This window comes from Denticeps clupeoides, chromosome 5 (assembly GCF_900700375.1).
Source record: "Denticeps clupeoides chromosome 5, fDenClu1.1, whole genome shotgun sequence".
In the NCBI taxonomy this organism is placed as follows: Eukaryota; Metazoa; Chordata; class Actinopteri; order Clupeiformes; family Denticipitidae; genus Denticeps; species Denticeps clupeoides.
Window position 1 is genome coordinate 8346629 of NC_041711.1, and position 72089 is coordinate 8418717.

The following is a 72089-nucleotide window of genomic DNA, read 5'->3' on the forward strand; positions in this document are numbered from 1 at the left end:
GGTGGGGAGATTTGTTGGCTAGAATCACTAAAGCATCTCCTTCATCCAAAGCTCAGAATAGGAGCAGCACTTCTAACATCAAGATTTCATTGCAGCATACTATTTGGTTGGTTGGAAGTAAAATTAGACGGATGGGTATCCTGCAGTGTCATGTGACTCGTGATGATTTTTCGCTCTGCGTACAACCAGGAGTTGTTCAATTATAGTTATTATTTATAATTTTTAAAACTGTTGTCTTTATGGCTTTGGTTGCTTGTTCGACTGCCCTGTGCGCATTTAATTGCCCCTCTGGCATAAGTGAAAGTGAAGTGATCCGCTAGGCCACCACTGTCCCACCACTTAAATAAAGTTTTTTTAATTATATGTATTTAAATTCTTTCCATATCATTGACAAGGTTTTTTTCTGTATTGGGATCTCAAAGCTGGGACCAATTGAGCATTTAAATATGAGACCAGTGTGCATAACATAAAATAAATGCAGATAAAAAAAAAACAAGTTTGCAAATTGCTTGAAAAAGTTCAACATGCATTGCATTTTAATAATGCTGAAATTGAGAGGTTCAATGTACATTTGAGGACATTTATCATTTGCGTGCTTTGCATCACCAAGCAGAAATGAGTCATGAACACTAAATGAAACATGCAGGACATGATACCACTGCTAATGCTGACTGAAGAAAAGAACCTGCCGCTGTGGGCCTTCATCGCAGCTACATTCTCTATTTTAATAGCCAGTCTGCCTGTTTTGTGAGCCTCAAAGCAGCATCCCTTCATGTCACGTTGTGTCATTTCCTCTCTGAGCTCCTGTGACAGGTCACATTGTGGCTTACTGAGAATCATGTGGAGCAAAATCCAATCGGGAGATGAGATGCCCAACACTTTCCGGCAGATATCTGGATCAAGCTGAGAGACCTACGCTTTGGTTTTCAGTCTCAATTTATTTTTTATGTAAGAGGTGGTATAACAATATGACATTCTAATGGCATTTAAAAAAATACACGTAGCTTACTAAGTTCATTAACTGATGAAGGGACTTGAGGCTCAGGGGTGCAGCCAAGCTTTCTGTTTTCTTTCCCCAGTTCCAGACCTGAATCCTGAGCATCCTGCTTGGAAGGAGTTGCTGCATTGCACCTTAAGATAGCTAGAATAGACTAAAAATATGTTCTGGAACTGGACAAACACACTGAGAGAGATGAGCCTCTTTAGATAGAGGCATTACTTGGAAAAGAGGAAGGAGGATGGGCTTTGTGCCTTTTTTCAGTTTCAGCCCAGCATGATATTTAAGTCTCTGTTTATCAATGGTAGACTTCAAAGTATTTTTTTTCCCTCTTAGAAACATCAAAGTACTTTTTACAAGGGTTCCCATTGCCTTGATTTATATAAAACATACCATGTTTTTTTTTTTTTTTACCTCTTCAGTCCAGTCCAGAACCAAGTGTATTTCTATATTGACAATTAGTCTGTCTTAACAACCAGTCAATGTTTTCATTTTATTTTCATTAGAAACTGTTTATAATAACAGTTTTTTTTTTAAAAAGGGGGAACATTTTTTTCTTTATTTGTGATGAATATAATAGTACACTGAGAACACAGCTGCATGAATTCATTTATCCTACAGTTTACTTGATAGATGCAAGTCATTAAAAATTCTACAATATTTCAGGAGAGCTAGCATGGCTGGAAAGAAAATTATTGTGCAGTCTAATCTGATACATGTATACGTGCATATAAATTTTTTTAAATTGAAAACTTCTTACAATCTCATAATTCACGATGTCCACCATGTCTAAAGTGTTTTTTTTTTAATCCCTTTGAATATATATATGAATTAGTACGATTTCACTTCTCTTTTAAGGTGCAACACACTAAAATGTTTCTTCATGTAGCTGCAAGTATCATGCAGGTCAGACCTCTCACAATAATGTGTAATATAAGCGAGTAATTTATTCATTAATTCATTGTTTTAAAAAAAAAACATATATCATTCATTTCTTCAAAATAAAAATTTTTTACAAAAACTTCTACATGTTCTACACTTGTACATAGGTCTTACAATTTCTTTTGATGAATGAGATGAACCACTATATCCCGAATCCATTATCCATAACCTGTCAGAAAAATTATCTTTCATTATAATTGTGTGATTGTAATATATCCAAAGCACAGCTGCTATAGTACATGTTCTTATCAGCTACATGCAATTTCAGGAAATATTCCACACTTCAGCTAACATTTTGGACGTGTGGTATCTATATAGAATGTGCGCAACATGTTTTTGTGATACACATACATTCTCTATCAACATAAAGCATGAAGCAAGTCTATGAAGACTTCCAGTGCAGTACGTTCCCTCTGTGCTTTTCCGCCACACTGAGATATAACGTTCCATCCAACTTCACTTCTCTCTCCGCACCGTCTGAGTTATCTCTGCGGCATTTTGCTGGCAATATAACAGAGAATCAATTATGAGTACACAGATAGGCAAAAGGTTTATTCTGCAAAAGATGCTTTTTTGACAGCTGGGATGATATGATGGCAGTAAATAAGCCGTGTACATTTCTGAGGCTAAAAATATCATCCCCTTGAGCAAATGGCTGCGTGTTAAGATAAAGTGGAGAGAGCAGTGCGTACAAAGCCTTGGAATTTTAAATTAGATGCAGAGGAAGAATTACAGCAATGCTAATAACGTGCCAGTGACAAGTAGAATTAAATCTCTTTCTGCGCCTTCCTCCAAATTTCAAAAATGCCTTTAAACCAGTTTTAAACATGGAACTAAACGAGTTTTTCTATGGAGAATAATAAAGCAAGATCAATTTATGAATATGAACAAAATAAATGTTGTTAAATCATTAGGATGCCTTTGACCTTACATTAATGAACAAGCCCTGTGCACAGTGCAGAGTAGTTGTCAGGACTGGCTGCAGCTGGAGACATCACCTGTGCCCAATCCAGACAGCGGAAAAGAGGCACCATGCGGCCGATATCCGACATTCTTTGTGAACTCTTTGTGGACCTGGCAACTGTTTAGTTGAGTTAAGCTTTGAGTTCTGGCAATCGTCACACGCCTGCGGGCTAGTTTGTGTTTTCCCCTATTTTCGGCCGTCGTCCCTTCTGGATTTGTGTTTATTATTTAATAAATAATTGTTTCCCAGAATGTCCCATCTCTGCGCTTCCTTCCCTCATCAGCTCACCGACGTGATGGGATGTCGGAGCCCTAACCAAAAGCGTAGAGACAAAAGGCAGAGGAGGAAAACCTCAGAGAAGAAAGCAGCCAGTCGTGGTGAGTGCAGGCACCAGTGGGGAGCGAGGGAGACACGGACAATGACGAAAGCGGTGATGACGCGAGTTGGCCGGTTGGTGCCAAGTTTGCTCACGTCACTTCCATTGGTGTGAGGACAATGAGGAGGAAGACGGCAATGCGAGGGTAAGCTGGTGGAAGAGGGCGACGGGAAGCTGCCAGCCAGCAACTGTGCTGCTGGGACTGCCTCGCAGGGAATCCGCCTCTCCAGCTTTGGTCGCAGCCTCCTGTGATCCTGGCTGTGCCCCCTGAGGAGGTCCCGGGGAGCCCGGAGAGAGAACCAGATGACCCTCTCTTCTGTCTGTCTCTGTCTGTGTGTGTGCTTGTCTCTTGATTCTGTATGTCTCCCCCACTACCCCTCTTTATGTCCACCAGTTGGCAGCCCAGCAGCGGAGCCAAACCCCAGAAAAGAAGCTCCTGACCCGACTGTGCCCCAAAGCACCCCCATCCCCAAACGTTTTTATGGGGGGCTGCAGTTTGGGTTGAAGGCTCCTCCTGAGAGCAAGGCATGGGCCTGTGTCTGCCTCTAGAGGGGCAGAGAGCACCAGAGTCCCCTGGAAGGCATGAGGATCCAGCTGGGACAGGCAGGAGGAGGGCCTGCTTGTCCCAACGGATGCAGAAGGGGCTGGCCAGATGGTCTGGCAAAGCCCCCACACTGTCACCAGGGACGTGCACGGGAGGGGAGGCAACAGAAGGCACCAGCCAGGGGTGCCGTAAATGGTCGCCGGAGGGTCCAGAACCTCCTCCCTGTGCGGTGTATGGAGAGAAGCTGGTTTGTCTGCCAGCAGGGACATGCAGTGAGAGGGGCTGCATGTGCCCAGAAGGCACCAACCAGGGGTGCAGTATGCGGTCGCCGTAAGGGTCTGGGACCGCCTCCCTGCGCAGGGCAGGGAACAACGCACAACTTGCGGAGACAGGGCCCGCACGTACCCAGAAGGGTCGACCCTGTTTGTTGTGTGCAGGTTGGAGGGAGCCAGCCAGAGGGTCCAGGTCCTCCAAGGGGAGGACACAGCAGAGCAGGAGCCCTGTGGTTGCCCCGTCCTGCCTCCTCTTTGTGGACCTGGCAACTGTTTTGTAGAGTTAAGTTTTGAGTTCTGGCAATCGCCACACACCTGCAGTTTGTGTTTTCCCCTTTTGTTTCCACTGTTTTTGGCCATCGTGCCGTTTTACTTTATTATTTAATAAATCATTGTTTCCCAGAACGTCTCATCTCTGCGCTTCCTTCCCCCGTCAGCTTGGCGACATGACAGGAGTGAAATAATTGCTAAAATCATATTCAGTTACAAACAGATGTACTGGTGTTAAAAAGTACTCAAGTAAAATGTACTGTTCTCTAAAATTATTAAGACTACTGATGACTACAAATTTTAGATGCATGTAGAAAATAGCCACTTAAGCAAAACCACATATCAAAACCACGTCAGAAAACTGAACACTTATGTTTTTTCTCCCAAACACTTTCAAACTTGCACCAAACACACACAATCAGCCCAACCAGCCTGACATGCATTTAAAATCATTTCTTATTGTATTATATTTACATAATTATATTTTCCTTAATTTTTTTCATGGAACAGCCCAGTCTGACAAACATCACCAATGGGCATTCAGAATAAGAATAGAAATTCATAACTCATTAAAGTTCTTTAATCAAAATTTTGTCATATTCGGCAATTAAGTGTTTTTTTAAAGATTGCAAAGATGGTAGAAATTATCGACATACATAAATAATAAACATAAATAATAAACATACAAACATGATCCTGGACAACAGTACCCATAACCATTGCATTACAGTTTAAATACCCAGGAACATCTTATATTAGCATTTTAATATATGTGAGCTGCCCGGCTGATCAGTTTCTCTGCAGACCTCCAAAAGGGTGAGGTGAAGTGTCCCTCAGGATACGGTGGGATCATTTTTAAGATACACCTCTCATTTCTTTTTGGGCCATGCACTAATGCACTCACTGGACGATTGTTGAGGAGGATGTGTCATGGGGCATGTTTGCCCTTTGGGCCTTCTGTTGAGATTAATAGACAATTCCTCTGGTTGCTACCTCCCTGGGCCCTCAGCCCATACCTCTTATCCAGCAGGTGGAGGTAAAGCTGCTGGTGACAAATGAAAGAGGACACGTATTACCCTGCCTCATAGCCCCTACGTCTGCCTCCTGGTAATGACTTCACCTCCATGTGATCATCGCCTTGTATTAGGCCCAAACCCGAATCAATAGTTATCTAAATGCGGCAGAATTGCTCATCGTAATAGGACCTGGCGCCATAGCCTCCACCACCAGCCCCTCTCCACTACAGATCACAGATTATTCCAAACAGCTACCGAGTCTCCATTTGTGAAAAGCCCCGGGGACACATCTGATAGAGGTGGATGCTGTAGATGTGGTATCATTTTTAGATGCTTCCATCCTCCTGGCTTTTTTGATAGCTATCCAGCCACGACACAGTTCTTAAAATATCCATTGGGTGTCTGATTGGCTGCTAATCTTAACTGACACCCATTAATCTCCCCTTAGCCAAATTGAAGACTTTAAACATCTTTAAAACACCATACCCTCAATTCGCACTGTGACATCGTCTAGGAAAAATGTGTGTTTTCAGATAAGTGCCAATTATGGGCATAGATAAAATGTCTCATGAACATGGATTTGCTAATCAAAAAGAACAATCTAAGTTAAATAATACTTTCTGCTAAATTAATGAGCTACACAGAATATTTGGATATTGTGACAGCTTCTTTTAGATTAAGAAAGGTTGCTAAAAGTTCATAAATTTGTGTTAGAAGATCCACCATGTGATGGAATGGTAGCTGCTGTAAAAATACATTTAGTGTCTATTGGAGTACAAACCGGATTCCAAAAAAGTTGGGACTCTATACAAACCGTTAATAAAAACTGAATGCAATGATGTGGAGGTGCCAACTTCTAAAATTTTGTTTAGAATAGAACATAAATCACAGAACAAAAGTTTAAACAGAAAATGTATAATTTTAAGGGAAAAATATGTTGATTCAGAATTTCATGGTGTCAACAAATCCCCAAATTGGGGACAAGGCCATTTTCACCACTGTGTGGCATCTCCCCTTCTCACTCAACAGACGTCTGGGGACCAAGGAGACCAGTTTCTCAAGTTTAGAAATAGGAATGCTCTCCCATTCTTGCCTAATACAGGCCTATAACTGTTCAATTGTCTTGGGCCTTCTTTGTCGCACCTTCCTCTTCCTCTTTATGATGTGCTAAATGTTCTCTATAGGTGAAAGATCTGGACTGCAGACTGGCCAATTCAGTAACCAGATCCTTCTCCTACGCAGCCATGATGTTGTGATTGATGCAGAATGAGGTCTGGCATTATCTTGTTGAAAAATGAAGGGTCTTCTCTGATAGAGATGATGGCTAGATGGGAGCATATGTTGTTCTAGAACCTGAATATATTTTTCTGCATTGATGGTGCCTTTCCAGACATGCAAGCTGCCCATGCCACACACACTCATGCAACCCCATACCATCAGAGATGCAGGCGTGTGAACTGAGATTTGATAACAACTTGGGTTGTCCTTGTCCTCTTTGGTCCGGATGACATGGGGTCCCAGATTTCCAAAAGGAACTTCGTGACTCGTCTGACCACAGAACATTCTTCCATTTTGCCACACTCCATTTTAAAGGATCCCAGTGAGCTTGTAGATCCCAGTGAGCTTGTAGAAATGGCTTCTTCTTTGCACTGTAGAGTTTCAGCTGGCAACAGCGGATGGCACGGTGGATTGTGTTCACTGACAATGGTTTCTGGAAGTATTCTTGAGTCCATTCTGTGATTTCCTTTACAGTAGCATTTCTGGTTGTGGTGCAGTGTCGTTTAAGGGCCCGGAGATCACAGGCATCCAGAATGGTTTTACGGCCTTGACCCTTAGGCACAGAGATTGCAATTCTTTTGCATTTTTCCCCTGGGTAACACCTTTCTGATATTGTTCCACTAGATTTCTGCGCAGCATTGTGGGAATTGATGATCCTCTACCCATCTTGACTTCTGAGAGACACTGCCACTCTGAAAAGCTCTTTTAATACCCAATCATGTTGCCAATTGACCTAATTAGTGTTAATTGGTCTTCCAGCTCTTCGTTATGCTCAAATTAACTTTTTCCAGCCTCTTATTGCTACTTGTCCCAACTTTTTGGGATTTGTTGACACCGTGAAATTTTGAATCAACATATTTTTCCTTTAAAATTATACATTTACTTGGATTAAACATTTTATCTGTCATCTACATTCTATTATGACAGTTGCCATCTCCACTGCATTCAGTTTTTATTCACAATTTGTTTAGTGAGTTTGGAATCCGGTTTGATTTTGTTAATGCAAATTATGTTTATTTTTCAGATCAAATTGATGTCATGTTGAACTGATATTAAAAAAAAAAAAACTATCCATTTGCACAATGACACTAGTATCTGTAAAATCTGTGATCGTCTCTATAGTTTATTCAATAACATATCTCTTAGGCCCTGTAATTTTGTGAAAAAATATGGTTTATCGAGTTAGTTGGTCAATAACATTGTTTACTAGCACATAATTCAAACCCTGCTCAGTTGCCTCATGGGCCATGTCATGTTACCTGAGCAGTAGTAGGAGGAGCTGATAGATGCTACTAGCATTAGGCCCTGATAAAGTTGAGCAATGAGGCTCATTACACAGATTAAGTAGGACCTATGGGGACATTATTGATCATAGTCTCTTAAATAACCTTAATGTTTGTCTGGGTATCTGCAAGTGAATCATAATTGTTTATTTGTCATTGTGTCTTAAAGGTCAAAAGTGACGGTACATCTTTAACTAAAAAACAAAATCAAAAACAAAAAATGCTGAGATTTAGAGTATCACGAGACCAATTCTCAATGCATAAATGAGGTAATAAATTAATTAATTTGCAAAAAGGGCTAACTTGTAATTGTAATGCTACACAATTTTTTAAAATTGTGAATAGTGAAGTGAAGTAATTGTCACATGTGATACACAGCAGCACAGCACACTGTGCAGACAGTAAAATTTGTCCTCTGCTTTTGGCCCATCACCCTGAGTGAGCAGTGGGCAGACGGTTCTTTGCTCAGTGACACCTCAGTGGCACCTTGACAGATTGGGATTTGAACCGGCAACCTTCTGATTATGGGGCTTCCTTAACCGCTAGGCCACCACTGCCCCATTTAATTACATTTAATTAGCTAATGCATGAGTTTAGTTTAAAGGTTAATCAGTTTACACAAACAATTAGAAATAATTGAAAAAAGAAACAGACAAGCAACCAAACAAACAACCATGAAACATCTCAGCAAATGTGTGATTTTTGTTTTCCTCCAATCTTTCTGGAAACCCAAATCCCTTTTGCCATCCTGCCACGAGCTAAAGACTATCTCTCCAAACAGATCCACGATTATGGCCCGGTGACAACATCCAAACTACAGATCCCACAATGCAGCGCTTCAGTTGCCGATCTTTAAACTGCAGCTGAATCTGTACAGGAGCCGTTCCCACCTTGTGCAAATGGGTTGTGAGGCAGCTCGAAATTTCAAAGTCACCAAAGCGCCATGCGAACAGTTTGTCAGCAAAGTGCATTATGATACTGCCGTTTCTTTTCACACAATATGTTTAGGGCATTTTAGGGCATCTTGTTTATACACAGATACCAAGTACAATCTGTTGAAATGAATTTGTTCTATTCATTTTAAAACGTAGGCGGTGTATTTAATGTCTATCTAGGCAACATGTGCCTCCAGAAAATAAAAGTCAATTCTTCACTGTGTTTTTTTCTACTCTTACTATGCAGTAGTGCAGGAAGATCTTCTTTCAACTCATTCTAACAGGTAAAATGACATCCTCACAGACCTTTGTGCAGGTCAACCTCTCATTTCATAAAGTACAAAGCACTACAGATGTGTAGGCATCCGCTGACAATAGAGCAGATGAGACTTTGGACTTCAGGGTCAGTCTTCTCTGACTTTTTGTAGTGAACATTAAGAAACATCAGGGGCAAATGGTCCAGACTGAACTCCACCCCTCTCCTATCAACACCGCAAGACATTATGCTAGACAGCCCATCTGGATCAGCACCTGCACATAACCGAAGGTGACAGCTGCCAAACTGTCACTCAGTGTCAGGTCCGCAGACTTACACCACTGAGCTATCGGCAGGGATGCAATGGGAGAGGGAAAGTCATCCTCCGTATCCCGATGTGCTGCATGTCCTTGGATAGAGGCATGATGATAGCATGCTAATAACAGCACACTCTGTGTGTTCGGCGTTGTGCTGGCATGGGGCTGTTCTGAGCATGTCAAAATGATAACTGAATAGCGGGGTGCCTTTTTGCTCTGCTTATCACTCCTTGGCAGGACTGTGTTCCACCCACTTTTAACAACAGTGCGCTGAAAAATGGGGGAACAAAGTCTAATGCTTTCCTATGAAGACAGGCTGGAGGAGATTAGAATAAAAAGGCTTATTTATTTCCATGTGTTAACTTCCGATCCTGCATGATAAGACTGAGACTGGGAGGACAAGAATAAAAGTCAGTTCGAGTATTCCAAACATATGCCGTTCAGTTTTGGTGATTGAATGATTCACCCCGGTATGAGTGTCGTTTTTTAAATCAAATGACCAACAAAAAAGTCATAGTTCTTGTGCCCCTGATTTAAAATGTAAAAAAAATTCCATAAAACACACCTCTGAATATCTAAGAGGATTAAGACAACCTCGTTTTGCTTTTGTGCAGGGGAAAATAATTATAATTTTTGCTGCACACTGTCTCAGACTGTCAAAATAAGGCCACAGAAAACTAAAAACTGAGACAAGTACCGGATGTTAAGGCCTTGTTACATCATGTTTGTCCTCTAAACCACTGCACTCACGGGCATGGCAGCAGCCCCATGACCCTCCACCACACACCAGCCCGCTGTGCCCATATGTGCCACCCACCTGGAAACAAGATGCCAGGACAAGGGGAAGCAGACCTACATGAAGACACATGAGGCGAAGGTGAAGGTGGAGGACTGGACACAACGGGAGGAGTATCACTTGTCTCAAGGACAGACGGCTGATAGTCATATTGCTTCTTGGTCACGATGGCCTCTGCTCAACTCCAGCCCATCTCCTGTCTCTCATCCAGTCTGCAGTGGCCTTTGCCATTCTACGGAGACTATCAATATCCGTAAATTAGGGGTCTGGGGCTCAGCGTTGCCTCTTTTGTCGGGAGCCTGGCACACAGCAGTCCAATATCACAGATCTACAGGTGGCCACCGTGGTCTGACTGGCCGCGTCTTGCCAGACATAGATAAGCAGATTCATTGACATTGGGGACCTTACCTTCTCTTCATTCTGGGACCCCATTACGGCTTATTGATCTGGAAGCGGCCAGAGGAGCTTACAGTTTTCTTTATTCTGACCTCCACCCCTTTTCTAAACCCTGAGAAGCACAAATAAACACATTAGACTTAACTCACCAAGCCACAGAGCCCTGCTTTTGGCAGGAGCTCCACCATCATTGCTTAGCATTTTCGGTCGGTAATTAAGCTTCCCCTGGTGCTGTTTCCCCATTAAATCATCTTTTGATCATCCATGTAGTTCTCCAAATGGAACAGGAGGTTTTAGCGAGCAAGCAAATGTAAATGTTGTCTCCAGTCGAGGATGAAACAGCACAAACACTACCAGCGCATCAAAATCACTTTAGCTTTAAATCACTCACTGTGTGCCACTCCCTGAACCAAAACTGCATATGAATGCAAAAATGCAAAAAAAAATTATGGATACAAAAAATTATTCTGTAATGTTGAATAGATTTATTGCCATGTGTAAGACTTTCTTCTTAAAGTCACACAACGAGAAATGGCTTATATTTAATGGCTTATATAAATGGCTTATCATTAATGTGTGAATCTGGACCAGTCTGGGGCACTGGGTCACTGTCCATCTACATCTTCCACGTCGGCCCATGGCACTCCTCCTCAGATAAGACACCCCGTCTTATCAGATGTGGTGACCTGAGATGACACGGCAGAGATTAATTGACATTTGGTGACAGACACAGACCCCATGTCGGCCGCCACTCATGGAGGGTGTTACATGGCAGGTAGATTGAGAAGAGCATGATGCTACAAAGGGACAGGGGCATTATCACGCTAATTCACTGCGGCGGGGTTCTCGGGGGGTGACAAGACAAACAAAAGGTGCGGGAGTCAGAGTGATGTGCGAGCGCCCACGTCCATTCTTCAGTAAACGCTGCTGTGAGTACTGTGGAGGGCTTGCTTAGCCCACTCACCTTCCTTTGTCCAGACATACAGTCATTAACATACTAATTAATGTACAAAATAGGACAGCTCTAGCATTCACATACAGTGGGGCAAAAAGTATTTAGTCAGCCACCAATTGTGCAAGTTCTACCACTTTAAAAGATGAGAGAGGCCTGTAATTTTCATCATAGGTATACCTCAACTATGAGAGACAAAATGAGAAAAGAAATCCAGAAAAAACACATCCTCTGATTTTTAAAGAATTTATTTGCAAATTATGGTGGAAAATTAGTATTTGGTCACTAACAAACGAGCAATATTTCTGAATCTCACAGACCTATAAATTCTTCTGTAAAAGGCTCCTCTGTCCTGCACTCATTACCTGTATTAATGGCACCTGTTTGAACTCATTATCAGTATAAAAGACACCCGTCCACAACCTCAAACAGTCACATAGAAATCAACTGTGGGAGCAATTATTAGAAAATGGAAGAAATACAAGACCACTGTTAATCTCCCTCGATCTGGGGCTCCACACAAAATCTCACAAGAACGGTGATCAATAATCCAAGAACCACACGGGGGGACCTAGTGAATGACCTGCAGAGAGCTGGGACCAAAGTAACAAAGGCTACCATCAGTAACACACTACGCCGCCAGGGACTCAAATCCTGCAGTGCCAGATGTGTTCCCCTGCTTAAGCCAGTACATGTCCACGCCCGTCTGAAGTTTGCAAGAGAGCATCTGGATGATCCAGAAGAGGATTGGGAGAATGTCATACGGTCCGATGAAACCAACATAGAACTTTTTGTAAAAACTCTACTTGTCGTGTTTGGGGTTGCATACAAAGAGCACCATACCTACTGTGAAGTATGGGGGTGGAAACATCATGCTTTGGGGGTGTTTTTCTGCAAGGGACCCGGACGATTAATCCGTGTAAAGGAAAGAATGAATGGGGCCATGTATCTTGAGATTTTGAGTGAAAACCTCCTTCCACGATGAAACGTGTCTGGGTCTTTCAGCATGACAATGATCCCAAACACACCGCCCGGGCAACGAAGGAGTGGCTTCGTAAGAAGCATTTCAAGGTTCTGAAGTGGCCTAGCCAGTCTCCAGATCTCAACCCCATTGAAAATCTTTGGAGGGAGTTGAAAGTCCGTGTTACCCAACGACAGCCCCAAAACATCACTGATCTAGAGGAGATCTGCATGGAAGAATGGGCCAAAATACCAGCAACAGTGTGTGAAAACCTTGTGAAGACTTACAGAAAAGAAACAAAGGGTATATAACAAAGTATTGAGATGAACTTTTGTTAGTGACCAAATACTATTTTTTTAGTATTTGCAAATAAGTTATTTAAAAATCAGAGGATGTGATTTTCTTCAATGATTTTCTCTCTCATAGTTGAGATATACCTATGATGAAAATTAGAGGCCTCTCTCTCATCTTTTTAAGTGGTAGAACTTGCACAATTGGTGGCTGACCAAATACTTTTTTGCCACACTGTATCTTTACTAATTTAGATCCTATAATGTTAGATCCTATAATTCTGTGGTCAGGTCCCATTTTTTACATTTTTTTTTTTAAGTGATTGGCACACAGCAGCACAGCACACGATGCACACAGTGAACCCAGGGAGCAGTGTGTGTTAACGGTGCTTTGCTCAGTGGCACCTCAGTGGCACCTTGGCAGATCGGGATTCGAACCGGCAACCTTCTGATTACTGCTCCACTGTTTTTTTGATAGTTTGATAGTTTAGGTGGGTTGGACACTTGCACTTCACCTAGCCAGATAAAATTAGATAAATGGATGGATCTATTACTGAACAGTTTTTTGGAAATAATTTATATATTCATTTCATGGACTACTTTATAATAACAAGAAATATAAAAATTCAGTTATTATATAGCAAATCCTACAGAAGGATGGATGGGGTATTTTATATTTTTTCGGTGAGCACTGAGAGGTGATCAAGCCACAAAAACGTCAGACATTTTTCTTCCTTACTGAGTGATGGTGTGCAGAGTGCACAGTATGAGTCACATAACAAAACCTCGCTTTCAAAAAGCAGCCCGAGCAGGGGGTTTCCCTCCCCCTACCTCCATACCTCACAAGGCCAGACCCCATTAATATCTCCACCTCAAATAAACCCTTTTGGGAGCTTTATTTTCCGCATCACAGTTTGGTGTCACTTTATCTCTGTGGCTTTTTTTCTGACACACGATCCAAGGATGGCATTTCTGTGTCTGGCTATAGGATTAGAATCAAAAGCCAGGCAGACTGCAGTCTTCACTCTTGCTGAGCTAAAAAGGTATTGGTTTTAGCTTTTATATCCTGTATTCTATGTCACAAGAAATGTGCAATTCCATGTTCTGCTGTAATACACAGTATGTTTTTGCAATGTTTGGCCTAAGAGTGAATCAAATATAAAGTGACTTTACCAAACTCATTTCATAAAATTAAAATATATGGCCCTGAAAATGCTGCAAAGACCCCGGTACTCAAAACCTGCTCAACCCAGTCACTACATCTGTATCACGCATATACAATCAAATCGCGTCATTTACAGTTGACATTTAATAAAAAAAAGAAAACAGGAGTTTCACGGTGACAAGTTACACAAAGCCGAACAATGCAGATGCAGAGCTACCTGAGGTGAAGATCTGCATCTACGCATGAATGCTGTTCATAGACTTCAGTCCAGCATTCAACACCAGCATTCCTCAGCACCTGGTCAAGAACACTTCCATCTGGTGGTCCAGATGGTCAAGGCAACAAAGTTCCTTGGTGTTCATCTAGAGGAGAACCTCTCCTGGAATCACCAGCTCAACACCAAGAAAGCCCAGCAGTGTCTCTATTTCCTGCGGAGGCTGAGGAAAGCCCATCTCCCACCACCCATCCTCACCACCTTCTATAGATAATGAGGAACGCTGAGAAGATGAGCTGAGTCCCTCCATAATGGACATTTACCACACACGCTGCATGCGGAAAGCAACCGGCATTGTGAAGGACTCTACACACCCATCACATGCACTCTTCACCCTCCTACAATCTGGAAAAAGGTACCGAAGCATTTGGGCCCTCACTGCCAGACTGTGTAATAGCTTCTTTCCACAGGCCATCTGACACCTGAACACTCAGGGACTTTCAGCTCTGGTCTGACACACACTCGCACTACACCTGATATATTGTACTATTATCTATCTATCAATGCACCATTCCATTTTGCACAGCAGTATTTGCACTATTTCACTTTGCACATTTATTATTCATTTCACCTGTTTAGCGCTGTCTGTCTCATTGCTGTTTACATGGTTTTGTTAATGTTACTCTTGCACTGCCTCTGTCCCCAGATTGCAGGGACGGTGCTTTGCTGATATAGATATACTTTCCTAGGTTGAAATGAGTAATATATAGTGGACGTTTCTGGTGCCATGTTGACATGACAAACCTATTCTACATGAAGAAATAAAGTGAGTTTCACAAACAAATGAGTTTCACACCAGGACTTGTTGGATTGTTGCTCCCTTGAAGCCTTATCCATCTCTCCTGCTTTGCCATCCTATTCTCCTCTCAATTGCAGTGGGCAGATTGTTTAATATCCATTACTACCACTGCAGTCAGAATTGTCCCACTGGGTTCCCCAGGTGCAGATAAAGTCCTCTATCCAGACACTAATAAGGTAACAAATCCGCCGATGACCCAGAATCCCCCTGCACTGCTGTTTTCTGCCTATTTCCATAACGCCATTAAAAAATATGTCACGTCACACCGGGAAAGGGCAGTGAGGGGTTCGGGGAGCTCACTCACTCCCCACAGTGCATTGTCCTGAAACAGGGTTAACATCAGGAGGGCAATCGCATTTCACTCAGACCTGTGCATCTCAAGACATGTCTTTCTCTGTGTAATTGTCTCAGCAGCACGCCTCCAACCCAAGCATCTTACCAAGCCGCTCCTGTTTCAACCAATCCAGCTTCTTTTTTATCCCATTTTTGACCTCTTTTGCTGCAAGTGAAAAAGCAAAGAAATTTTGCTGTAGCCCTGATCCAGTATTGATTCAGCTGACATTGGGGATCAGGCCACAGCCTTCCCACTCTCGTCCTCCTTAAGTCTCTCTTTTTCCTTCTCAGAATTCAACCTGCCAATCACGCTTTTGTTGCATTCATGTGGCAATGGCATTAATGATTCCTTTCCCTTGTAATCCATGCTCTGGAAGATAGCAAATGCTGGCATTGTTTCCCTCAGTGTTTGAGATTTGACATTGTTTCCCTCAGTGTTTGAGGTTTTTGGTGTTAGGTTTGGTAACCCATTTGCTGAGCCTCTAAGACAGCACCGTAACTCACTGACTATGAGCATTCTTAGAGCTTTGCAGTTACAAGCTCTGAATAATATGTTTAAATAGTATAAATGATGTTCCAGAAGTCCTGGCCTCTGACTCCTATGTTATACAAATCAATATAGATAAACTGAGCACACAATTTATTGTCAAATGTATGCTGATTTGTTAAAATAAAAAGATAAACTTGCCTGTATAGTCAAGCTTTTACCCAACACTCCCTTCCTGAAAAGTATTGTGCGATTAGGTCCATTAAGAATCCCACTTTATCTCCGAGCTGTGGCTTTCCACTCATAATTATGAAATATCACCAGGGTGCCAAAAGGCAAACAATCAAAGGGGCCATGATGGGAAAGTCTTGTGGGGGCTGGATGACCACTGTGTTCCTGTTTCAGGAGTTCTGCTTGAACAAGGCAGAAACATCAAAGGACAATCTGATTGGACTGTGGCAACCTTTTTTTGTAAGTGCTGGGTATAAAAGAGGTTCTTTATGGTGGCTGTCTCTTCTTTTTCTCTTCTATCTGGGTTCTTCTCCCTCAGCTGCTGGAGGTTCTTCTCCCCAAGATTCTGGGCCTTTTTCTGTCCCATCCTGCTTCTCCAGGTCCATGCTCCCTCTCTGGAGATTGGCTTACATTTTTTTTTGTAACATTGGTACCATTTTTACATACAATATTTACATGTAACTGCAATAGTAACCTACTTGTGTTCATAAATTTTGATATCAGTACATTGCTAATAATTAATGGTGTCAGATTAACAAAGTCAACGTAATTCTCTGTTTGTTACCCTTCATTGCTGGAATTTCTGTTGTTCCGGTCTATTTTACAGTATTGCCCTCACCTGTTGTTATTTTATTAAATAAATTGTTTTTATTGCTATTACTAACACTGACATATCGATTTCCTTATCTTTATCTTGCTCCACCCACTTTAATAGTGAAAGGCATCTAAGCATCTGTAGCTCCTAGGTGTATGCACTGCTTTCTTGTCAGTTTTAAATGTGCTACTGACATGATTTTACATAAAGACAATACCAGTATGGAAGCACAGGAATTATTTGTCTAGCAGAGGAATGTAATGTTCATGGCTCTCAGAAGCGGATGAAAATCACTGAATATACTATTCATGTGCTTGAGTAAAATTCCCCAACATCAAAATGTCTGCAAGTCAAATCGGTGAGAGAAAAATCTTAGAAGATGTTCTCTTCTGTATGGGACGGAGAGTCACATTGGAGGCAGAGCATTAGCATCTCAGCAGACTCTCTTACAGGACAAAGGGAACATCGGCTGGCTCATAAAGACATCAGTTGCGGTGGCAGTGGAGGACAATGAGGGTAATAAGAACTTTCATGAACCTATAAATCTGCCTAATCGAATGATTTGGTTCACCTGCAGTCGCAGTTTGATGTGCCATGGCTCCTGCTTTGTCATTTCAAGGGGAGGTAGCTACAAACGGCACACCACCCCAGCCCAATAGAGCTGATTTATGCAAACTCTGCTCCGGTCTAGCCAGAGACTGGAATGATGAAGGGAAAGGGGAGAAAAGAAAAGTAGCCAGGTAGGCACTGTCACACAAGATCTCACAAGTTACATGGTACCACATGGTACTACATCATGATCATGTTAAACAAGTGTTGCCGAATGAAGCAAGGAAAAAATACTGTAACCATAAGCATTAATTAGTTAATGCTTTTTGTGGAGTGTGTGTGACTGAATGTGTTGTATAGGGGAAAGAGTTCTGGGGGAGAAGCACACAAGAGAGATCTGTGGCTGTTGGTTGGGTTCCCCACATCGTTATTAAAGTACAATAAAAGTGGTCAGCCAGCGAGTTTGCCTTCGGAGCAGTAGCCCAGGATGCACATTTTTAATATTACAAAAGTGTTAGACTCTGGGAATGAACGGAGTCAGAACAGTACAGTCCCTGAGTGTTTTCAAGCCTAAGACCTACCTCTTTAGACAATACTCATACTTACTTGTAAAAAAACTACAATGGAGTACTATTCATAGCTGGGGTCCTTGTGAACCAGAACTGATTGACTTTCACTGACACTGAACTGGAAGCAAGTCTGTCAAATGGCATTAATTTACATGTGAATGTTAAAGGACAACCACTGTCTTTTACTTAATTATTTCAACAACAATAAATGACACCTCTGTAGGTAAAATAGCAGGCCCTGGCAAATCGAATCGACACTGCATCAAATCGTGACTTCAACTGCAACTGGGGAAACAACTGCAGCATTAGGAAATTCAATGGAAAATGTCAGAAAATGTAATTAATGACCATTATGCATGATGAACAATAGTGCTAACAATGGATTGAAACAAGCACACTTGGTGCCCACAGGCAGAGTGCACATCCTTCATGGGGTCTGCTGCAAAATGGGCCGTCGAGCTGTGCGACACCATAAAAGCCCGCAGTTATGGGTGAGAGCCAAACTTCCTGAAAGTCACCTTAACTGCTCTCTGGTATGGAGGGGTGGGAGGCACTTACGAATTCCACTGTAGTTTCAGCTAATAATCTTTAAACTGGACTTGTCTGAATACATCACCATGCAAGTATAAATATTGTAGACAAAGGCATGACATGCACAATTTCAAGAATTACTTTAAATTAAGGAACCTATAGGAGAATCCTACATTAAAAAAACTGTGCACATCATTAAAGGGCACTAATCTGCAATTTAACATTCAAAGTGTGACTGTAACTGGAGTATCACTGGAGTGATTTAGGGGCAGTGGTGGCCTAATGGGTAAGGAAATGGAACCGTAATCGGACATTTGCTGGTTCGAATCCCAAACCACCAAGGTGCCACTGAAGTGCCAGTGCCCACACATTGCTCCTCGAGTGCCTGTCATGGATGCTCACTGCTCACCAAGGGTGATGTTAAAAGTCCCCTATCATGAAAATGTCCTTTTGTGAGATAATTTTTTTCATCAATACAAGTCCCCCTATCCTGTCTATGGTCCTGCAGTGGCAAGAAATGGCTTTAAAGAGTGCTTTGTTCATTCTGCTTTGCCGTTCAGGCAGCTCATAGAGTTGGATCTTTAATTCATCCTTTTATGTCATCACAAAGGGGTTTTATTTTTCTGGAAAAACACCAACACAAACACCAGACATTGTGATTGGTGATTGGTGTTGACGTCATTTCCACGAATGCCCCCTCAACTTCTATATGCCACTCTCCTCCTCGTCCCACCTCTCTCCTCCTCATTAGCATTTAAAGCTACAGACATCAAAACTGCATGTCCTGGGGAAATCTCATTGTGGGACTGGATCAAAGTGGCTGTAATTCTGTACCAAGGCTGAATTTCAGAAAGAGACTTCAGATACAGTTTTAGGGAACCAAATACAGTCAAGGAACCTTTCAAAGCTGTGTGTACTGTGAGCTGTGCTGCAGTGTTTGACAATCATAGTTGTTTCACTTTCACTAGTAGAATAAAAAAGTATGTTCCATAATTCTTTGCCGATCCTATGTTTGGCTCGGTTCACAGTGTTGTTTTAGAGCCCTTTATTGATGGCAGTGATGTTGATGTCAGCTGATTGCTAACAGTGAGCTCTGCTGCACATTCAGCAACTCAAAAAAAGAAACATATATATAGTTCTGAGGTGCTGACATAAAGGGGACCTGAAAGTGCAAACAATATAGTTGGGAAAAAATGCCAACGGTTTGAATGTTACATTACAGAATTCAACACCGATTAGAAGATAATAGGACCACCAGGACAAGGATGGCGGTTACAACCTCTCTGCTAAGCCAGTAACACTCCACACTGGATTAGTTGGCCAGCCTGGAGATCTCTACACTAGCCCACCAGACTCCGACAGCAATGAGGACGGGTGGTTTGAGGACTAGCCACTTGAAAACTGTTTAGAGATTGCGTAAGACGACTGTGGAAGACAGTCTGGAGGAAGTCTGGAGGAGTGTCTTTTTGGAAGGGTATGGGCTAGGTGTTCCATCCCGAGGCCTGATGAACAGAGATGGCCTGAAATCCAAGAGGTTGGAGAGCTTTTGTAACCCGAAGACCATAGAAGAGATCATTGAAGGGGGTAGGGAACCACCCTCCTAAACGAATGCACAGAGAGAATGTCTCCAAGTTCCCAGGCCCGCCTGTCCACTCCTCCTTTCAGTTCAAACCTCACTGATATTTTTTTGTTTGGCCCCTGTGCTGTTACTTAGCCTTCCTAAATAAATTGTAAAAGGATTTGCACTTTTATCACTTCTAAATCTGAGAAGTCTGCAAGAAGCGACTGTCAAGTAAACCTTTTAGGGGAAAAGGGAAACAATAGCTGAAAGAGTGGGCCACACAGTTTAAAAAGACAAGAGTTTCTGGTCTTTAGAATTCTATTCAATCCACATATTGGTGAAAGTCAAAGTGAAGTGATTGTCATTGTAATACACTGCAGCACAGCACATGGTGCACACAACAAAACGTGTTCTCTGCTTTTAACCCATCATCCTTGGTGAGCAGTGGGCAGCCATGACAGGCTCAGTGGCACCTCAGTGGTACCTTGGCAGACCAGGATTTGAACCGGCAACCTTCTATTTACGGGCCCGCTTCCTTAACCATTAGGCCACCACTACCCCCCAGAGCAGAATTCATTCAGATTGTCTAGTTACAGAGACTGGTGTGATTGTATGAGTAATTATTTATTACTACCATTGTGACCCTGAGCAAGACACGTAACCCTGAGTGTCTCCAGGGGGAACAGAAGTACAAACTGCTGATTGTAAGGCTGGTTGTAATGGCATTTGATAAGTTCTGTAAATGTAAAAATTTACATTTCTGGAAAAAAGTTTAGGTACCTGACACAATCAGTTCTGAATATGTTTGGTATGGGGTTCTTTGAGGGGTATGGTAAAACCTTGAAATTCTCCATCAAAAGCTTCAAAATATTTCAATGTTGAGGTGTTTATTGGACAATTATTGGACAATTCGCTTATTTCCAGATGATGTGTTGTTTGCTGTCAGGATTTCCTTATTCCTCCTTCTTTCAAATAAATGTTCTCTGCCATGTCCATTGGTTGCTTCATAAGATGGATTGATGTTTCATCCCCCCAAGTGTAATTGTGGACAGATGTTTTTTAATGGAATTTGTCACCTTTTGCCACAGATGTTTACACACAAGACATGTAGTAATTTACTTGTATTGTAGCTGTTGAGAATAAGAGCCTTTGTATTGTAGGAGCCACGTGAGAGAGAATATGCGAGTTATATCAGCTTCTCATCACGTGGTCTCCTGAAGTACTCTAAGAGTACAGAGACAGAGACCTGATTTTTTTTTTTCTTTCACACACCTTCTATCTGAGCATACGTTGAGAACACCGACTAACAAATCAAATTTAGAGTGATGTGTTGCAGGTCCTGAGAGAAGACTACAGCCTGAATGAGACCCAGAGGAGACTCAGAATGAAACAACATATGTGTGAATAAAGTAACTAATACCCTGAAAGTAAGGTGATTTTTTTTATTAAAGTTTTGGGCTGCCCTTTGCAAGTTTTGACCTTTGTGCTTCTGCAGCACACTTTACATTTCCGCAAAGCCCTTACTGTACTTGAGTACTGGCCATACAGTATATAATAATTTGCAATTTGGAAACTTGAAGCAGCAAGAATGAAATAATTTGAAGGGAATTTCCATGTTAATAAAGTAATGCATACGGATGCACATATAAGACTGCACCACCTCCAGCCAACCAGAGGGAGCAAGATCACCTGGGGAGACAGCGACACGGAAGCAGAAGTAAGAGCGGGCAGCGCCCAGTATAAATTTCAGGTGGCCAGGGGGGACGATGCCCGTTCTTTGATGAATTATATTTCCAGAGACGCTAGCCTTCTTCATAAATCCTTGATTGATCCTGCCTTTTGACCACAACCTTTGCCTGTCCTCGACCTTGATTTTGCCTGCCCCCTTTTGCTACGACGATACCTTTTGCAACGGTGTCCACCTGTGCCACACCCTCCCATCCAACTCATGCTCCCGGACCATCCTCAAGCCAGTCGTCTTCCTGTTCTCCTCTGCCCCGGTCCATCCTAGACTCATCCCCTCACATCCTTCCCCACGGAGCCAGAGCTATCCTCTGCTCCACTCCCATTTCCACTCACCCTCTGCCTCCCTCCCTTATTCCAAGTGCCTCCAGTCATCCTCCCCAGCTCTTCCAGTGTCCACTCCCCATGCGACGACCTGCCCCCCCGCTCCAAGCATGTCTGCAAGTGCGTCTCCAAACTCGCACGATGACAAAGACCTAATGATCACACTGGTGATGCACACACTCGAGAAAGAGGCAATTCTTTACTTCTTTTTTCTTAATGGCATTAAATGCTATGAAATTAGTATTAGATTAATACTATTCACTAGTTTAATCTGTACTGTGTGACATGACATTGACCCCACATCAATCAAACAGTGGGTAATGAAATGACTGCAAATCCCACAAGGCCGAACCCAAATCACTACCATTGTGTCCATGAGAAAGAGACTTAATCTGGAGATGCTCCTGAGGGGTTGAACGAGTAACTACATTGACATTTTTACATTTACATTTACAGCATTTATCAGACGCCCTTATCCAGAGCAACTTTGAAGCGGGATTTGAACCTGGGTCTTCAGGTTCATAGGCGAGAGTGTTACCAACTACCACCCAGTAATTCATGTAATTCATGCCTGCTACATTATATGTCATGTAATAAAAATATATCCAATAAGTAAATATCTTCTCTGACCAGAAGTTGAACATTTTCAAACCCCTATCTTCTGCAATCATTTTTTAAATCTTGCATGGCCCAAACAAAGCTGTTAAGTTAATATCAAATATCTAACCTTAACATTGTTCTAAATTCAAAATACCATTAACTTTGTCAGCACCGTCTAGTGATATATTTAACTGTAGGTTCATGAACTGCTGTTGTCACGTTTTTCCTTTTACAACACTACAACAAGCTGTTCCATTAGAACTTTCCTGTAAAAAAAATATTTGAGCCAATAGAACTGAATAGCTTGCAATATTTATATATTACTTTGTTTGAACCCAGTAAGTCTTTTGATTTCTCTTGTAACATAAAAAGTTACCTGGTCTGCGACAAACATTAAAATCTTATTTCAAACTACAACATCTTTCTTTTGAAAGCTCTTCTCTGCTGACCAGGAAAAAAGGGATCTGGGGTGAAAGACCACCCTCCTGAGACAATTGCTGAACTGGGGGATTCTGTGTTAAAAGACTGGGCTATGGCATTAATGAAATATTGGATATATTAAATAGTGTTTGGCTGATGGGGTTCCTGTAGTTTGCGTTTTGGTCATCCAGCATTTTTATTAAATGAACTCTGCTTACCAGTTTGGAATACATACTTATAAGGGTTTTTACAATCTGTTTCTATTTGCTTCAAATGCAGAAGACAATGACGTTTTGGTGGTTGTGCTGGTGATGAAGGGAACGAATGTTAGTAATGGCTATACAAAAGAGCAGCTGTAGAAAACCTCTCCTCTCTCCATATTCACACCTCTTTCTTTCTCTCAGTAGTAAACCTACAGAGCAACAAAGTCCAGACCTGGTTCAGAGGACGCTGTCTTCTGTCTCCTCTCCAGAAGGTCAGCAACTGTCAAGTGGGAGGTGACTTCATCAGCTTTTCCATCAATTAAGCAACGTGAAGCCATGTGCCATCCACTTTTGCACCATGCACACAAAAACTGGGGCAATCTGGAGCTAATTATATTCACTGGCTGTGTCCCAGTCTGCTGGAAAAAAACTCGGATTCATATTATTACATGACTTAAAGGTCTTCTGCATCAGGCCTCCAGGCCAGGTGTTTTCGGAGCTTTTTAAGGTTTGAGTTATAAAATATAATATTGTGGGCTTTTATTATAGGCTTGTGGAAACCAATTTGACTGGGGTGTCACAACCCCCCTAATGAATAGAGAGCTTGTTTGAACAGGATTAAAATTTTATGCTCTGGGTAACAAAGCAGTTTTGGGGTCCATAACAAACCATTTGACATCGCGTCAGCTATCTTATGGTTCCTATGAATGCCATTATGGTAAGCAGAGGCTTGTGGCTGCTAATCTTTCTCAAATGGTCCCTCGTGTAGCGCCGATCCCGGCCACTGCTTGTGAAATGAGAAGGAAAACATGAGCGAGGCGGTGCTCCCAGTCTGTCACCCATCACCAAGGTAATTTATTTTATCTCCCCCATCATTGCAGGGGAAACTTCTGTAAGCCATAAGCCCTCCGTAACAACACCTGCCACGTCTGCAGAGCTCTGACGTCGCCGGCACGCTGAGCTTAAGGAGCTGCGATAGCATCTACCCAGCCACAGATTTACACTTGCTGTTCCCTTTGAAGCTTGCACTTCTTACTTCTACACTTTCCTTTTATGTAATTAAGAAAAGTAACCCGGGGCAGCCAAACAAGCACAGAGAAGTCAGGAAATGCGAACCATTGCTGGCTTTGTATTGCCAAAGACAACGGCACGACAAAAGTCATATCTTCATTCTCTGGGAGAAACCGGAGAGCTCAAGTGTGCCCGACTGAGGCCGCGTCCACGTGAGAACGTGTTTGGGCTAATATGTCAGCATTTTCACAAAACAGAGAATTGTATTCTGGAAAATATCCCTTTCTGGGTCCCCTGCAAAGCCAGATCGGATAGAAATGTTCCTGTTTTAGTGAAAAACCTTCTCGTGTGGATGGGGCCTGATTTAAATTTTAAGCCACCGGTCTGAAAATGTTGTGAGACTGCAAGGGTCTAATTTGCCCCCGGTTTTCTTTAAAGTCCATTAAACAGCAGAGAATCTGCACAGAGAACCATCTGTCTGTTAAATGCCTCTAGTAATAGATACAGGACATATATGCAGTCGAGGAGGAAAAAAACAAGTATGTGTTTTTATTTTTTTACGTCAGTTCTTATGACATCTCTTTAGCATAACGTTAACACAAATGGAAGCGTCCGGACGCATTATGCGACAGATCCATGCTCATCAACCACTTTTTAGATGCACAACAAAAGCAGTGTGACTCTTTGTGCCCTGCTGGAGACTGGAGCGGTGGGGTTTCGGCTGTCATTAATAGTTCCTGAACGTTCAGAATAATTCCTTCCTTTTAACGTGTTTGATTGAAGTACTTTTGAAGATTTTCACACACACCCATGTGTGCGTTCATCTGAGCATAACTATACAGTGTGTCAGAGTTCATACATGCTTTCAATCATTTTAACTTAGAATGTTCTGATTTTGTTCAATGAGCATGTTTTTCATTCGTCAGCCATGAAGAAATGTAGAATATGTGGACTGTGATCATTATTTTTTAGTGTTTATATTGTTTTGTGACTAATGTTATTTTCTGTACTTATAACACTTAAAGGTTTCTAAAGATATCTGTTGGATGCCTGTCATGAAATTGACATTATGAAATTATGAAGCCATGACATTAAGACAAGAAGAAGAGTAAAGTCAAGGTTAAAACCGTGTAGTATATATGGACTCATTTACTCATCCACTAAAATGATAACAAAACCTAATGCCTGAAAGGGTGATTTTGCACTCTGACAGCAGCACAGAATCAGAATGCAATTTACCATCTATACTGTAACCTGCCGACACAGCAAATGTATGAATGTAAAGCAAGATGCTGCCACATCTGTATGAATAACGGGTTCTGCAATATTTCTGAGTGTGAACCAGGGAGAGAACAATATCAGTGCAGCAGCATGAAATAAAATACTGTAATTATGCGACATAGCATATTTGACATGGTTGTATATTACAAATTGTCCACTATTTATTATTTTTGCTTCTATTTGACTTCCCATGTATTGTTGAAACACTACATTTTGACAGTGAATACAGATATAAGCAACAATTGTAAAATTATGTTATAATGTTTCAATAGAAAGTCTGATTTCAGTGCAAACATAATGAATGCTGTTTCTGTTAAAGTTTGGCAATATAATTATTTGATGTTTTTAAAACCTAAAAAGCATATAATTGTCCACCTAAAGGGATTCAGACCAAGGGCAGTTGATTTTGCCGTAGAAGTCTCATACAATTAATACCATCAAAACCCCCCACACATAAAAATAAATAAATTAAAAACAAAGACTTGACCTGTTCAGCAACATCGCATACATTATACCGCCATGCACAGGGCTGATTAAGTTCTCAGTTAACAACTGTCAAAAGTGGAAATCAATACACAATTTAAGGGGCTGGTCTAGAGGTGTTGTGGTCAATAGCTCTGACCAGTAAAGCGAAGTGATTTTACATGCTGACTGGTGCAAGGATTAGCTTCATCATGCCTGGGGTGTCAACACAGTTACTGTCAATGAAGGTGAATTTAAAACATGTCACAGAAGCATGAACTCTTGTCATGAATGTAATCTTAATTCACTCCTGACCCAGATTCAGACGCTTTCTCATTTTCTTACTAGTATTTCAGCATGTGTATGGATTTTGAGTTACAATATAACTGCACAGGACTACAATATCTAACTGGTTGTAGAATCAAAATAATTTTTCTTGAGCACCTTTACATCATGAACAACAACAGCAAGATCAACAAAAATAATTATTTATTTTTTTATTTTTTACTGTCCCTCACACATTTTTTCCTTAACAAGCAAGTGGTAACAAGCTTATACATTCATTGTTATTATGCTGAGGAATAATCAACACCTACTTGTGAATAATTTACTGCCTTTTACTCTCTAGAAAAACACATGCAGTTTGCACACTCTTTATGTTAAGTGGATTGGTGTAATAAACTCATCTGTACCATATGCTTTTGTGCCACCTTTGTGTGAAATAACGCCACTTTGAATATCTTAGCCAATTAAATGGAGCCATTTGATGGTGACACTTCTGAAAGAGACCATTAGATAAAAAGGGCTCTTCAAAAGGCTCCCTGACAACTGCTGACTTTGCAGACTTTGTAATCATATGCTCTGAAATGGAAGAGAGTCTCTATAGCATCCAGCCCTGAAGGCATCTGAAAAGACGGCAGCGTGTTTTGCCACATGCTGTGAGCACAATGATCTTCTGTGTTGCCTTAATGCTTGACGATTGGGAATGTTAGGACAACTGATCTTCATTAACTGAAGAAATGAATGACAGTGAAAAGGCAAAACTGATCAGCCACAGCATTAATACCACTTGCTGAATATTGTATATATTCTGCTACTTTTCTTCCTCCAGTTTATCCCACGGATATTGGATCATGTTCTACTGCAAAATTGATGTAAGTGGTGCATCCAAATAAACATGGAGGTTTCGAGATATGTTGTGGGCTCCAGACCTAAGCTTGGACTTGATATTTGGGGATATTTATTTATATATTACAGTTGCCATCTGATATCATGTTTGAATAGATTAGTGGGTTTATTCAACTCCTTTGACAGTAAAAAAAAAAGGCATGGATAAAATGAACAAAATCTAGACACAGATACAGATAGGACATATGAAACTGGTTTTGAAACTATCATGTCTTTCTGTGATGTGTAAATTTACTCAGCGAATCGCCTCAAGAATATTACTGTATGAGGTTTGAGCCTCTGTAAACATTCTGGACAGCTTGGAGTAGTTTGTACATGTTCCTGCTAGCGAAGACGCAAGCTCCAACGGTGGGAGGTTTTAGTTATTTATTTGTATTTATTTATGTATTTATTTTTACTTATTCCAATTAAAATATATAATGCCAGGTTCATGTAGATGGCTGATTACAGTGTACATAAATAATCTAGACGATACCCTGCTTTGCCTGCCTAGCATCAGAGCATCAAACTGCCTGCATATGTTCTCAGGAAAGAACCAGGACCCCATTATTCCACTGTTGTAAAAAAGATCATGATTAATATGATTCAAGGACATATTCATGACCATCATTAATTTTTTCAGCAATGCTACAGTAACTTTTCTGTAGGATCAAACCTGATTGGACAGGCAGGCATCAGTGCTCTTACTGGTTCTCCATTCCCCTTCCACAGATAGCTTTGTGCTCTGAAAAAATGAGGACAACCCAACAAGACCTGGTCTTGACCCAGTCACCAAACAAAAACACTATGATGACTTAATCAATTCACTTCACCACTCAGTGGTTTTAATGTTGTAGCTCATTGTTTATTATATTTATTCTGATACTGTTCAGTTCATTTCCAATCGTGACATGATCCAATGGGGCAAAAGTGGTGGTCTCATGAGAGAGGAACGGAATTGGGATTTGAACGTTGAGCCGTTGCCCTGCTTTGCCCCCCTGTACTCTTCTCTAAATCAGCATACAAATTTAGCAGGATGAATGTGCACACCTGAGTACAGTGGTAGGAAAATTGGCGGAACACCAGCTATTTATTATTGTTACGTCTAAGCCCGGTAAGTCCCCGGAGATGTCACACCATGCCCACTTCTCCTGAGTTCCAGCCAATTTCTTCTGTATTGTTATAGCTCGGTAAGTTAATTGTTTGCACATGCTCATCATGAGTTTAATCCGCCTCATTATTACAATAGTACACCTGGCACAGTGGGTCTCTGTCCCAACAGAGTTGTCATTTCTGTCCAGTGATCATGCTGATTCAGCGGCAAATGCTTCTGCCTGTCTGTTTGGCCACGGGTCTGTCAGACTTTAAATGTGATAGGGTTCACAGGAATGTGTATGTGGAATCCAGCTGAAATGGGCGTGTCGAATATATCGGTTGGCTATGCCGTTCCTCAAACACGGACTTGCACTAAAATATAAAAAAAAACAGCAATTCACTCTTCGTCCAACAAGGTCGTCTTGTGGTAAAATTTACCAATAAAAATAATATGCAAATAACAAGTGTGTCCTCAGAATTATTCACCATTTTCGATACAGTAACCTTATTTTAAGGCCAGAAAACTTTAATTGAACAAATTTATTACCACAAAACCATAAACAGGGGAGACAGAAAAACATGAACCTCAGTTTCATTCAGACTCACATTCATACAACTGTCTTGATTTTACCTTAATCAGATTATTAGGTTCAAATTTATGAGCAGAATGGTGTAACAAAACTTTGCAAACTTTGCAGACGAGATCCAACAAATCAGAAAGCCGTTATCAGCAGAATGCAAGGAAAGCAATATAGTTGGGTATCAAGACTTAGCGTGTTGCATAAGGGTTATTTCTGTATGGGCTGTCATCAGTGTCGCCGTGTTGTGGCATTCGGTGCGGTTCAGGCTGGCTTTGTGTGTTTTCATGTCTTCTGTTGGGTGGTTGTGGTGTATCAAGCCTCATGGCTGTCGATTGGCTTACAAAGTCATGCAATCATTAACAACATTAACATGATACCAAATATGGCCTATCGATTGTTTTAAATAAAAATACATTTTAAACCGAAATACATCAATAAAAGCACAATAATTAGAGGAATGAGAACAGGTACAAAATTTCTAATAACTATACAATGTTTTGGAATCAAATCAAAAGTCCTTCTGTACAAAGAGATGCACAGATGAATGCTGGCTTGGCACCAGCCTGTCTGCCATCTGTTTCTTTTTTTTATCAGTGGAGATGGTTTACGATCCTTGGATCCCCTGGAGTTGTTTGGACAGGTCTTCCCTGGTCAGAATGTCATTGGGTCGAGGTCCCTAATTGCTTTGGAGCTCGTTGGAGAGCAAGAGAGCTGCGCCAGATGCAAGGTTTTATGACCAAAGAATGCATTAAGGGCTGTGCAGGATTATTATCGCATTCAACCTGCATCTGTGTCCCCTACAATTGGGTGCACTGTTATCTTGGGTGGGGATTGGTACAGCTAACAAATATCTAATGTCAATGTTGCAATTTTTCAGTGTTATTTTAGGGGTACCATCATGCTGCATGAATTGGAAGAATGGGTCAAGGAGGCAAAATAGTTTTTTCACAGGTTGACTGTATATAAAGGTGTAGAGCATATGCAAAGACTGACATTACTGTTCTGTTTTTAATTAGAAGAAAAATGCGTGTTTGTACAATTGTGATACATGCAAAAAACACATTAAGCATTTCAAAATCATTAGAGAAATATCATAGTCTTAATTGGTCCATGGTAATTTGATCACAATTCTATGAGGGGCCGTTTAGGAAATATTTCAGACTTTTGTTACACAAACACATGTGAAACACACACATTCACATATGAAACTGACAAGCATGCATTTATACTGAAAACTCGCACACAGATTAAAAGAACATAGACACACAGATGATACAGATGAAAAGAACACACACACACATAAGAAATGCTCACACAGATACATGTGTTGGACTCTTATGTAATAAACAAAAATTTTAATTTTAACTATATCCGGAAGTCATTTCAGTATATCCGGAAGTCATTTCACTATATCTGGAAGTTAATTCAGTATATCCGGAAGGCATTTCACTATATCCGAAAGTCGGTTCTTAAAAAGCGGTAATTGTATTTTGCGCGTAAAATCGCGACATCGTTCTCCCTTCCTGACGGAAGATTCTCTGTCTCCCGAGCGCCGCCGCGCTACCAGCCACAGCGTGCCTAGTATGAATATTCAAATCTTTTTCATTTTTTATTTAGCTCATGGATCAGTGGTGGCTTAGCTGTTAAGGAAGTGGCCAGGTAATCAGAAGGTTGCCATTTTCTAATCCCGAGCCGCCAAGGTGCCACTGAGCAAAGCACCGTCTGCTCAGCACACTGCTCCCCGGGCGCCTGTTATAGATGCTCACTGCTCACCAAGTGTGATGGTTAAATTTAGAGGACACATTTCACTGTGTGCACTGTGTGCTGTGCTGATGTGTATCACAATGACATTCACTTTACTTTTTATGGGCCTTTAAAACAGTTTAAGTTTAATTTTTGTTTGTTACATAAGAGACCCTTTTACCTGTATCTGTGTGAGCATTTCATATCTGTGTGTGCATGCTTTCACCTGTATCTGTGTGAGCATTTCATATATGTGTGTGTGTGGTTTTCACATCTATCTGTGTGAGCATTTCATATGTGTGTGTGAGAGTTTTCAGTAGTATAAATGCATGCTTGTCAGTTTCATATGTGAATGTGTGTGTTTCACATGTGTTTGTGTAACAAAAGTCTGAAATATTTCCTAAATGGCCCCTCATACAATTCTACAATTCAGGGAAGAAAACAGAAAACTCATCATCTGAACATTTCAGATTTCAAGATTCAGCACTGTTTTTTTGTCAGTACAACAGTATACACAGTATACCGTGTATTGAAATAATGTTTCACACAGACCCAGCAATTACACAGCAATCATAAAATATATGTGTGTGTATACACACACACACACACACACACACACTAAACTAAACTATCCTAACTAAAACTAAATCTTAAATACTGTAATCAGGTAATCTCTATAGGAGAAGAGTAAAACTTTTCTGTACAATGAACAGGTTGAACAGGACATAACTGGACAACATCATGTAGGGTGCTTGTGGATATGTTGGATATTTCAAACAGGACACACAAGGTAAGACAAACATGCAAAATGTGCAGGAATTTGCAAAAAGAGCAGAGATGTGCAAAATGACTTGAGATGTGCAAAAAATGGTGCATAAGGAAGTGTATTTTTGGTGAGTTGACCTAGCGCACCGCCATCTTGGTTCCAAAGATTTGGAACCATTGCTCGCTAATCTGCCACTGTTTGTCACTGTGTATTGTGGTCTTTGGTGTACTGCAGACATTCCTCAGCCATGGGGTCTTATCTGCTTTATGCCTTACAAGATAACTTTATGGAAGGCTTATTCTCACCGTTGAAACATGTGCTCTAGCAATCCCCAAGACGCAACGCAGAGGGAAAGCACGAAATCAGGCAACCTTGATATTAACCTGATTCACTCAGCATGCAATGTCAACATCACCATCTTACAATATCCATAATTACATAATTTAGTGGCTATTCTGATGTGAATTATACTGCATGCTGCATCTAAAAGCTTTTCAATATCTATAAAGTAGAGAAAGTGAAGTGATTGTCATTGTGAAACACTGCAGCACAGCACATGGTGCACATAATGAAATGTGTTTTCAGTATTTAACCGTCACCCTTAGTGGGCAGCCATGAAAGGTGCCTGGGGAGCAGTGTGTGGGGAAGGTGCTTTGACCAAGGGGACCTCAGTGGAACCTTGGCAGTTAGGATTCAAACCCACAATATTTTGGTTACTAGTCTGTCTAGTGCTGGTGTACTGATAAGCCAATCATTTCACCCATTGTTTGCAATGAATATCCTTGACCTTGATTAATTTTCATTTTTAAAAATTCATTATTGCGTTGACCAATTAAGATAACAATAAAACTCAAAACTCAGTTTGATGTCATCAAACCTAAACATTATTTATTCCCATCCAGACTGCTTTTGTAAATTTCATTTTGTCACGACTGCGGACTTACAGGGGAAGGAAGCGCAGAAGCAGGACATGCTGGGAATGGGGTTTTATTTATTAAATAAACAATAAACACAAATAAAGACTGGCGCGGTGGCCGAAAACGATTTAACTTAAAGAACATAAACTTGCCCGCAGGCGTGTGGCGATTGCCAGAACTCAAAATACACGTGAAACATACATAGGTCAAGTTCGTGCAGCGAGTCCACGAAAATGTCGTCCCTTTCGAAGGGGCGGAAATCTAGGGTATTTAAGCGCTGTCAGGATTGGCCACCGGTGATAAGCACAGCTGCAGTCAATCCTGACACATTTAGAAAAAAGGCAGGTGTAATTTCAAAATTGGTTATGTTGTAAACAACCTCCTGTTGCTTTTTCTACATCATTTACTATTTAAATAATATAGCCCTTTATTTAATAGATATACTGTATATGTATGCAGTAACCGTGGACTGTAACCCGAGGGGTGTTAATTACGACTCTCAAAAACTGTGTAATAGGTGCAACTTAAGGCCATCAGTTGAAGGGACTTTTTCGCTCAACTATTTTGGGGCTAGTAAAATAAAAAACAGCAGGTATAAGCAGATTTAACTTATGCAATCTTTTGGATAATTAGCTTTGACTCACTTAGCAGTTTAAATCTCAGATTGAAATATAAGTCAGTGAACTACCAATCAAGCCCTTGTTTCTTCAGACTGAAGAGGAACTGTTGAAATCTTAACCAGAGCAATATAGAACCCTAACCCCCCAAGCCCCCCAATCCCCCTCAAAGAAAAAAAGAAAACTAAATTACAATTTGCTTTTTGAAAAAAAATCTTTACATTAATTTAACTTTAGGTATAAACTGTTTTGTATTTGGGGCATTATCCTTTATGATACTAGTCCATACAGTATGGTTACTTGTTTGTACTATTTGGCCCTAAGAAAGCTTTAAATGTGAGACCCATGAGGTTCTTTAGCTGAACATAATTGCAGTTGAAAGTTCTGGTATGTCCTTGTCACAGCCGCTGGAACCCTACTGGAGCACCAGGGGTGCATGGGCTCACGAAGAAGACAGAGACCGGCATAAAATGGTGAGACGTAAACAAAAACACTACGAACTCATTTGTTGATTTATCTCACGTCTGCTTGCATAACATTTTGAACCTTGATGTTACCCATACCTTCTTCAGCCGCAGCCCACGTTGCAGCCCACGCCACTCTTCCGGTACACTCCAACCCCAGACACCACGACCAGAGACTCCCACACCAGTGTGCCTCACATCCGTAATAGTGACAGTCCTTTATGTTCCCACCTTAGATGATGTGCCAGTGCTTGCAATAATGCCTGAGCCTGCACAAAATAGGACTCTAAGACTGATGATACGAGTTCAAGCTGTAGACAAGCTGAGGCTTTGACAAGACCAAAGCTCTGAAAATGATTATTATTTCATTCCATTTTGCTTTTGTATTTTTTGTATTTAATTGTGTTTAATGTATTGTAAACACATAATGACTAGCACTTCAATGTACTTTAGAAGTAGTTGTCCCGGAATGTATCATACTGTAAATGTTCTGGATTCTATTCAAAATATTAGCAAATCAATAAATGTATTTTGACACTTTTGACTTTTCTTGACAGTATTATCAACCCTATTAAAATACAAAGTGGAAAGAAATGTTTATTAATATATGTGTATGAATTGTTCAGTCACAACGTGGATGACAAGACACCATCTCCCTAATTCAATTCCTCACTCTCTTTGATATAATCTATTCCAGTATATATGTTAGTCAGTTCCAGTATATGTGTCATGACTGGCTGCATTTGGAGACACACCTTGGCCCAATCAGTACTGGGTTTAAAAGGCACTGTGGAGCAGTCGTTGGGGCTGTGACATTATTTTGTGAACCGTGTAACCTATGTGTGTAGTTTTCATTTCTGGCAATCGCCACATGCCTGTGGCTTTGTTTTCTTTCTTCCCTTTCATTTCCCCTGTTTTCGTCCCTCACGCCACTTTGGTTTCCTTTTGTTAATAAATCTTGTTTGCAGTATGTCCCGCCTCTGCACTTCCTTCCCCCGTCAGCTCGCCGTAGTGACAATATGTGATACAAGAAAAGACAAGTGGAACTGAAACAACCATGAGTATCCCATGAACATGGCATTTGTGTTATGTATCATACATATATTATTGTATTGTGCTGCTCCAAGATAAACAATATCCAAAAAAATGAAGTTAGATTTCAATTTACATGGACCTCCAGTTCCTTCATGCCATCACCTCCAAAAGTTAAACAAGCAAATATATGCATAACATTTTCACTATGTTCTGACATTGTTCAGGTGTATCCCACCCATATTCACCATTGCCCCGTGTGCTGTGCTGCTGTGTATCACAATTGACAATCATTTCACTCTATAACAGTCTAATAAGTGCAAGGAAGTGAGACCTGAACGTTGTGATTATTGTCACATACACACATATAATGTTTTGCATTTGCAGTCCAGATGATCAGCGTCTGTTAATATAGTTATAAAGGAATAAAATAGAATCATAATTTGAATGTTACATTCAACATTATTATTGAATGTAATAATCATAATGATATTAAGGCACTTTAAAGAACATCTTGACATAGTTTATCAAAAAAAGGCTGATGAGTATTTGTGTCAAATTTCAGATGTTCTACCTAGAAAAAAATAGTCTCTACATAGACAACCAAGATTAAAACGAAAGGAAGTTGAAGGAGAAGAGGAAGAGAAGAAATGCACAGATGGTGGTTATCTCAGTGCGAGCAACATGGGACAATTAGCATGCGAATTGATGATGAGAGCGACTCAGAACTAATTGGTGGCTGGTAAATGAATTCAGAATCTGCCTCTGTCTCAGTGGGCAGCCTTATCAGGTGGTACTGCTGTGAGATTATTTCCATAACCATCTTTGGCAGCATATAATGGATAGATCATATGCATTGTGCAAGCAGTCTGCGCCTTGTCCATGGATGCTAATCACAAACAGATTGAATTAGAGTAGCATGAACGAGATTTAATTGCAGGCGGAGATCCTGGCCTACTGTGTTTGCATCTTCCTGGCTTAACCACGTTATTGCACAATTAATACATAAAAAGGCATGCAATCGCTTTGACTTGAGAGAAGGTTGTGTTTCTAAAATCTCTCCACTTCTCCAAATCACCACTCTCCAAAAAGACAAGAGTTTAGACAGCAGCAATCGAAAACAAAGCTACATGTGTTAAAACTGTAAAACTGATCTATCAGACTAATCTTATGTAATCGACAATGCTTTATTTGACTTTTTATCACTAGTGAGCATGGTTACAGCAAGCTTGGCTGTTGACAGCCTTGTTTTTTTTACCAAATCCTGCAATTTTCATTAAAGTGCTGAGTAAGACACATAAGACTAGACTAGTGGACAAGTTATATCACTATTGGCTTTATAGGGCATACAAAGTCAAACACATCATAATATGCTTTGCTTTACAGAAGCACATGATGTAACGGGAACTCATGGGAAATTGTGCATCTACAACTCTGAATCCACTCTTCAATGTCACTGCTCATTTCCTTAAAATTACTGACTTTGCCTCAGGCCAGCCACAGAAATCTCAGGGGAGGCGAGCCAAGGAAACCTTTTGCGGACTTGAGAAAGGAGCAGTAAATCAATTGGATCACCATGAGGGCAAGTGACAAGCCATTTAGTTTGGTGGCCTACTTCATTGTGCAACATGTGGCCTGGCCTTCAAGACCATATGCAGGCCCGATGGGAGAAAATATTTCCTTGCACTAAATCCGATTTGCCAGCAGGTGGTCTGTAGAGTGTTGACAGGGCTACCCACAGTCCCATGAGGCTTTATTGAGGTTTGTGAGAGTGGCACTTTTTACCCCGCCCACATCGCCCAGTCTGCTAAAATAACAAAATAATGAGACACATACACATTGCTGCACTGATTAAAAATACATGATATAACTATTTGTATCCATCGTCAACTTACTTATGGCAAATATCTGCGGCGTGTGCCTTTTTGTGCAACTTTTGTGTCACTATGGACTGATTTGGATATCGATGTGACTGCTTCTCAATGCTTCCTAATAGAATTGTCGTCAAAATTCCATCTGGTACAATATCACGAGGACATCCTCTCATGCACATGTCTTCTTTAGGAGGTAAGTAATACTTAGATTTTGTCCTGAGAAAAGGTTCCCCAAATAGCTTGGAAACAGCATTTCATTGATTGCTATATGTAATGTTCGCTAAATTGAATGTGGTAATAACTCTCATATTGACATTATTCAAATTCAGGTTGCATTATTGATTTTCGTTCAGTCCATGTCCCCCAGCTCACATTTATTTTGGAGCCAAGCACAGATAGCTGTGCAGATCAGTATTTGCACATTTACATGAACATCACAAAAAGCAGCTTTCTGTTAGAAACATACAAATGCATATAAACTAAGGCAATAGTGCTTGCATGCCATTTCAAAAACATGTCTTTTTTAAAAAATAATAAGAAAAGTGTAAAAATATTGCACTAAGTAAATGGACATGGATTAATAATTAATGCAAACAGAAAACCTGATTCTTTAAACACATTTATTTGATTAGCACTTTAACCCATTCCATTAATATTTACATTCAAAATTAAAAAAAAGGGAGCACTCAGCCACAGTTGCTCCCATATTCTGCTTCTTTTATCTCACTACTTGGATTTCAGTGGTGAAACTACTTTATCCCCTTACTGTAATAAGATCAGCGCACCTCCAGCCCATAACACCCCCAACGGTGTTATTATACAGAAAGAAGGAGAGATTACTTCATTGAATCTGAAGTTTGTGGAGTGTTGATAGCACTTGTGTTCTTCGTCATATTTCAGATTCCTTTGACAGCCGCGGAGGGACGTGTAAACTGTTGAGTGTACGGCACATTGTCAAATGACTTTTGAAGAGGCCACAGATGCTTGAACCGTTGCTCTCGACCCTCCTTAGATTATTCAATCTCACAGTGCCATTGCCGGCCGGTGATAAGATGAGGGATCCATGCAGCCGGGTCTTATCTGAACTTAACACGCGCTTTTGGCAGTATGGGATTTCACCACGGATTCCTCACTGTGCATCAGCTATGACCCAATTAAGGTTTGAATTAGCTTTTTTTTTTCAAATGTGGAGCCACATCAATAAGTGATAAGAAGTTTTAGTCCATTTCCATCAGGGCCTGGGGTGAAACTTTTAGCACTAATATTGACTTGACCCCTCATGCGAGACTTTCATTTCTTATTTTGACTGCAATAGCAAAGGTCTTTCAGACACTTTTGTTGGTTTGAAATTAGATTTTTTATTATTATTTTTTTATAGCTGGACACTGGCTGAATATCTTGGCCTGGTCATTTCACCTTTAAACCGTCTGAGTGATATGGCTAATGCAATTATCCTGAAGTTTTAATGACTGGAATTTTGCATGACTGTAAAAATGCTCAACCAACAGGAATTCGAAACTTGGCTGCCTCCTGACGTGTTGCTTTTTGGATCATTACTGTCATAACGATAAATAATCGCACAGCAAATGCTGCAACAGACGTCTGCTAAGAGGCCTAAAGTGCAGAAGTAATATCTGGCAGTGCCAGGTTCTTGCCGTTCTAGGAACGCTCGGCTGTATGTCAGCTCAAACAGAGGATCCTACCCCGGTTTTACTAACATTTTCCAGTGACCAGTCTTAACCTGAAACAATTGAACAAATTATGAAATGAGAGCAAACAAACAGACCAATTTCACCTGAGCCCAAGTGCTTAAAATTTCCACGTCCTGGTGATTGGATTCAAGCCGCTGGAATGATGAGAGAACGGTTTAGCGAGATAATGGTTAAAATTATCCATGCAGATTCCTGTTCATTAATCTTACCTAGAGCTATCGATTTCACATCAGCCCTCTAGCATCAAAATGCTACGCACACAACCAAAGTGAAAGAAAAGACTTTGGAGTGTGTGTCTGTTGTTGAGATTATTTGTGAAAGAGACATGAGGAGTTTAGGAGTTTAACAAAGGTGCCTGTTTGTGTGTGTGTGTGTGTGTGTGTGTGTGTGTGTGTGTGTGTGTGTGTGTGAGCCCTAGGTTCCTTGCGATCAATGCCAGCCCAGAAGAGGTGAACACAAAGGCAGCTGAGCGAAATGAACCAAACGCAATTTCAGTATCCGCTCCTTGAGCCGTCGGCCACATAAAAGAACCGGTTAAAGAGAATTATTGCAATTGCGCTGACATTATTATCATTCAGGCCCAGTGAGCTTCCCCTTCAGATGACGCCTTTCAATTTAACATTTCACCAGTCACCGCAGTTACCTTCTGAATAGCAGCGCAGAGCCAGTTTCAAAAGCTCGCTGACAAGGTTGGGTGTGGTTCATTGATTTGCGATGAAGATTAGAAAGCCCACGTTTGTCTGCCGTTTGTCAGCTGTATGCTAAGGAACGGAAGTGATGGAGTAAATCGGCATGGATGCTGCAGATGCACATTTGTCCTATTGTCCCATATACTGTATTTACATGTATCAAATGCCCTTATGCAGAGCAACTTACAATCAGAAGTTACAGGGACAGTCTCCCTGGAGAAACTCAGGGTTAATTGTCTCACTCAGGGACACAATCTAAGTGGGGTTTGAACCTGTGGTTTTGTGGTAATAATAATTGCTCCAACAGTTGATCTCGTCTGACCAAGATGCTTGTCTATTGTAGATTGGCTCATCCCAGTCATGACCATGGTGGAGGTTGGAGTCTGACTGTTTAAAGGTGTGGTCAGGTGTCTTTTATATAGATAACCAGTTAAACAGTTGTCCCTTTTTAAGAGGGACAACTTGCTCAATCTGTGGCTGCAAAATAGTCCTTTGCCTAACATTTTGAAAAATGTTAAAAATGGAACTACAACTAAAATATTGCTTAACATTGCCTAAACATCAAATATTGAGATGGTCCTCTTTTTGCATATTTTGAACCATCAAGGCATGGAATACACTAGACATCTGGAGGTACAGTGTGACCTATAACTGGTGCAATTAAATGGAAAAACAATAGTAAAAATATGTACAATAACCTGATTGCATAACTGTGCATACCCTTGTTTAACAAAAATTTAAGGGTGTGCATACTTTTTTATCGATTGTGTGCTGTGGTGTCATGGAAATAATTTTCTTCTCACACATTCCACATTCCATGTTGTTGTGTTCCTAAAACCATTTCTGCAGTTTGGCAGGATCCTGAATTATCCTGCTAAAAGAGAGCACTGCCATCAAGGAATACAGTACTTGATCAGCAACAATGATCAATAAGGGAATTAAAACCCAAGGTTTCCCACCAGAACACTGATTAAATCATCATATTGCCTCCTCCAGTTTGCCTTCTTCCTAGAATGCATCCTGGTGCCATGTCAGTGACACACACAAACACACACACACACATGGATATCCACATGATCTATTAGAAATTGTGATTATAAAACCATGACCCCTTCTTCCAGTTCAGTTCATGTCCCCAATTTAGGTTCTTCTTGTGGTGGGCATGGATCAGCACGGGAAGACTGAACAGTCTGTAGTCATGCAGCACTATAAGCAGCACACTATGATGCTTTGTACTTTTGGATACCTTTCTATCAAAAATATTATTAACTTTTTCAGGGTGTGAGATACAGCATTGAGGTCAATCATCAACATTTAAAAAAAAAAGGTTATCAGTGTTATTCATGTGACCTACCAATGGGCATTTGTTTAGTACTGGGTAAAAAACATACACTCGCATCTAACTCGTTTGAAATGCTCATAAATGTGCTTGGTTGCTATGGGTAACAGCGTGTCAGAAATCTGACTTTATTATGGCCAAACCTCTACCACGGGTCAGTAATTAACAAGGCTAATGCCACGTTTGAGCCTACCTCCTAGTTTCCTTCGTTTTCCACTCCTTCTTCTTGGAGTGGTGCCACAGGCAGCATTTCCTCTTTCATCCCATGAAATATCCACTATTTCCCTTCAGCCCCTTTTGCACCATCCTGTGGACTGAGTCTAGGGGACCAGCTTTTTGTGTGTGTGTGTGTGTGTGTGTGTGTGCGTGAAGGAAGAAAGTTGTTGATATGAGACAAACTCATACTGACTCTTGATTTCCAAGCCTGAGGAGCTCATTGTGTTGGAAGAGTACACACATCATTTTTTATTAATTCTCCCTTTACTGCTTCTTCCTATTATTGCAGAAATTACTGCTGTAATGTAAAAGATTCTTTGTGATGCTTCACACGATGTATTCATTAAATAATTTATGTTGAGAGATGTTCTACATAGGTTAATCCTCTCAATTAAAAGCTTTTTGGAAAAGAAACTCTCAAGTATTCATTGTGTGCGGTTTCGAGAGACAATTGTGACACGTTTGTCAAGATTTTTATTGCTATAGCTTCTTTATATGCATGAGTGGTTCAAAGATGTTGTTGTGGTCTTGGAAACTTAGGACAACCATCTTACAGCTGCTACTACCTACATCTACTGAAGTGACAAAGCATACAGAAATTCAAACGGCATAGAGGTGAAACAAAGGAATTCTGGTACATGGGACCTCCTTCTATTCCTCCATCACATCTGGTTTGAAACTTTTTTCACAGATAAAAAGAAAGAGTGTCAGAGGGTGACTCCTCTTGAACTGGCATCTTATCTTATTTTTACTCTTGTTGTACAGTGTGATCTGTAAATCTCTTATAAGACAGTTAAACTCACACAGTGTGTAAAAGGTGTTTGTCTTTTGGAAGAAATGGACAATGACTGAGGAGAATATTGAGTTTAGTCTGAAGTGTGTATTAGGATGGGACTTATATATGATTACTTACTTCTGATTGATCAGCGTTCACTATGATGAAATGTGTGATGTTAGTCTAGCAGAGCCAGTTCCTCAGATGCTTGCCACTGACCTTTAACTGAATAACTGGAGACAGTACAGTGCTGTGTTCAGAACAGCATCCCTGCTGGACATCCCACATATATTCCTGCCTGGGTTGATGATGCTAGTAGACTCCAAGATCTCTTATATGTATACAACTAGATGGGGATCTGATGATGAGAGCACATCATCATTTTCACATGTATGCACACACACACACACACCAACAGATAAACACTCATTCATCCAGTTCTTTATTGTATTTGTCAGTAGTCTGTATAAAGCTTTTAAAAATGATCTGTAGAACAAGGCGGGTGGCAGGGAGTTAATATTGTATGTTGCCCCATGGCTAGCTGGGCCAGCATGCCCACCTCTTCTTCACAGTAAACACCACCATGTTGGGCTAACGCGAAGTGGCGTACTGTAAGGGCCACCTCCGGGAGAGGCCTGGCCTCAGGTGCTCCCCTGGGTGAAAAGCCCACAGCAGCAGCTCACATTGTGAGTGTACTCCCGCCCCCCCAACCACCCTTCAAGAAGAGAAGGAGGGGAAAGTCACAGCTCTGAGTGTACAATCTGACAGGAGCGGCGGCCGGGGCCTGGCTTGCAGCTATTGTTCACTGGCAGAGAGGAGGCCAATTCAACAAATGTTCAACAAACTTGACAGACATCAGACAACTTGACACTGGTTATAAAACTCACAGACGACGGCCGGGGGCAGCAAGTAGGTCTGACCTTTTACTTTTTTTTCTCACAGACATGACCATTTACTTCCCACTATTAGCCTGAGACAGATGAGCCAGCGTGTGTGTGAGCAATAAATAGCATTAACAATATGACCCATAAGAAATGTTTAAATGATAGCCAAAATGAGGGAATTAGCGTTAAACCGCAGCCTGCTGTCAGACACATGTGTCTTCTGCAGGTGATGAGAAAGAGGACCCTGAAACCCCTCTTCCCCACCAAGACCCCATGTGACATCTAATGCACATGCCTGCTGTTACAGCAACCTCAATATCAGTATCAAATAAAATTAAAAATACAAAATATTCAAAATACAAGACACTATGCAAGCAATCACAGCTACATATGTCTTCTCTTCAAACTATCTTGAGTGTAATCTTTGGAAACTTATTAAAAAAGTACCCAGTGGTCTCTGAGACTTGTTTATCCCGCAATTACGAGTGATTAGGGGTGTTCTAATTGGCAGATAATGCAAACCAAAGAGAAACCTTGGCAAAAAGGGTTAGTTCTGTTGATGCAATATGGCGCGTCTTCTGAAGTGCTCTGTCAATGCGGTGTGACCACCTGGAAGGTGGATATTAGAAAGCCGGCACTGGGAGAGCAGCAGGTTGCAATTAAGTCAGTCTCTGTCCTTATTATATCGGATGTTTGCAGGAATTGCGTGTCAGTTTTCTGTTAATGAGCTGCCAGTATCGAAGCTGGCGAAGAAAAAAGAAAGTTTAGGTCTTCTGTGGTGACTAACACACCTTTATGTGAACATTACGTCATGTGGTCAGTCCATTACATGAGGGTGTGCGTCTCGTAGTGCTAAAGTACAAATTATTATAAGCTCCTTTTAATTAGACTGGACAGTGGCTGTGTGCTTAGAAATGCTGTCACCTTAAATAAAGTGACCAGGGTTTGAGTCTTGGCTGCTGCTTGGTTATATGTTGGTACCTGTGCTCTTAAAATGTCACTGCTGTTTTCTCTCACAATCCAAATTCTAGCCAACACTAGATCTGTGGTTCAAAGTGCTGTTTATCCACTTGACAGAACCTTTTGATTCCAGCTTCCTTTGCTTGCAACTTGCAAAATGTTCATGATCCTCATTAAACAATGAAAGAATTATGTAGCAGAGACTTCCAGGAACTGGGAATTCATTTAAAACGAGAATTTGACACTGTACCCTATCTAAAGGTTTAATCAATATCAGGAATATTGATTTTGAATCATGCAATAGTTGTCTTCTTCATAGCAAAAAAAACAAGAACCAAGCCATCACACTGAGAAGCAGAAATACAACATGTGCAACAAAGTGTATTTTAAATTTAATAGTGGGGCAGGGTATACATTTTAACCTATTTATACGACTTCAGTCGTGAATATACATGAGTAGATTTCATGTACAAGAACATCCTCGTAATAGGAACATGTTTCCACAGACCTGAAGTACAACTTAAGTGTATGAGAAATATTTCTCATACATAAATCATGATAAACAATAAACATAAATCATGATACATGCTATATTGAGTAATTCACAGAAATAATATTGAGTAATTTGTGGAAACACTCTTTAAAGATGATGTGCAAGAGGGATTATACAAATTACTTGATCTTAAGATGCTTTTGGGTCTTCTCAACCCAAAAGAACTAAATGGGGACTAACACTACCAAAATGGCTGCTGAGTGGCAACACTAGCCTGAGGCACTTTGGAGCCCCCTAGAGTGTGGGAGTGTATGTCATGGGGTCATTTTTCTGTGTCCCTGAAATGAACAAGTGGATGCAGAAGATGGATGGATGAATGGATGGTTGAATGGCGCTTGTAATTAGCAACGAGAGCTGCATTCATTTCTTTTTGTAATAGCTACATAGAGAAGCCACAGAGTAAAGATCAGGAAAAGAGATGGAGGACAGGACATCAATGGATGTCAACCAGAATCCACGCAGTCAGACGGCAGACTCGTTTTTCATTAAGATTAAGTGTCTGGCAGAGGCAGCGTATCTCTCTCTGCCTCGAGGTGGTACTTGTCTTCTTCTCTGCAGGACAGAAAGAATGAGGGATAGAGAATGTGTATACAGTAGTCATCTTTAACAATGATGGTAGAACAAAAGCACAAAATTGTTTCCCTAATTCAAAAAGTAAAAACTAGCTATTAACAAAATTTGTTAATAGACAGACTAGACAGTATGTCTGTGTATGTGTGTGTGTGCACACACATGTTTGAATGAACACAACACTACAGATTTGTCACATTCATCCTCATTTGCCCCAGAATGTGCTCAAATGGCACAAGGAGAGAACACCTGTACTCCCATGTGCAGTTTCTTTTCCCCTTCCGCCATCCCCCTGATAAATCTAGGTCTCATTACGTCCTGAGAATGAGCCAGAGTATGAATGTGTGCCACCGTCTGAGATCCTGGCGAGATCAGGGTTTAATTCAATCGGGCAATTTCTCACCTTGACCACAAAGCTGTCTGAGACCATACAAACTACTCTAAGCTGACTGTATTGCATAAATGTAGTTCTTGTATTCTTGAATACATACAAGTATTCTTGTCTAGGAATAAACAGATTCAATGAGTTTCTGAGTCTTTAAATTAACCAATTCAAAATGAAAGCCCCTGCCCCCGGGGGCACCACAGTGCGCACAATATTGTTCCATCTTCCTCTTCCATTTCCTCTGACCCAGTTGATATATATGCTGATTCCTACTCTGGAGTAATTATAGGGGTGTTATGATTTAGAATGAAAAATCAATACTAATAGATTTTCTCTGTTTAATTTAGGGTATATACATTAAAAAAAGGGCCCAGGGCTGAACAGGTTAATGTTAATGTTGCTACTTTCTAAAAATAGTTTGGCCACTTTTTTTTTTAAATGTGACATTTACCTAACTAAGACTGACATAGCAAGCCTGGAATATTCATGCCTCACTTATATTATCCAACTAACTGCATATGCAGTATTAGGCAGTACGTAAACTGACCAATGGCTGAGTTGGAATCTGTGGCTTGGCTTCTCATTCACAGCTAAAAGATGAATCCTGTTTTATGGATTCAGGATTGCTCTGGTATGTGCCTAATTGGTTCACCATCATTAATAAATTGATAATTAATGATGGTGATAGTAGTGAATTGTCATTGAAGTGAAGTGATTGTCATTGTGATACACTGCTTTGCTCAGTGGCACCTTGTCGGATTCTGATTCGAACCAGAAACCTTCTGATTACGGGGCTGCTTCCTTAACCTCTAGGCCACCACTGCCCCAATTGTACTACTTCTTCATTGTTAATAAACTAATAATGTTTTGAAAAATATATTAAACATTTAATATTGTTACCTATAAATATATTCAACTTTATTAGTTTAAGTTGTTGGTCATTTCTACTCATATAATCATTATTTCACAATTATTCATTTTATATACATATATACACACACACACATTATAATATTTTTATAATTTTGTTTTGTATGTACTTGCGTTGCCTGTTTATTGAAATGAACTTTTTTTAATGACTTACAGTAACAGGACTTGCTGCATTCGGAGCTGAGAATAAAAAGTCAGCCCTGAAAATCTCGCGAATAAAAATGCCGTAATCTGTTTTGATTGCACACCTCTCAGTTCTAAACAGCGAGCCATATTTAGCACGCTGGGATTCAAGCGGGTGGAATGAACTCGGATGATGAACAAGACAGGGAGTGTGCCTTAGAGAGGCGTTAAGAAAGCTTTGTCAAAAGGCACGGCACACACGCCGGCATGGCCTTAAAGAATAAGGCGAAGGGATGAAGCAACAATAAACACCTCTTTTTGGAGCGCCAAGACTATCTTCAGAAAACCGACTTTGTTGCCAAAGAAACTTGAAGACTCTGCACAACAAAAGAGCGGTATGAAAAGCAACAGCAAGTTTGTCACACGTCCCCTCCCACGCGCTACCCACCGCTGTGATGGACAGCTGGTCCTCCTTCACGCTCGCTCAGTGCCGTAAACAAACGAAAGGCTTTAAAAGTGTATTTCCCCGACCAGAGAGGTGTCCGCGCAAGCAGAGTGCATCCGGTCGGCCATTTCCAGCGAGACGTGCGGAGATGTTCACAAAGAGGCCTGATACGGGGCGGGAACACAGCCAATTCATTTGCTCTTTTTTTTTTGTACTCTGAAGTGAAACGAAAATGAAAGAAAAAATTATGAAAGGGAATTAAAACAAGGCCGTTTCGGCAGCGACAGGGAAAGGTTAACGAGAGCCATTTCTCTGCAGTGTTTATTCATTATCTAAATGCCAAACGGGGAGGGTTAATCAGCGCTGGCGGTCGCGCACTCGGGTTAGGCGCCAGATTCTCAATGTGTTCATCTGATTCCTCATGTTTTATTTAGCTAATCAGAACGTAATCTATTCCCATTCAAGTCAGCGAGTGGTCGCTTTCATCCAAAAACAAGCGAGAGGAATGAAGTTTGTTATTATGAGCTGATCATTGCTTTTTGGCAGAGCGAAGCTCTCGGCAGCGGCAGCGGCAGAGAAGAGATGGGTTGTTGTTGTGGGCTCTGAAATGAAGTTATGATGAGAGGCCTTTGTTTAAATCAGACTGCTTTTGAGCATCATTTCTTTGTATTCAGGTTATCATGGTGATCTGTGTGCAGGTATTTTTTTTTCCACGTTCAGCATGTTGCCTTCTTGCCTTTTCAAGATATATGGCATGTATGTGTTCACTTGTCTCCCTTTTGAACCAGTTCATAGATATTTACACTAACAGTCAAAGTGCGTTCATTTATTCATTTTTTTCTGCATTATCGAACAAAACTGGACACACAGGTTAACATTAATTTATAATATCACGTTCTACAGTAAAACAGAGCACTATTTTAAGACTGCTGCTACGTGTTAACTAAGGACACCTTTGGCCTTACACTAGTGCAAACAGTTTGACTAATCATGACACAATTACCTAAACAAAAAGACCATACTACATGCCAGAGTAGTGGCAATAATGGTTATGATATGTTTCAAACATGCATGTTGAACAAATTAAATGCTACAAAAATATCATAATTGCTTTGGTGTGGTTATGGAGAGTTCTTGGTGAGATTGGTAGCTCTGTTTTGTGTTGTAGTTGTTATTGTTGCCTATTCCGTGTGTGTTCTCTCCCTTTGTACATAATCTACCTTGTGTGTGTTTAGTGTTCCTCCGGTTGGTTGTTGTCTAGTGCTGGTCTTTGGTTTGCTTTGGTGCTTTGCTTCAATTGCCTGCACTGTGAATAAATACACTATTATTTCAAGTTGGCTGTGTTTGTGTGTTTTCCAGCCACCTATTCCCCTCCCTTTGTTATTCACGTTCTCTACACTTAGACAGGAACGTGACAGGTAGAAATACAGTAGTTACAGCACTGCAGTTTGTATTCAGAATTTAATGAAATGTTCTTTTCCTGCTGCACCTGTTATTGCCTCATTACTATTAAAAAGCTCACATGGGGAGTTTCTTTCTGTTTTGCCATAGGAGTTGCAATCCAGCTTTTAATTTTTGCTCAGCATGATTCTGTTGATGGGAGTGGAATCAGCAGGAAAGATGCACAGATGATTGGATAGACCGGAGTCATTTGTTGCTCCTGGAAGTGAGTCCCTGTGGAAATTTGCCCCTGGATCGTGCAGTTACTTGCATTGCTCAACAAAATTCGGATTACACAGGGCATCTTTAAAAGGTGTGAGAACATTAGCATTAAAATGAAAGCCAAAGCAGCCCCTCCTATTTGGGGAATGTTAATCTTCCTCTGGAACGTATCAACTGACAGAATCCGTCTGAGAGGCATAATGTATTTTGTAATTAAGGAGGGGGGGTGGGAAGCAATGTTGGAGGGGGAAGTGGGGAAAAGCCCAGTGTCTGAGGATGAATGCCATCACAGCACGTCTAAAGCTTCTGGTGTGGAATAATAACTTCACCCTGCCGCATTATGTTAGCACACTTCTGATAAGATCATCTGAAAATGGCAGCTGTTGGAAATAATGCAATTCATTCTATATTGCTGCAGGATACTACCGAGGCCTAAATGAAGCATGTCTTCTATTAGACCCCTAAAGAAACAAACTAATAGCCTGCAAAGACTTGCCATTTGTAATATGACTATAATTCGCATGATTCATTAAACAGAAATGGAAAATGATAGTGTATTCTGATTAAAATTGTCCTTGGGGAAATTCACACATTAAATTATTCTGAAAGTCTTTCATTGACTAAGCGACTCGTCCGGCCACAATGTCGGCTTATTTTACACCACAGCTATTTTACTCCATAAATATGCTGAAATGCACAGCCTCCAGGATGCATTTATGTTGACTGGCATTTAAAGATAGCATGAGCAGATTTCCCAAGTGAGATGCGGATGTGTTCTCATGTTACTTTTTAACTGCAGTGTTAACTGCAGTCTCTCTATGGGAAAGTAGAGTTGTCATTATACTAGACCACCCAGGAAAGTACCACAGGCAGAAAAATGTAAAAAACTTGGAGCCATTTTTTTTAAATAATATCTGTTTTAATGACATTATTTTGTTTAATGTAAGTGTAATGTAATCAGGAATACAACAATAGTCAATAACATAATTTTTGTAATTAAGATAACTAAGCAAACAGAAATGAACAAGGCAGCTTTATACAGGCAGATATGGGTGAAAACAATCAGGAAACATAGTAACACATGACCAACACGAAACCCCGGATCTTGAATAGTCCCTTCCGTACCGGATCCTGACACAAGGTATGGCAAATATTTCAACACACCTTTATCCAGTAGATATTGCCTGCCTTACGTTTATCAGTAGATATTGCCTGCCGTACGTTTGGACTCTGATGTTGTCGACGCTTGTTTCAGCCCACAAAACTATCCAAACCCAAAGACCACAAGTACAGCCAGCCCTTCCATGCCCATGGTGATAATAATTTGAAACAAATACAAAATAAATTAACAAATAATCAAATAAGTATATAAACACATTTTCTTGTATAAAGGTGCCTATTCACATAGTGAGCATTCCTTCTGACGTGCCAACACTAGTGTTTAGCCACAATGCTAACCACTGCACCAGCATGCAGTCCCCCTGACGAGCATTTTACAGATTAAATAGCACATTACACCACCCTCACTTGTAAATGGGCATCTATCTTAATCATCCTTCAGCAGCAGAGCTCAGAACCTTGATGGAAACACACAGCAGGTCCTCTTCCTTCCAAAGCCACAGACCTGAAGGGTAATACTCCTCTGCTCATCATCGTTCACCTTGCAGCTGCCCAGTTTGCCTTATGGGACATCCTGGTGGCGTCATGTGCTGAAGACTGAGTGTGAGTGCGTGTGTGTGTCCACCTGTGTGGAGCAGGTCAGGGCCCATTCATCAAACCACATTAAGCAGCCCCCTCTGGTGGACCTAGCTGTGGGGATCTCTGAAATGGATCTCCACCCCCATCAAGCATGTGTGTGGTTAGCTGAAACATCATTTGTTAATTACCAAAGCAGGTCCTGGCCAGTCAGTCTATGCATCATTGTGCAGTGGTGTAAACACCATACGGTGCAAGCCAGTGAAGGATCACCTTCCCCTTATCTCCTTTACAAGGGCATGGGGGAACCTGACTTCAGAGTTCATTTGAACATTAAAATGAGCTGAATCAAAGTTTATAGTGAGACATGACTCAGATTTTCAATATACTCTGGTAATACATTTTCAAAAGTATTGACAGCCTTGCACTCATTAAATCGGTTGCCTATGCCGTTCCTCAAACACGGACGTTACACTAAAATATCAACAATTACCAGCAATTGACTATTTTTTCAGTGAGTTCCCCTCATTCTAAAATTTTATAATAAAAGTTATATGCAAAAAAAGAGTGCATCCTTCTGCAAAGCTTCTCTGCGACACTTGGCCTTTCCATTATTTCACCAATATGCGTACTGTACCGCATAAAATTCAAGGTTGGCGGGTGGATGTTGGGAACATACCTCAGCTCAGCCCCATAGAGCCTGGAGAAAGGAGATGGTCATGAAACTAATGACATGCCGCAGGCTAATTAGGCCGCTTCTTTTGGGATAAAGCAGTGCAGCTTCTCAGAGTCAAGAACAAATCACGGAATGTGACGCCCATTTCACATTCAGCAGCTGACGCAAAGCAAATCTCGGGGGCTCTGAAGTCTTCACGCCGACACAAGCAAATGTGACAGGATGTCTGGAACATCTGCGAATCCCCTACAATATACAAAGCCCTCCTTTGCAACAAAGAAGTCCATGATCGATTAATGTATACTGAAGCACAGGGAAAGTCCTCAGATGCCGAAAATGGGCTCTTTCATGCGCAGGCTTCAAAGTCGCTTATGGACAGGGTCTTTGTTTGCGCCTGTCTGTGTTTTCATCTGAGAGCGCTCCTTGCCTGCTGTGAGGCTTAGCATCTTTAGTTGACAACACTGTCAAAGAAACCTGGCCCTGCTCTCACACCTCTGAAAATACCCCAGGCACCAATTTAGCCAGCATCCATTGAGTGTCTCCGCAGGGCCACAGCTGTCGGACTCTGAGAAAAGAAGTGCTCAAGAACCAAGAAGGTTAAAAAAAAAACTCTAATGGCACTTGAGCACCCCAAAGATTCAAGCTCAGCATTAATGCCTCTGAAACATTTCCAATTAGACAGTTGCGTGTTAAGTCCCCCAATCCAGTAATAATCTCTTAATATGGATTCTAAGGATGCTTCCAAATTCTCAACTTTATAAACTTTGTATTAAACATCACCGTCACTCTCTTTTTATTATTGATTTTCTCATTTGTTAGCCTGAAGTTAAAGAGAATCAATGTCAACCACTTCATTCTGTCTTTATTACAATCATTCTGAGTCACAACTGGCCAAGGGCAAACATAAGAAGAAAGGATTGAGCTGGTGACAGATTCCACAATGTTAATTGTCCATGATAACCAGATACACTCAAAGGGGTCTAGGGCTATAAGTGACTTAAAGGTCACCAAGCAGTCAATTACACTAACGCTCACTCAAGGCCTGTATTTTTTGATCTGGCTGTGAGCTCATTGAATCGTCTGCACTCAGTGGCACAAGAGGCTTCACAGAAATTGACAACTATCATATTCATCACAGCCTATGAGGATTCCAAGGCGCAACCTTATTTTTATTTCATTTTTAAGTCCCATTTTTGTCACACTAGATGACAGGGCGATTCTTTTGTGCTCTCCCCATCTGTTAGAAATGTTACTGAGCCAGGCTTTCAGACGAATGGTTTTTATTATGAATGCTGATGAAATAAGAAAGGACATAATTCAATTATCGGTACCTCACCTGCTCACCTATGGAAATCATTTCAGAGACAATTTATGTTGAGCACCATGAAGCCTTAAAAATTATATCAGGCAATCTCTCAGTGTGATGTCGGGGCAGAGTAGTCTGTCTTCTCCACTGTTGACTGTGGTTGAGGAAAATGCACGAGGACAACATTAGATCATTCCTGGAGCCCCGCCTGCTCCATTTCTCTTCATGGGTACCAGTCAAGTCCCTGTGTAGAGGTCCCCTCTCAGAACAATGGGTAATGCCACCTGACACCTCACAGGAGAAATGAAGTGTTCATCACAGATGGGGTCTCTTTGTGTGGGTTACACTGTTGGATCATGCAGGGTGGTGCATCTAATATGAAAAGGTACTACCATGCCACCCTATTAAAGTATTAAAACTTTTAGTAAAGCCACCTATTTAAAAATTACACTCTCATTTGTGTATGCCTAACAAAAAAATGACATTTTATTTATTTTAATGTTTCTATTTGTCGTAGTTATATGATAAGCTTTAAAGGATTTAAAGCATGCTATGATAAAAAAAAGACATTAAATAAATCTCAAAAGGTAAATAAATCCTAATGATTTCCCTAAAATAAAACTTCAAATGTGCATTTCTCTTATAAGAAAATATAACATGTTGTGAGAATCTTCAAAGATTCCTCTCTCACATTGCTTTAGTGGTGAGTTAAAGTTAAAGCACAAGCGGCGTTTGAAGTTCATCTGGGCCAAGTTGCCGCTGCAGCTTGAAAACGAGTGCAGTTTTCAGAGTGAAAAGGAACATCTGAGAGTGTCATTCACTGAAATAAAAAGTGATCTTTTGGATGCAATTACACAAATTGGGAGCTGGTTAAATGGCATCTTCAGGCCAGCTGCTTGTAGTTTTGATGCTTCCTCCTCCTTGAGTACCTTAACACTAATTAGCTCTATAGTGCTGAGCGCCAAGACTTTCCACTGAGCCAAATGATCACCCGTTGCCTTGGAAACCATAAATGCTAACAGCAGTTAGTTTTTCTCAGTTTTCTCTTTATTCTTTGAAAGTCAAAATATCACCCCTAGGTTTGGTCTGGTAGAAAACCTGTTCTATAGTTAACATTAACTGCAAATAACCATGAGTTAACAATTCGCAAGAAGCGAAAACGGATGAGTCACTTTTTTTTATTATAATAGTGAACTAAATTCAGTATATATAAACTATATAGGATTAAGTGATCAATATAATCATATATAGTAAGGAATTTACAGAAAAGCCAGTTAGCCAATGTGTCAACGTTAAGTTGACACCCCCTGAGAGAAATTGACAAGTCATGATTTTTTTCCCCTCGCCTTGGGCTTCTTTTTTGCAAAATACTCGCTCCACGATTGAAGGTGGTTTGACATCTAACTGAACACTTAAAGATGGTTACACCTTGCAGTGACTTGTGCAACTGAATCCTGCCTCATAGGGAACTGAACCTGTCGCCTGCCACCCTCCATCAATCCAGGCCAGCAGGAGGATTTTTATTCTCCGTGGTCATGAGGAAGTGAATGATATGGTTAGTTGAGGTAAACACTTCTTCCCTTTCCTCCGTCTGCCGCAGGCAACAGGCCCGCAATTTCCTAGGGTGGGTCAATTGAAAGAGAGTCTTCACTGTTTTGGAATTTTTGGTTGTGAGGTTTCAGATCGTTCTCTCTGTGTGAATATACTGATATAATATATATATTAGAGGTGGGCATAGATTAATTTTCTTAATCTAGATTAATCTCACTGTAATCTTGGAATTCATCTACATTAATCTCACTGTAATCTAAATTAATCTACATTAATCTAGATTAATCTAGATTAAAATGGCTCATTTGAATTCTGCAGAAGGCATTCAGAATATGTGTTCTACCCAAATAATGACTAAAAGTAAGTCTTTGAGAATGGGTTTCTCAAGCCAAGTGGCCTATTAGACCAGGGGCTCATCTCCTGTTTCCAAAATGCATCACAAACTGCTTGAGAAAGCTGTTCTACTATGATAATTGGAGATGAAAATAAATTATGTTCAGTAAGATGTACTTGTGTTTACCAACTGTTTATTCAGTTAAATATCTGCATCCATGTTACCACGTCACGTTTGATGTGGTAATTTCACAGTTCGAAGACTCGTTCTCGGCCCCTACAGTGCAATTCGGCTAGGTATACATCCGCGCTAAAATATCTAGGTGAAAGTCATCATAGTGTAGCGGTTCTTCTTCTGCGTTGTGTAACTTTTTGATTTTGTTTCTTGAACCACAAATGATGAGCTGACACCCAAGAGATTTTCTGTGCAAAGTGTATTCTGTACAAAAAGCAAGGACGCGTCAGTACATCGCGTCTTTCTGCACCTCTCTCTACAATATACAGTATTAAAAGAACATAGAAAAAATATTCACAAAATAACACACATGCAAAATATTCCTAATATGTACATAAATTAAAATGAACAAAAAACCTTTTGCACACAAACCCCACGCACCTCTCACAGCTCACGCCATGTGTCCAAGAGACCTGAACCGGATCTCAAAAACAAAATAAAAGTCTTTAGGAAATAAGAAACTAAAAGACACAGGAAAGAAGAAATATACTTATAAATCTAGTGTAACCATTTAACTCCGGCACAATAGCTTGCGTAGTATAGACCCAGCTCCCAACCCAACTTTGTGAATAGATTAACGGCGATATTTTTTTTATCGCCCGATAAGAGTCTCACGTTAAAGCAGCACATTAACGCCGATAACGGCCCACCACTAATATATATATAGCTGTGGAGCTGTGTAAGCACACAAATAATACGGAAAAGTACAAGTCATTTAATTTGATTTGCGTAATAAAGGTCTGCTGGGCTCAGATAACAATAGGATGATAGATCAGTAAAAAACATTGATTTGATCAATGTTTTTTTACAAAATGGCTTGCAACTTAGATAAAATTGTGACATTTCAAACCATGTATCCACACGTTCTACCATAACCACCATAATTCAATCTGTCTTTTTGTGAGCTGTTCTGGATTGTGGGTCCTGACACTGAGCTGCTGCCAAGACATACCAGTTTGAGACCAGGGGGGCACCCCTGCCACCCATACCATCAGTGCCAAAGAAAGGGATTTCAAAAGTTTCCAGTATCATCATAGTGTTTGTACACTGTGGTCCATGACACTGGACTAGTTGAAACCTACTCTGCCATGTCCAGTACCTTTAAACATCAACGGATCCTTTCTTCAATTCACCATGGTAGAGACTATTTTAATACCAGCCTTGCTCTGATCCTTCAGACCTGCACCCTCACTCTACCCTCGAAGGAGGTTCCTTCTTCACTCAATCTGTCCTTCCTAAGGTCCTTCTCCCTTTTTTCCATGAGCAGAGTTTGATCTTGGGGGGCAGAAAGGGTCAAAGTGTGGGGGTGTCAACTGTAAAGTCTGTCATAGCCCATTTAGACAAACTGTTTGTGATTTTAAGCTAAATAACAAATACGTGTTGTTGTATTTTTAAATGTTTAATATAATTATTTTCATTTACAATATAGACATAGTAACAAAAACATTAAAAACAGTGAATCAATGAAAAACAAAACAAAAGCTTCTTTATAGTATATGGTGTATCTATTGTATACATTATTGTGCCAACTAAAATTTCATTTTGCTTACATCTGTGAGTCCTTAAATTGTTTAAAGTTTCTGGACTGGTTGCCATGTTCTTATTTGTAGATTTACACCAGTAAAGTTTCATTGCAGCAGTGCCCAGTCAGCCCTCAAAATTATTCAGAGCCGTCAGCACCAGGCTTGCTTTGCAGCAAATCGACAGTGACAGTTTCCATGCCCCAAGTCATATTGGGAAGGCAACATCCCTCTCCAAACTGTGTCCGCAGTCTTCGCCGCTGTCCCAGACATGGCTGCCACATTAAATGTTTGCCAGGCTCTAAACCTCAAGCAGCACACACATCCATCACAAGTAAACCAAATATGACATGTAGCCTCAAAGCTAAAACAGTCAAGCCACAATTTTTTTTTAAATCCAGAATTTTGAAGTTCTTTTTTTGGCTGTTGTCTTTTCATTCTTCACATATAATTTATGTAAATTATAGTAAATTAAAATATTCACATATTCACTTAATGCACCACAAAACATAGTGAACACACGCTAATGTGTATTTAAATATATTTTCTGCATGCCTGGAAAAGAGATGTGTCCAGAGATATGGGCTACTTAGATATATTGTATATTGCAGGTGTATGGAATGCCATGCTGTTGATTGGATCCCACAGGCCCAGTCCAAGCCCTTCTGGTTAAATCTTTTATTTAAATCAATATGGAAACTATTATTATCATTAGTCTGTCATTTTGTGATTTTACTATGTTTTGGTATTTTAAAAAAGGTTGTCTTGAAATAAATGAACCAAGCATCCAAGCAAACAGCAGTACATTACAATGTAAAACCTGACATTTATTCAATCAAATCCACTGCAGAACAGTACATTTCAGTTTTTGAGCTATTATCAAGTATGAAAAATGAAAGATTAATGAAGGAAAAGCTCCTGAATTGAATGTGCAAAGTCAAAGATAGAGACCAATGAGGCCTCAGATGAAGGTTAATCTGTTTCACAGAGCAGACAAGTCAGATGCAGGGGAAATAACTATTAATTTAATATGAAGTGACAGCCTACTGATGCTGCCTCGGTTGGTTTAAAAATAATACTTGATTAAAAATAAAACCTAGGGAGACATGAACAGAGGCATGTCTGCAGACGTAGATACATCATTTATCAATTTAGGAGGTATGAACTATTTTGTCTATGCTTTGCCTCTTTTTAAAATTATGATATGTACATTTGTTTGATTCAAATGCAGCCCAGAGTACAAGTAAGTAGCTTAGTTTGCTATATAAGTCATTTAACTAAATAAGGCTTCTGCTTAAATTCCAGAATGTTATAAAAGTATTATTTTTGTAGTAATGTAGTATACTCTACTCAGGTTGGATATGTGGGTTCAGTAGCATTTCCACCATCGCAGATAGTCTGAATACAACTCAAGCTTGCTACAGCAAAAACAGACCCAATAGGTGTAGGAATGATTGATTTGCTTACAAATGACATCTAATCTCCTCAAAATCCCAAATCAATCCAAGAACATGTGTCACCAAAACAAATGCTTACTGAACTCTTAAATGCAACATTGAGTTTGAGCGGTGACACTTTCTCTGAGTGGGACCTTGAACATAATCAGACGAGTCTAGTCAACTTCTGCTGCATCCATTATGTGGCACCACAGACTGGCACCAAGAAATACACTGTCACATGCATCCAAAGTGGCCTTTTATTTTGGCAAAAACTAATTAGAGAATTCTTGACCTGTGCTAAGTACTATTTAATATGTTGCACATCCTGTTATTTTGCATTACCAGTTATATTTACTGCCAGGGTACTGCTGCTTGTTTATAAAATAGACTATACGGTGTGCAATAAAAGCATATTAACACCCAGATCGAACTACACCAGTAGCTTTTACTTGTTAATATGGATACTGTAGCTCTATGGTTTGCAGGGTCACGGGGCTGTGGTGTGACGCGATGAACGCACGAATGTCGGAGGAGATGTGGATCTAAATCGGCAGATGACATGAAGCAGTGAGTGAGTCTTCACCATGTACTCGTACATTTACATTTACAGCATTTATTAGACGCCCTTATCCAGAGCGACTTACAATCAGTCGTTACAGGGATAGTCCCCCCCTGGAGCAATTTAGGGTTAAGTGTCTTGCTCAGGGACACAATGGTAGTAAGTGGGATTTGAAGCTGGGTCTTCTGGTTTATAGGCAAGTGTGTTACCCACTAGGCTACTAACCACCCATACACTGCAACCCACACAAACATCACAAACAGGGAATCAGGGTTGAGGAAAGCGGGAGAATTTTTTGGTGTTTAAGATGGAACATTGAAGCTAAGGGTTCTCAAGCTCAGCCCGAAGATTCTCAGTGGAGTCAAGACTCATGACGTGGATTGGTGGAAATGTTGACTAATGCTCCCTGAGCCATTTATTCACTATTACAGCCTGATGAATCCTGTCATTGAACTGACTTCATTTTATTACCACATCATGTTGCTGAACCCAAACTCGAGGAACAGAAGCAAAGAGGAAGCAGCAGTGATCACAGTGATTAAGATTTCTCTCTGCTGACATGATGAATCTACACTAGCTTTCAGGTCTAAATAATTAATAATGTATTGCAATTTTAGTAATTTCAGTGATCTCTTGCTTGATAACTGGATCCTCATTTTCATAAACTTATGTGTCTTCTGACATGATTGTTTGAGAAATGGAAAAAGATAAGATTATGATTTAATCACTACATTACTTAACCAATAACCAATATATTAACCAATATATTTTTGGCCGTACATTGTACAAAGCGCAAAAGTCAACTTTTCCTCGGCTTATTTTCAAACACCTTCTATCAGAAAAAAGAACACCACCTCAATATGCAAAAATAAAAGAATAATTTTCAGCTTGGCTACTTTCTCATCTGCTCCAAAAAAAGAGAAGCACGCCACCACACAGAATCAAATCACTGGAAAAAAACTTTTTTTATTTTATTTTTTTACAGCACATTAATTCTAATATCAACAACGATTTTCCACCCAAGCCCAGCCTTTTGATTTCTTTGTACCTGAGTGGCTTTTTCAAATTGTAAAGAGTGCATGCTGCTTTATCAGCCCTATTAGAGCCTGCTAAGCTGGTGAGAGCTGCTCTGGTTCTAACAGATAACACACAACACTGCTAAAAAGGGGAAAGAAAGGTCTGCTGATTGGACTGAGAGACAATCAATTCAATGCCAAGGTACTGCATCTTACTGCATCATCTGCATCAGGTTTCAACTGCACATACAAATTCATGTTGAGATGCTAATGAAACCGCCGGTTATAAGATTATCTAATTAACTAGAGAGTAAAGACCACCATGCAGGCTTTCTGCATTTTATTAAACATTTTTCGCCTTATTGTATTGCTTTAGATATGTGGATATTTTCAAGCATTACTGTGAAAAAAGATTAGGACAGGCAGATTTGAGGACAAATTCCACTTGATCATCAAACGGGGAAAAAGTGACGGATACCTCATCACTGCGATCAAACCCATGAAAGCTCAGACCTTTCGTTTGTGAGTGAGCCAAGCATTTTAAGAAGTTACTGGGTTTCTTCTTTTTTTCCCCCTGCGTGTGTGAGTAGAGATTGAGAGGGAACGTTTTAGCCTTTCATGTTCTTTTTTGATATTTTAATTGCCTGTTTTATGAACACAGAGCATGTGCTGCATTTTACTGCCACTTAACCACCCCACACTGAAGTCAATGTCTGATGTATGTCACAGACAGAGAGTGAGTGGTAGTGACTACACGATTTCCTATATTAAGTGATCAATTATATTTTTATTACCCATCAGCACATAGTTTTACTGAACATCTGATATTTAAATAGTCAAATATTTAAAATCAAATTTAAATGTGTTCTTTCTGTCCTGTAGTCTGGAAGAATAACATTTTCAGACCACATGAAACTCTGTAAGCCTTGTATACCAAGTCGGCATCACATTCAGTCAGATATCGCAATCTAGTGGGGCTTCCTTTTATTCCTCACATGACACTGAATACCAATGAGCTTTGCAAGGCATATTTATTTTATATCATATATCATATGTCTATTTGGTGATGCTTAGTTTCCAGATTCATAATCTCTAAAATCTCTTTTTTTTTTACAAAAGGTGAGAAAATAAAAAAAAATTACCAGATGGTTGAGTATTTGTGGCATTAAAAACATATGCAAATCAGCTACAGTAAATATTTCAGAACTGTGTTTCCTGTCAAATGTCACCGCTTTTAGCCATCTGTCATGTTTCTTCTGTGGTCTCACATGGCCATTAGAGTCTGTGGCAATCCACCTTTAAAATGAAAATTAAAGTAATTGATTCTTATGTTCCTCTCCTGTTCTTAGTAAATTAATTCAGGGTTTAAGCTGCCCCTGCTAAAAGGCCTGTGGTGACAAGGACCAGGAAGAATCCTTGACCATAAGGTCACCCTTGACCCATTCCTCTATCAGGCCCTGAACAGAAGAATCGTCCTCGGCCATTCGGAACTGCAGAGAAATTTCTGCATTTGGTGTCAGCATGTCAGCAAGCGTGTGTGTGTGTGTGTGTGTGTGCATGGCTTAGGGTGAAGTGTGTTAAACACAGAGTAGCTTCTCTCAGCATGTTTTCCTTCTGGCGACTGTGGGAGGATAACACTGGTATTAGAGTAAAAGTCTCTAGTCCCGCCGGCCGCTGAAAGGGATTTAGCTGGCCGCAGTCAAGCTCAGCTACGTGGTGATAAAGCTCGCAGATTTAAATGCCAAATTAGCACTTGACTGAATAAATCGCTGAGCTTAGCCATGCAAAGGGACTGGCCGGTGGTGCTTCATTACTTAATGAGTGAGCGGCTGCTTGAGTAAACGCTGCTTCTCGGAGGGCTTTGTGCGTTCTTCTGACCCTGCTACACGGACTTTGCTCCACCAGACACTTTTCGCAGGGCGCCTCCAGATCTGCAGCCCGGCAGAAGATACATCCTGACAGGTTTGGTGTTGGCATTAGCAGGCATTTGATGAATAAAGCACTAACGAGATAGGGATCTGAGGGGCGCCAGCTCCAAAGGGGTAATCTTCTCTCCCGGTACTTTAATCCGACTCCATATAACTTTTTTTCTAGGCTTGATCAAGTAAACACTTAATTATGGCTAATGAGTTCCGTCCAGAGCTTACCCAAACACAGCTAATAGATAAAAAAGATACCGGGGTGGGAGTGTTATCTTGAAGGAGTAGAAAACTGGAGACACATTTAGATTTATTCATTTACAAAATGCTCTCATTTTCAGAGAACTGCACCGTCCCCACACACTGTTCACCAAGGGTGAAGGTTAAATATAGAGGACACATTTCATGGTTTCACCGTGTGCTGTGTTTCACTCCACTTTCACTTCAAATGTCAATTACCAGTTCTTAACAGTTGATTACAATAATCGATTGTATTTATGCACTTTATGACCAACATTCTTTCAGGTCTTTGACAGGAGGCTACTGCTGGTGCTTTAACATTTTAACCTTTGGCCTTTTGGTGCTAAGTAACTAGAGCCAGCAAATGCCATAATGCAGTCCCTTTCTGTGGAATGAATTAGCATCTTTATGGAAGGATTTGTGCACAGGTCAATGTAAGAGTATGCCTTCAAAAACATGCTACATCTCGTGACGTTTTGTAGTCAGTTTGCTCTCTTTCATCTGCTCATGTGAAATGATAATATGCTTATAAAGTGCAGTTTAATTGCTGTGCTCATACCTAGAGAGAGAGTCTCAGTTATAAACTTTCTGCTTTTGCTCAAAGTAAATTGGCTTTTTAAAGCAATTGCCAACAATATTTCTAGAAATTATTGTTTGAGTACATAATAGCAGATGGATTTATTGGTTAACCGTCAGTGACTGAGGGACACCAAAGAGTTGGAAATTCTGCATATTCTGCATACAGAGTTATTTACATTTACATAATTTATTTACATTATTTGACTTAAATCAGCAACTTCTAAGTTACAGCAGTTGCTGTTAGAGTTACTTTCAGCAGGAAACCACCTGAACGTGAGTGAGTGAAGGTTCAAAGGTTAAATCTGATTAAGAAACAAGTTGACATTTTCACAACCAACATGCCTCAAAGCCAAACAAAAAAGTACATTCAAGGCTTCAAAATCTTCTTTTAAATTAACATTACTTTTGCAAACCGTATCTCTTAACAACTATGAAGAGAGGAAATGAATTGTTAATAGACAGCCAGCGGCATATCCATTTAATCAGCATGTGAAAAAGTGCAAGATTAAAATAAAGAAACCCAAGGTGGCAGGCATGTGTAAACCGCTGCTCAAAATGTTGTGTAGCAGAATCTGTAGCATTTCCTCAAAGTATTTATTTATGCAAGAAAATTAAGAAATCCTGTGCTCTTTTCAAAAGGTAGTATTCCTCTTAAAATGAGTTATGACTTTTACTTTTGACAGAAATGTTTGAAATGTTCTTGAAATATATATATGATTCTGTTAGTTTGCATGCCACATATTATATAAATAATTACTTTAATTCTAAAATATAATACATATAATACACTTCGTAGAGTGTTCTTGCAGTGCAGTCTGAGCAAGCCTATATTTTGGATTGATGTCACTAAGCCTCTGTCATCTGGTCCCTTATAACCCCTTGGCATAGTAATCAGGACAGAGAAGCTACTCTTCCTCTAATTGCCACCGTTTGTGGAGATGCTGCATGAATAATTTATGCACATTTGGTGTCGTGAACTTCATTTGACAGCGGTCAAGATCTGAGAAAGCACTGCACGTGTGGAAGTTGGCTGCAGAGACTGTTTACTACGGAGCACAAAGGAGGTTTCTTCTCCGAAACGGTTCGTTTTGTTTCAGTGGTAACTTTGTGTGGGGTCCGTTATTTTGCACTATTGTTCCTTCCACACAGTTGTGTTGTACAGGAAGGGGACTAATTTACTTTGAAATGTTTGAATGAGAGCCTCGTTTATTCTGCTAGAACAGCCATTTGTTCAATGGCGGCCCTTGATGCAGCACAGTTCAAATGTTAATCGGCCAAGTTAGTCTGGCAACTTGACAGTGGCCCATTGAGACCTGGGTCTGGGAATGTGTACACGCTCTACAAAAGGCCGGCTTGTGTCACCCGCTTGCTTTCTTTTATCGTGGAGTGGAACTGGGAAGAGTGAGCCCCAACTGCCTATCCTGGTATGTCATAGGTGGCCACTTTGATTTGCTACAGTGTCATCCGCTATGGATTGAACGTCACAACCGAAATGATCTGAATGTTGATCCTGGTATTATATCTGCTTTTTGTGCCTGGTCTGATGTTGTTCATTAATCCTTTGTGCTCTGGGCCATATATGACTATTTCCAGTTGTTTGTTCATGTGATGAAACACGTGGGCCCACAAAGATTGTATATTTTTTCCTCATGTAGCTATAATTTCAGGGCAAATAAATACATACCAACTGGAAGAAAACACAAATGTTTGTTTCACAAAGCGTCACTGGAATTTATAGTGCAATAAGCTTTTTCAATTTTAACAAACTAAACTTCAGATAGCCATTTAAATGGCTATGGAAGTGGGACAACTCCTGCTTACTTATATTCCATAAACCATTTCATAGTCAATAAGGAAAACTGTGGTTTTAAATGGCAGATGCTGAAGGCTACAGAGGCAGTAATCACTTTTGGTGGGCCAACCCATGTCATTACAAATGTAAGAGTTGTCTGAGAGAGCTGTCATTTGATGGAGCACATATCCGGAAGCATGGTTTATGAAGGAAAATGAATTACTGAATCTCATAGAAGACATTGGTGGCTTGGTGTCTTGCTCGGGTGCTTAAAATGAAACAAAAATGAGCAGGATTGTAAACTTCTTTATTTTGACATTCACAGCCATTTGAACCCTGTTGTCCGGATCCTTTACGGTTATATTTTATTTTGTGAACATGTTTAAATGCCTGATAAATGCTGACAAGCTGGGGTGGAATGATTTGAAATCAACCTGATTTGGAGAACGAGACTCATTTGCTGACTTCTTGCCAGTTGCAGAAGGGATCTACTCCAAATGTATGTGCTAATAGAGATAACACTTCGGTAAAATTTGATGTAGATTTTTTTCAAGTTTATGTGTCCTCTGCATTTAACCCATCATCCTTAGCGAGCAGAGGGCAGCCATGAATGGCCCAGGGAGCAGTGTGTGGGGACGGTACCTTGATCAAGGGGCCCTCAGTGACACTTTGGAGGATTGGGATTTAAACTTCAAACCTTAATTTCTATTTTCAGCCAGCCAAATAAAGCTGCTGTTTTCTGTCAAGAAATTCTCCTCTCCAGGTTATGGCTGCAGATTTAACAGCTATTGAACCACTGAACCACCAAGAAATCCATATTTCTATAGCTGTTTAGCAGCTAGAGTTCTGAATGACCCAATGGTGCTCAATTCACAGTACATTGAATTCAAGGTACTCTATCATTCATAAGGTCCTGACACACAACTCAAGGATTACAGCTGTTGATCTCAGCCCCATTTGGCTGTTGCAGTTTAATGTCTGATGTTTCGGAAAACTGCCTTGTCCTCACGAAGGTACTGAATTGAGGGATGCATAGCTAGATATTTCAGGTCAAAAGACACAAATGCTTTTTCAAAAGCATTTGGTTCATTTCAGGGAATGTTTGAGAAACATGCATATTATTTTAGTCAATTAGGAAAAAAATTACCTTAAAAAACAGACTTCAGTGTGAATGCAAAGAGGAAAGTGCAAAAGTGTAAGGCACACTGCATACCTTTCAAACAAAACAGATTATACTTTGCTGAAGCAATTGGAAACTTTCAAATGATTTTAAGTGTTAGACCACAAAGAAAACAATGTTGAAAAAAAAGTTAAAAGGTAAAGCATGAAGTGTTTGGGAAGTGGAAAAAAGAATATCAAGATCCCCCTCCTGCTGTGAGTATCTACGTATACTACACAATGCAGACGTTCATTATTATCAGGCTGATATATAGGGAGAGCGATTTTCAGGTAAATAAACTGAAGAGAATTGTGCATGTTTTCTCTCAGAAGGTGTCCACTCACCACATACCAAAAGATTGATTGCTTTACTCGCTTTTTTCTTTCAGTTATCACTAAACTGATAGTGAGACCAACCATCTATTGTAGAAAGCAGGTATGCATTCCTGTGACATCTATTCTGATTCAAGGTGCACAAGAAAAATCAAAAACAAGTATTTGTTCATGCAAACAGCTTATTGTATATCAGTCATGCCGCATCTGTCACAGAACAACCTCCTGGATCCTAACCAATCTGGCTTCAGAACAGCTCATTCTACAGAGACTGCCCTTCTGGCTGTTACCGAGCAGCTACATGCGGCCAGATTGGCAAAACTCTCTGCAGCATTTGACACAGTTAACCACAGGACTCTCTTGTCTATCCTGAAGAGGCTTGGAATTCAGGGATCATAATGGCAGTGCTTTGCTTCATACCTTGATGAGCGATCTTACCAAGTGACTTGGAAAGGATCCACCTCTGCCTCACGTAGACTCTCCACTGGTGTCTCTCAAGGCTCAGTGCTAGGTCCTCTCCTTTTCTCCCTCTACACAAGATCACTTGGTGAGGTCATCCTACCACTGCTATGCCAACAACACACAACTCATCTTCTCTTTTCCTCCCTCTGATCTACATGCTGCTTCCAAAATCTCTGCATGTCTAACCGACATCTCATCTTGGATGGCAGCCCATCACCTCAAACTCAATCCCACCAAAACTGAACTAATATTCATTCCAACAGATTCTTCACCACATCAGTATCTTGCTATTTACCTGCACAACTCACAGCTCTCTCCTTCTACAAGAGCCCGCAACCTTGGAGTAACAATAGACAACCAACTCTCCTTCTTGACTCACATCAGCAACCTTTCCCGCTCATGTAGATTCCTTCTCTACAATATCATACGAATCCGCCCTTAACCAGCTACTGGTTCAGTCCTTAGTAATCTCACGACTGGACTACTGCAACTCCCTTCTAGCTGGTCTACCTCAAAGTACCATCCGGCCTCTACAACTCATACAAAATGCAGCAGCACGACTGATCTTTAACCTTCCGAAATTCTCCCACACCATCCCTCTGCTACGTTCCCTCCACTGGCTCCCAGTGGCTGCATGTATCAGATTCAAGATACTAATGCTGGCCAGCAAAGCCAAACATGGAGTAGCACCATCCTACCTCACAGCACTTATTACACCTCGCACTGCACCTCATATACTCCGAGCCTCCAGTACTGCTTGCCTGGTCCCCCCATTGTTAAAGGAAGACATTCATCTAGACTCTTCTCTGTTTTGGCCCCTCGGGGGTGGAATTAAATACCCCTGGAGGTCAGAACAGCTCAGTCACTGAGTATTTTCAAACTTTAGAGAATATTTAGATTAACTTGTAAACTTCTTATTGTCTAACTTATGTACAAAATCTACAACAAGAGTGAATAAAAAGATTGTATTCATAGTTGGGGGTCCTAATGAACTAGAACTGATCACTTCATTGATGGTAACTTGAAAGCTCTGGATAAGGGCGTCTGCCAAATGCCATAAATGTAAATGTTAATTGTAAAATGAAAGTAAATGTTATTTTTTGATAAACATAACAGTGAAAGTGATTAGTTGTCATATGTGACACACTGCATCACAGCACATGGTGACACAGTGAAATGTGTTCATTGCTTTTGTAAAACTGTGTAGAATATAATAAAAACTCTCTCTCTATACACAAAAGCACTGTATTAAAACCACTATAACTTGATGTTACCAGAAGAGGCATGGCACAATAGAGGTTAAAAAGATGAACAGTTTCTAATTTATTAACGCCAGTAGATTTTTATTGCAGTTACATGTAAATATTGTCTGTAAAAAAGGTACCAATGTTACAGAGAAAACCCCAAAATAAGAGAAAGGAGAAAAGATAGAGAAAGAAAAGGCTAAGAGAAACAGAGAGAGAAGAAAAAGACTCAGGAGCTGGAAGGCCCAGTTCCCAATGGAAAAGTAAATGGAAGCCCAGAGTCCACAAGAGAAACTCCTTTTATACATTTGGTGTCACGACTACAGGCTTACGGGGGAAGGAAGCGCAGAGGTTGGACATGTTGTGAAGGGGGTTTTTTATTAACAAATAAACAATAATTACAAATAAACAGCGGCGCGATGGCCAAAAACAATTTAACTACAATAACGAACGTAAACTTGCCCGCAGGCGTGTGGCGATTGCCAGAACTGAAAACACATACATTCACCCACTGAAGTCAAGTTCATGTCTGAGTTCACGAAAATGCCAGAGACCTAGAAGGGGCGGAAACATCCGGCATTTATGGGGCGTCAGGATTTGAGTCAGGTGTGGAGCCCAGCTGCAGGCAATCCTGACATTTGGCATGAGGAAGTTGCTACAGACCAATCAGAATTTGTGGTTTCTGTCTTGTCATGTCCCCGGTGTCTCCAGTCTGGGGCAGACAAAGAGAGCAGGCGATCCCGAAGCAAATAGCCGACGCTTCGCACCTTGTTTTTGGGGGAAGGTTGCTAAATGCTGTAATGCTGTTTGACAAAGATGTGTTGGCCTCTCCTACAAGACAAAAGGCTGCAGAAGTATTGTTGTCAGCAGGATGTCCCATCTTACACTTTTAACCATCACCCCTGGTGATCAGTGGGCAGTCATGAAAGACTCCATGCTTTGCTCAGTGGCACCTTGGTGGTTCATCATTTGAACCGGCAACCTTCCAATTATGGGTCCATTTCCAACTGCCAATCACTAAGCCATGGTTGGGAAAAAATAGATGGTGGGATGGATGGTGAGAAGAATAGAGTCAACTCAAAACCACCTAGCATACATGAGACAACATTAATGTGGAACCTGTGGGTGTGGGACAGACTCACACATAAAGGGTCCTAGGCAGTTCTGGGCTAGTCAGATGCCACCCATTCAGATGTGTGCTGGGTCCTAATCACCCACAGGTTTTGCCTGTCAAGTAGGGGTGATTACAACCTAGCACTGAATGGGTGGCATCTGGCATCACAACATGTTTTATTATTTATATTTTTTCCTAAAAGATGTGTTTGGTTTTTCAGTCAAATTCTACAGATTATAGATCATATTACACAAAAGTTTTGAAATGTAAAAAAAATGTGGTGCAATAAATAAGTGCAAAATAATTTACATAATCAGATTTGGTTAATTTCTAATTGAGAAAAATGTTCAGTTTCCTCCCCAGTGTGCAGAATTGAATTGTGTGCTATGTGCAAAGAAACATCTGGGCCTGAAAACATGAAATTAAGTTTCAGCCTTATTTGTTGCTGAATGCTTTTGTTACCATTTAGCTTTGTCAGAATAATTTTAGAAATGTTCCAGTAATACATAGATCAAGCATTTAATGGTAAAGTACTGAAAGACCAGCAGTTGATAGAATATCAGATATTTCTTGATTTCTATGTGATGGTTAGATCCCGTTATGTTAAAAAAGATTGCAACAGGGAACTGTGCAGAAAAGTGAACAGGAAGTTCAAAAGTCAAAACTACGCAAAAAATGCATTGCTGGAGTGTCATAAAAGCAAAGAAATTAACATGTGTTTTTTTTTGTATTCTGTTAACTAGTAAACTGTCCATAGTACTAGACATCTGAGATGTTAAACTTGTGAGTGTGTCTGGGGTTCTGTACACTACAGAACACAATACAGCCAAATAAAACTCTCAAAATAGATTTTGTTTTAAAATGTTTGTGCATTTTCAAATAAATATATTATATAAGCCTTTCAAAGTCAAGTCTACATGTTGGTAGACAATATGTTTTGAAGAGGCACTGTCTGTGGTGCTGATGCTTGGAATGTGAGTGGTTTACCCAGGATCCCAGTCTGCCGTTCTTAATTTCAAGAAAGCAACTGGGCCACCGAAGGAAAAAAAATCTTACAAGTGCAGAATTTCTAGGACTACCATCCATCCATCCCATTAACAGCATCCACTGCTGGAGGCTACCTTACACACACTCTGTGCTGGTGCAGAACGGCCCCGACTGTTCCTCTGTGCCCTGACCAGCTGGGATCACTTTGAATGTGTCATTATTCAGGACACGCAGAGGAACGACTTTTCCAATGGAGGGGGGAGGCTCTTAACACCTGAAAGACATTAGAGGTGCTGGCACTCGCTGTCCCTTGCAGTGAAATTAGATCCACCTCAAGCACATTCATGCTTGCCAAAGATAATGCAGGAAGAGTGCAATCCATATTTGTGATAAAGGGGTTGGGAAAGTGGGACAATGGTACCCTTTGCACTGGCTCTAGACAAGTGAAATGAAGTTCATTGTGTGTGCCGGGCCATTCTTATCTTAGGACTTGTCTTGTTTAATCAATAGGATCAATATCAATTACATTTGTTGGAAATACTTAGAAGGCCTGGCAAATCCCGTAATCCTACCTCAGAGTAGAAGTGAAAAGATTGATCCTTTGTTGAGCTGAAGTAAACCACAGGTCGTACACTGTCTGGTAACACTTGCTGTAAACAGCCTCTCCCTAATGCATTATAAAGACATTACTAGTAATTTCACACTTTAAATGAAGTAATTATTCATCTGTGATACAGCTGTTCCTAAGTAACATCATTCAGGCAGCAAAATGCTCATAATCAATGTAATAAGGAGAAATTATATTTATGGGGAGGAGTGAGGAATTTTGAGAGTTTGGTCCTATGAAACAATATGTTACTGAAACACATTCACTGTATTCCTTCCTAGAATTATTATCTGCAACTGAAAACAACAAAAAACAGTCACAATGTCATCAGAGCTGGGCTTACATTCTTTGGACATTCTATCTGGCTTACCAATTTGCCCGAGTCATAAAGCATCCATCTCATCAAAATAACTGCATTAACAAATGTGCTCTACCCTCATTTGCAACACCATTCAACCTCGTGTCTGATTTACGGGACTAATTAGCGAGGAAAACATTTTATTGTGTCTCTTGGAAACGCGGCATGGCAGACAAGTCATTAAGTCTTTCTCGTGACAACAATAAAGCTTTTCTGTCAGGGAGTTTGGCATTTTCCAGAAGAGGGAAATACACAAGAGAAAAAATTGCAGATCATGTGACTCATTTTTCGTAATTCTTTAAGAGTTGAGGTAAACACATTTGCATTAGATGGCAGTGAAAATACATGCATCAGTAATAATCAGAGATGATTACAAAAACGCTGTTGCAAATTGAGAGAAGTCATTTGGCGCAACAATTCTGGAGGAAAAAAGTTACAATTTCACGGCTAAATCAGTGTGTGTGTGTGTATGCCAGTCAGCGTGTGCATCTGTGTGTGGCGTGACAGAGGACAAAGAGTGAGGGAATAATTGGGTCTGAATTCCAGCCATTACCATCCATTCATTAGCATCATGATTAATGTCTGGCGCTGTAAATTATATTAATTTATACCTGAGGGGAGACAGCACCAGACTGTCTCCCACAAGCATCAATTAAGTTAATACAGTGCTTAAAGGACAGTCACTGCAATCTGATTAGCCAAATCTGGGAAAGGTCTGGCGGGTCTCAGCCCTGGCTGAGGGACCTCCCGAGCTTTTTCTCATACACCAACGAGGCTGAGCCGTGTGCCACACCGCTGACCTCAGAGTCCTTGGGTTATTGTCCTTCTCCTAGCCACTCAGCTAAACTAATTGAAGCTATTACCTGCCACAATTAGGGAACACAAGCTTTTATGCAGCGCTAGCCTATTATTTTGCTGAGAGCTCTAATATGCGATGTTCCAAAATGAAGGTTCAGTAAACAGATGGCTGTTTTTCTGGGCAGTTTGGATCGCAACCAAATAGAATAGACTTATTCTGTGTTATTTAACAATGAGAATATGCCGATATGTCATTATGTGGGGGTAAACTGTAGCGGTAGGCTAATGAATTTTTTGCCGCATGCCAATTCTTGTGATTAATCTGGAAATCCTAAATGTGTTCATTTGTTTTTTAAACAAATGAATCATTCCGTCCATGCTGATTCCAAAATCCTTCCATAATTCCAGCATGTATTGTTCCCATTTACTTGCAACCACTGAAAAATGAGGCATAAGGGACGACTTGCCCGGTGCATAACAGCTTTGAGATTAATTGCAAGTGTTGATAGCACTACACATTACACATCATTACACTTTTCACATGGCCTGCATGAATGACTAGGACACATTAATTTTACATTAGAGTTTTCATCGCTTGGTCTTGTCTACTACATTTTGAGTGGTGGTGTACCTGATTTTACATGTGGACCTTAAAATGGATTTTCTTCACACCATCACCACACAAGTGTGATTGTTTTCTGTTTTACATAATCAAAGGCTAAAATTGAAATACCTAATATTATTAAACTAGGGACTAAAAAACACTTTTGTAAGAAGCAAAAAGCTGCAACAGACCCATTTTAAGGTAATATGAAGGTCATGGAAAAGGCTTTGGGTTCTCATTGTTCTCATTAGAACAGCTTTCCCTTTTTTCACTCTAAAGAGTGGCTTACGTTACAGTTTGATCAGGTTGTTGTCTTTGATTTGTCCTGATAGAGGTGTTATCATCCCCAAAAATGTTGCACTTTACAAACTAAATTCCTTTAATACACCTACCAGATGGAAACTAAGGAGAGAACTGAGGACAAAAGTGTGCTTTCCTCCCTCAGCGCACTGAAACTTAACAACATTTGTCAATAGAGGGAAGGGGTGTTTCTCTTCATGCTTCATATCACCAGAGGAGGGTGACAGGGACGTTTTTTACAAATGCAAAATTCCCCTTCTGTCTAACCCCTGACTTAATAGGAGCCTTCATACCTGACCACCCTCATTGGTGCCCAGACTCAACTAAATTATCAAACTAAAATTGTCAGTGAGCTGAAGGGTGGAAGAGAATGGGGAGGGATTGGAGCAGGGTTTAGACGAGTTGGGGATGTTGCAGAGTGATGATCCAATCTGTGCATACAGGACAAAATAAAAATGGTGCTGTGCACAAGGCTGCATGTGAATTCACTATGTAGTACCCTGTCTACATAGTAGAAAGAGATAGAAGGGAAGATGTTTGTTACAACTGTTGGAGCCCAACAGGAATCCTGCCCTACTTATTAGTGTCCTTAGTCACAGGTTTAGACACAGGACAAAAACAATCAATAGACAAGACCTGGGAGTCAAGAAAAGGAATGGTGAAGTGGCCTGATATGATAGTTTCATACGAGAGCAATGTGAAGAGATTCAGGCCCACAATTCATTAATAAGACATTAATGAACAAGTTTGCATCAGCCTTTAAATGACAGCTTTAAGAAATAAGTTGAAATCCAGTTCAAATTTGCCAGTATATTTAGTTTAGGCCAAAATGTTCAGTTTGATAGTGAAGATTCCCTGAGTCTCTGCTCTTCAGTGATAAAAACAGGCACCTTGCCAAGTTCCTTAATACGTGTCACAGGCAGTCACCCACAATATAGAGTCCACAGCATGCCAAGTTAATGCCTCTGCCCTTCACCACTGCTGAAATAAGGAGAAAGTAAGCCTTGCGAGGGAAGATATTTGTTACAGGCAGGGGAGGGGAGGCAGCTCCATGCATTGGCCATGTTTACTGACACCTATTCAACTCTAGCAGGTTCTGGATTTGTTCCTCAGAGACACCTGGCCTGAATTTGCTTCGGAGAGGTTTGCACTTTACTACAAAGAACATGTGGCCTTGATTTCCTGGTAAGAACCTCTGCAAATCCTCATGGATGTTTCAGAATGAACAGAGGGTGGGGGTGGGGGGGGGCAGTCTTAGTGTATATAGTGTATAATAGAGACTTACATAATATGTTGGCTTTAGACTATACAATTGTTTGTGACTAGGTTAGTTCAGTTTACAGCTGCTTGCAACAATGTTTGAGCATTACGAATTTAGTTAAGAGATTCAGGAGCAATGGTGAGCAGTGACACACCCACTATTTACAACATTTTTGTCATTGTAATAGACTACAATCTGCACAAAAAGAAATGTGTGTGTGCCCTTAGTGAGCAGAGGTCAGCCATGAAAGGTGCCCGGGGAGCAGTGTGTGGGTATGGTACTATGACAGCTTTGAACCCGCAACCTACCGATTCTGTGTCCGCCTCCTTATCCACTAGGCCACCACCACTCCTATCCAGAGCTATGACACTTGACGTAATATTTTACTACTAAACAAGGAACAATTTTCTGATTGTTTTAAATAATGGCCTTTTTTAAGCAGGGCATCAAGCCATGTTCCTTTTGTTTAATCTCACAAATGTCCTTATTCATCCGATGTGGCATTACAACAGACTCTTTTT